This window comes from Zonotrichia leucophrys, unplaced genomic scaffold (genome assembly GCF_028769735.1).
Source record: "Zonotrichia leucophrys gambelii isolate GWCS_2022_RI unplaced genomic scaffold, RI_Zleu_2.0 Scaffold_351_53872, whole genome shotgun sequence".
Classification (NCBI taxonomy): Eukaryota; Metazoa; Chordata; class Aves; order Passeriformes; family Passerellidae; genus Zonotrichia; species Zonotrichia leucophrys.
Window position 1 is genome coordinate 1 of NW_026992556.1, and position 53872 is coordinate 53872.

At 50.1% G+C, this 53872-nt stretch overlaps 2 protein-coding genes and 1 pseudogene across 2 annotated transcripts; all 3 read left to right on the forward strand.

Moving 5' to 3' along the window:
- The first annotated feature begins 389 nt into the window (after nt 1-389).
- LOC135441580 (uncharacterized) lies at nt 390-3272 on the forward strand. The gene is made up of 2 exons (XM_064701136.1): nt 390-929; nt 2755-3272. Exons 1-2 carry the CDS (start codon nt 817-819, stop codon nt 3158-3160), a joined length of 519 nt encoding a protein of 172 aa, XP_064557206.1. The 5' UTR covers nt 390-816; the 3' UTR covers nt 3161-3272.
- Nucleotides 3273-12900: 9628 nt separating this feature from the next.
- On the forward strand, nt 12901-29216 carry LOC135441581 (zinc finger protein 239-like). The gene is made up of 3 exons (XM_064701137.1): nt 12901-12952; nt 13139-14002; nt 29158-29216. Exons 1-3 carry the CDS (start codon nt 12901-12903, stop codon nt 29214-29216), a joined length of 975 nt encoding a protein of 324 aa, XP_064557207.1.
- A 9-nt stretch (nt 29217-29225) lies between these two features.
- LOC135441579 (PHD finger protein 7-like) lies at nt 29226-38832 on the forward strand (annotated as a pseudogene).
- The last annotated feature ends 15040 nt before the right edge of the window (nt 38833-53872 follow it).

The window sequence follows — 53872 nt, forward strand, 5'->3', positions numbered from 1 at the left end:
AAGGCAAGAGGGAATCTGTCTCCCTTGCCCATTGTCAGTGTGGCAAGCAGGGCTGGAGCTGCCAGTGCCACTGGGGGCCCTCAGCATTGGCTACAGAGGGGCCTCCCATCCCTGCAGGCCATCACAAAGTGCTGCTGGAGCAGCTGCTTGTTGGAGAGGCCGTGCAGGACACGTTGTGGGGCTGCCCAAGGATGCTGTGCAGCACCTGTGGAGGGCACTGCTCCCCCTGGAACTCCTCAGGTGCTCCACAGGAAATTTTTGCAGGAGCTTTTGCTGTAGCACCTTGAGAAAGAAGTATTTAAATCAGAGAGAGGGGAAGAGCCTCAGGGGTCAGATGAGCTGGGCTGGACTTCTTCCCTCAGCTCCAAGAGCTCTCACTCTGAGTCTCCTCCTTTTCTAAAAGCAGGAAGTTTTGAAACTTTTTAAAGGCAAGTTGTGCATCAGAGAGAATTTCTACTGCCAGGAGCCATCCCAGTTCACTTTCATGTCATGTACTAATTAATGCATTGACCCGTGAGTATGGGAGAAGATTTTCCCCATGGTCCCTGCACTGGTCAATGACATGGATGCAGGATGAGGTGAGGGTGATTCTGGCAGTGTTTGGGGAATAGGCCCCCTGGCTACAGCTGCACTTTGCTCCAAGATGCTCTTCTGCCTCCATTTCCATGCTCAACACCTCAATCTCTCCTGTCTTCTGTCCAGGCTTTCAGTATCCCACCACTGCCAGGTGTGCTGCAGCCAGGAGAGAGCCAGCAGGTCTCCTCCACCCTCTCTGGCCACCTCAACACCACCTGCAATGTCCCGGAGCTGTGCCACATGGAGGGAGGCTCCACCTCCGAGGTGCTGGTGCCCAGGTTGGCCTCACGTGTCAGCTCCTCCCTGAGCCCCCAGGAGATCACCTGTGGCTCACAGGCCCCTCTCAGGGACAGGTGAGTCAGCCTTCCGTGGGTTCCTGCTCTGCCATGGGTTATTGTCCCTGCAGGGCTTCCCTGCTCCAAGGCCTCTGAGCTCAGAGGAGCTGCACAGCAAAGGCCAGCAGCAACACAGGGATGGCCACTCTGAGCTCCCTGGCTGCCAAGAGAGGAAGGACCTTCTTCTGTTGAGACAGAACATCTTCTTCTCTATTTGAGTGCTGAGCCCTGCTGGCTTAGCTGCTGCCTGCAGGGAGCTGGGCTCTGGGCTTGCCTTGGCACCACCTCTAGAGGTGTCTTGAAGTCCATGGTGTTGAGTGGCATCTTCTTCATCATCTGCCTTCTTCACCAGAACAGTGGGATTGTGGTATGGGCAGGCGTGGGGCACAGAGCAAACCTTGCTTTGGGTCCTGCTCCTGCCACAGATGAAGTCCTTGCAGTGCTGATCTGCCAGGGTTCTCCTTATGGTGGGACAGCAGCCAGAAAGGCTCCTGTCCTTTAGGCTCCCCTGCAGCTGCAGCCGTGGGCAAGCACAGGAGCAGCTCAGCTCCAGCAAGGCAGCCCAGCTCAGGACACACAGGCCAAGTGTGGAGCTGGGAGTGGAGGCTGCTTAAAGCAAGCCTGTGCAGCAGGACTTCTTCAGGCCAGGCTGAAGTTGGTTTCATGGGGAGGAGATGGATGAGGCTGCTTCTAGTGGTTTCCATGGCAGCCAGCACTGGTTTGCTTGGTCCCAGCTGGGTTCCAGCAGGAAATCTGCCTGACAAGAGCCTGTCTTGCAGGAGAGGAGTTCCTGCAGCCTTTGCTTTCTCACTGATAGGATTGTTCTCATGAAGGAGCAGGCTAGGAGTCGTTAAAACTGAAGATCACGGACAGAGACTCTCTAATCAAAGTTAGACTGTGGGATGTTTATTAACACCGGTGGGCAGCACCAGAGCCATCCCTAAAAGGCGTGACCGCGCTGTCCAAGGTTCTTTGCCCTCTCTTTATTTCCCAAGATCTTACATACAATACATCTGCACAACCCCAGCACCTCCCATCCCTGCTCTGTATTCAAATGAGGTCATTGGTCCTTCAGTCCTGTGCAATTCTTCCCTTGAATTGGGTCAATGGTCTCGAAGTGGGTCAGTGGTCTTTATCAGGTCTCTGTGACCCTCTGGCACCATCCAAGGTCCCCAACTTAGTGATTGATTGACATCAGACCCAGGTGCTAACCATTGTTCTACTGGTTTCAAGATGTTCTTATACCAGTTCACTTCCTCCACTTCCCTCTAGAAAGATGCTCCTAATGGTAAACAATAGAACAATCAGCTCCAGCTTAAGCATCTCATAATCATTAACCTATGGTCTGCCTATCTAACTTACATCCTGATCAATGGGAATTGCTTCTAACCCTCAGCTGAAATCTGAACTCTTTAAAATCATGCCTCAGCTATGCCCAGGGAGAAGGGGGCTGAATGAGCTGAGTAAGAAGTGTAGGAGAGCTAAGCAGATGTCAGCAATCTGTGCTGTGCTTTAAACTGGGAAGCCAGGAGACAAAGGGCGTTTCCAGGCACCAGCACAGAGAGCTGCTGGATCAGCCTTTGGCAGGGGCTGGAGGGGTCTGGCTGTGCCTTCAGAGGGAGCTTGCACAGTCAACACCTTATGATGGCAAAGCTCAGGTTTGGCTGGTCCTGGAGGTCCCCTTCCACCAATTCCCTCACTTGGGATGTTCCCAGCCTCTGTGGGTTGAGGAGAATTCACGGAAATGGCCTCAGGGTCAGGGAATGAAGTGCAGGGCCAGTCAGGACTAGGGAGCCCAAGGTTCTGGTGGGACTCTCAGCCATGTTTTCTGTTTTGTCTGCAGAAGGGAGCTGAAGGAGCCAACTCAAAAGGTCAAGGAGGAGGCAAAAGCCCTAGAGGAGGAAGACAGGAGGAAGGAGGAAGAGATGCTGAAGAAGGGAAAGAAGAGTGTCTCTGTTGGGAAGCAACCTCCAATACCAGCAAAGGGGAAAACCAAGACCCGAGAGAATATGGAAACCGAAATCCCAAAAAAGAAAACCAAAATCCCAGAGAGGAAGGAAATCAAAATCCCAGAGAAGAAGGAAAGCAAAGCATCAGAAGGGAAGAAAATGAAAGCATCAGAGAAGAAGGACACCAAAGCATCAGAGAGGAAGGAAACCAAAATCCCAGAGAAGAAGGAAGCCAAAGACCCAAAGAAGGGGGAACCCAAAGCCGTCAAGAAGGGGGGAACTGAAATCCCAAAGGACTAAGCTAAGATGGAGAAGAACCCTTTATTCTTTATTCATCCAACTCATTTTACACAGTTTAACACACCTTGTGTGCACCTTTAGTTTGTTCATAGATTTCTTATCAGTTAGTCGATTATTGGTTAATAAAATAGATTTTACTTGTGCATCAAATCTCTCTATTGTATTGTTTACGTCTTCACTGATTCTCATGGGACAAATCCCTTGTTATTGCAGGTGCATTTGTTTTTCACCCTCAGAATAGAATGGTCACAAAGTCTCATTCTCAAAATAGCTTCACATGGGAACTTGTAACTGCTTAGCTGCACTCAGAAGAGATGATAGGCCAGCTATTGATATGGCCGAACAAGGCTTCATTTCAAAAGGCTTTTCTTTTATCATTATTCTACCTGTCTATGACATCTCCCGTGGTGTCCTTGGACCCACATTGTCACAACTGACCCATGGTTCCATGAGGTTCCCCAGTGTCACCATGGTGTCCTTGGACCCACATTGTCACAACTGACCCAAGGTTCCATGAGGTACCCCTGTGTCACCATGGTCACTGTCAGAGGCTGGATAAGATCAATGTCCTGAGACACCGTGGGATGATCTGTCACTCAGTCACACAGTGGGGACAGCTGTGTGCTGTCCAGCCCTGATTGCCTGCGTGATCAGAAATCCCACCTGGGGGAGGCTCACAAGGGCCCGGGGGCTTAAAAACATAGAGCACAAGGTGAGCCCCTGGTATGGACTCTGCCTTCTCCTGGGGTTTGTGTCTCACCCACACTGGAACCCTAGGAGCTGTTATGTGTGTCTTTCTATAGAGCTTCTGTCTTTCTGTCTTTCTGTCTCTCTCCTTCTTCTCCTTCTAATGCTCTTTATATGGAACATTTTTGGATACCCTAACAGCTTATGTGTTTTAATGTTTCCAGGATAAATGGGCTAAGTAAATGAAGTTACTGCTATGATAAGTGTTTTATGTGTAATTTGATGTTGCATTAAATCCTCTTCCAAAGTTCTTGATTTTTTGCACTTTGCCAGTAGAATTTTGTGTCATTTTGACCTCTTACGAATATCTGGCTGGTGTTTTTCCTGTGCACCAAACTCGAGTAAAGGTGGCAGATGAATTGGTGAGTTGACACACAAACCCCGAACGGAGCTCCGGGTGCGTGGAGGATCGGGGCGGTGTGAGTCGCGCACAATCCCTGCAGTGGGGGGACACGGGTCCCTAGCAGGGTTTAGGGTGCCCCAAGTCCAGCAGCACTGAGTACACCCAAGAGGGCCCCAGTGCCCAGGGTGGGACGGTGGTGCTGGGGGTTCGGTGTGCCGCGGGTCAGGTAGAAACCGTAAACCCACTGGAGGCCCCTGGGGGGATTGGGGTCACAGGGCAGGGCAGGGCTGGGCTGACAGGGCAGGGCAAGGCTGGACCTGCCCCTTCCTCCCCCACACACAAAATGTTTAGAGCCAACAATCTCCTCTGGTCTGTCACAACAGGCAATGCTGGAGGTGAAATCCCAATTGTGGCCATGGGCACCTGGCTGAGAAGGACAGTTCTTTTCCATGGGAAGGAAAGCACAGAGCATCAAGGTTTGGAAGGCAGGTGAGAGCCTCACTAGGCCAAGGTCAGCTAGACATGTCAGTAATAGCAGATTTTGGATTGAGGGAATTTTGGAGGTGGAAACGCAATCTCGGCCATGGGCACCTGGAGAAGCAGGACAGTTCTTTCCCATGACAAGGAGAGTATGGAGCCTCCCCCAGTGTTCTGGGGACAGATGAGAGGTGACCCTTGTGAAACTACTGCCAGCCAGACTTGTCCTGGCAATATTCCGATGGGAACAATCCCTGGATATAAGGACCTTTGGAGGTGAAATCCCAATTCTGGCCATAGGTGCCTGGAGTAGAAGGACAGTGCTTTTCCATTGGGAAGGAAAGCACAGAGCCCCAGTGTTTCAGCAGCACATGAGAAGTGAACCTCAAGGTGCAAAGGTCACCTGGACCAGTCAGGCAGTCCATGGGAAGCCAAACCAGCCAGACCTGTTCTGTGTTCCTTTGGTTTTATGGGGCTCCATAGTGTCACACTGATGCATTGGATCCATGGGGTCCCACAGTGTCACAGTGCCCCCAGGTGTCAGATGGTCCTACAGTGTCACAATGGTCCCAAGGATTCCATGAGCCCTTGCAGTGTCACAATGGTCTCTGTGGCTCCCCAGGCCCCACAATGTCACGGGACTCCTCTGTTCCATGAGGTCCACAATGTCACAATGGACCTTTGGACCCTGGGGCTTTGCTGTGTCACAATGGTCTCCTTTGGCTCCACAGTGCCACAATGGACCATTGATGACAGGCCTGCAAGTGAGGACTCCTGGGATGTCACCATGGAGCCCCCATGAGTGCCTGTGACAGATCGGTGCTTTTGCAGCACAAGCTTCCCCAGGATGTCACCATGGAATGGCTGTGACTGCCTCTGTCCACACAGCTCTTTACCATCCCCAGAAAGCCCTAGGAGATCTCCATGGAGCCCCTGTCTGTGCCTGTGACATTCCAGCTCTGGAACAGCCTGGAGACTTCTGGAAAGTCCCCATGGAACCTCTCTGAGGGCCTGTGACAAATCTGACCCTTAGCAGGCAACCATCACCAGCCACCTGTTGTTCTGTTCAGTTTCGACAGCAACCATTACCAGGAACCTGTTGCTATGGTCAGTTTCCATGGCAACCATCACTGGTCCCCTGTTGCTATGGTCAGTCCCTCAGCAGCTCCATGGAGACCCCATGCCAGGGGTGGTTGCCATGGACACCAGCCCAGGCCTGCAGCCACAGCCCGTTGCCATGGCAACCATTTGCAGCCCCATCCCCAGGCTCATGGGATCCCAGAACCACAGAATTGGCTGAGCTGGGAGGGACCCATCAGGATCCTCCAGTCCAACTGCTGGCCCTGCACAGGACACCCCAACAATGCCAGCCTGGGCCTGGCAGCGCTGTCCAAACGCTGCTGCAGCTCAGAGAGCCCTGGAGCTGGGACCCTTCCCTGGGGAGCCTGGGCAGGGCCCCAGCAGCCTCTGGCAAAAACCTTTTCCTGACATCCAACCTGAGCCTGCCCTGTCTCAGCTGCAGCCGTTCCCTCCACTCCTGTCCCTGGGCACCAGAGGGAAGAGGTTCCCACAGCCCCAGCCAGGGACCCACTCCCAAGGCTGTTGCCATGGCCACCAGGGCTGGGACCAGCTGGGATGCTCGGTTTCCACGGGCCAGGGTTCAGGAATGGGATTCCCAAATTTCCTGCTCCTGCTAAAACCGCGCTGCCCTTGCTGCCCTCCCACCTCCCATGGAAAGCACAAAAAGGAAAGATTCTGGGCTGAGATAAGAACAATTTATTGGGAACAACAATAAGATAAGGAACAAACAAAACCAGAAACAATTTGGATAACAGAAGGCACTGTTTACAGGGAAAACTCAACAAAAGTCACTGGGTCTTCCTGGCCACAATTTCCCCTTCCTGGAAATTTCACCCTTCTCCTCAGGGTGAGACAGAGTCCATTTCCTGCTCCTGGCAATCACCTGAGGTGGGAGTGAATGTAATGACAGGGCCATGGCCAGACCTTCATGTTTTTCCATCCCACATCATATCATTGGCAGGGACAGGAAAAAGTACAGGTGTCTTCCCAGCATGGATCATGGGGAATATGGATCATCAGGGTTTTTCCCAATGTGGATACTCCAATTACTGGAGTTGAGGCAGTGCACAAAATCCTCCTGCAATTGGGTATTGGAGGCCTTCCCTTAGTGGTGCCTCCGTTGGTGACTGGTCAAGTGAGAGCTCTGGGTGAAGCTCTTCCCACACTGGGGACACTCATAGGGCCTCTCCCCAGTGTGGATGCGCTGGTGGGTGATCAGGGTGCACTTTTGCTTGAAGCCCTTCCCGCATAGACAGCAGCGGAAGGGCCTCTCATCTGTGTGAATCCGCTCACGCAGGAGAAGACTTGAGCTGGTCCGAAACCTCTTCTGACACTGGGGACACTCGTAGGGCCTCTCCCCAGTGTAGATGCGTTGATGCCTGATGAGTTCTGACCTGTAGCTGAAGCCCTTCCCACACTCCCCACACTCATAGGGCCATTCCCCGGTGTGGATGCGTTGGTGGCGGATCAGGGTGCTGCTCTGCCTGAAGCTCTTCCCACACTCCAAGCACTTGTGGGGATTCTCCCCATCATGAAGCTGCTCATGGACCACCAGCTCTGAGCTCTGGCTGAAGCTCTGTCCACCTTCCTGGCTCAGGGAGGGTCTTTCCTCCTCAGAGCACCCCAGACTGGGTTTGGAGCCCCTCTTCCTGTGGAATCTCTGGGGAGTTTCCTCCCCGTTGGATTCCTGTGCCCTGGAGTCACTCATAACGGCCTCTTCCTTGAGGTTCTGCTGTGGGGATTTGTCATCCCTGGTCCCAATCCTCAGCTTCTTCTCTGGGGGAGGAAAGACAAGGAGAGGATGGGATTTGCCTCTGTGCCAGAGGGAAGGGGAAGGAGATCCCCCCAGTGCATCCCCGGTAGGATGGTGTTGGCAGCAGGGTTGTCCTGCAGCCAGGGGCTGTGCTGGGCTGGGAGATGGAGCAGGAGAGAGGGGGAAAGGGGCACTGACTTCCTCCTCACCTGCCCGGGTGTCCTGGGGATCCTTCCTGTTCCTCACAGCCTCCTTTTCCATCTGGCAAAGGTTTGGAAATGGGAAATCCTGTTTTGAGAGAGTAACAAGGGATGGGCACCATGAAATTTGTACAGGTTTGAAGGCAAACATGGGGAGGGTCTAAACCAGAATTACAATTTAAAAGAAAATGAAGATCAAGGCAACGATATAGAAACACTGCCTTAAACTGACAGAGTCAGGATATAACCTGACACCCTGTTAGTCAGGGTTGTGGCAGCCGTCCCAATAAATGGTGGCTGCAGTCCTGTTGGAGAGGTGAACGTGATTCTGTCAAAGCAGTGATCTTGTAGAAGGGTCTGGTCTTCGTCTGGAGGTCCAGTGGTGGTTATGGAGCTCTTGTCCTCTGGCAATCCAGTAGGCAAGCTGCTCCTGGTTGTAGCAAGGCTCAGTATATATCCTGGTAGGAATGCTTGGATCCTCCCCCTGGGCGGAGCATCCCACAATGGGAGGATGGAATTTTATCAGTCCTGCAAAGACACTCAATGGCCCATTAGCAGAAGATATCTCCCCTGGAGGGCGTTATCAGGGGTGAGTCATGGAAGAGATAAAGAACCCTGCCCCACCTGTCTCTAACAGTTTATGGAGATGGTGATTAAAAGCATGCATTTGGTTACATCTTGCATGGCAACCTGAAACAGTGGGGTAATCCCCGCTCAGGGGGGTGAACACCACCCCCTTACCCAAAGTCACTCAGGTGTAAAACCCCCACACACAGGGGACAATGTCACACTTGCCCTGCTCCAGGGGAGGTCTCTGTCCCTTGTCACTCATATTTTCTCTTTCTTTCCATCTCTCTACCTCACATTTACTGTTCAATAAAATCCATTTTGCATTTGGTATCATTAGCCCCTTAATTGGGGCAGAGGAATCTCTCTAAAAATTTGCATAACCAGACTGTGACATTATTTTTGCACAGTGTGTTTAGGCGCTGTTCTCTGACCCGAAGTGCCTTTGACAACATCAGGGCTCCCTCCACTGATAAGGTTGTGGTTCTTTCTGGAAGAACTCTTGGAAACTTGGACACAGTCCCTCCTTCCTCCTGCTGAGCTTATGGAGCTTATAAATGTTTTTTCTCTTTATGGGAGAAATGATGAGGAAGATGGCTTTTATGAGTGGCCAGTGTAAAGAAAATAATTTGCTGTCTTTCCTTATAAAGTTGTTAAAATCACTGGAGGAAATAGAGCAAATGTTACCATTGAGACTGACAAGGTTCATTCACCCCACGGTGAGGAACACAAGGCGGCTAAAAGTCCCAGAAGAAGCCCAGCTCAAGTTGATAAATTTCCAAAAAAGTCCTGAATTCCCAGGCTTGGGGGCTTTACCAAATGTGACAATCATTTTTCTCTTTATCCCTGTCACCTTTGTGACTGCTACACAGAGATTTCCATTCCTTTTATTAATCTGTATTGGGCCAAATTTCCACTTTCCTTTTATCGGAACCTGCCAGCAGCTGAGCTGGAGATGTGCAGGAAGCAATGAATATTGGAATTGCCACATCACTGCTTGGAATGTCAGTTTATTCATGTTTGGGATTTGTTTGTGCTTTCATCACAAGTTACTTGTGGGAAGACCATATATTCTTCAAAGTGATTTTGCAGGGTCAAGTTTGATTTCTGCCACGTTTATTTTGTCCAGTGCCCAGGAGATGCTCAAGGGGTCTCTGTGCCTCTCGCACTGGGGGATGCTTGGGAGGGGTTTGGGGGGGGGGTTTCCTGTCCCTGTCACCCCAGGCCGTTCTGCAGAGGTTGTTCCTGTCCCTGTCACCCCAGGCTGTTCCCCAGGGGGTCTCCATCATTCTCACCCCAGCGAATGCCTGGGGGGTCTCCCTCCCTCTCACCCCTGTGCCAGGGGGTACTCAGGGCAGTCTCTGTCCCTCTCAGCCCAGGGGATGCTCGGGGGTCTCTGTCCCCTCGCCCTGGGGGATGCTCGGGGGGTCTCCATCCCTCTGGCTTCAGGCAATGCCTGTGCAGGGCTGGGGACCAGGGGCTCTGTGTCCCTCTCACCACTGAGGGTGCTCGGGGCTGGGGGGGCTCTCCGACCTTCTCACACCTGGGGATGCTGGGGGGGTCTCTGTCCCTCTCAGCCCTGCTATGACCCCACCCAAACATCATCGGGGTCAGAGGGACAGAGACACCCCCAAACCCCCAGAAGGGCCGAAACTGGGATTTGGTTTGGGGCTGATGATTTAGGAAGGGGCTGGAATTGGGGCTGGGGTTGGAGTTGGGGCTGAGATTTGGATTAGAGCTGGGATTGGGGTTAAGGCTAGACATGGGATTAACATTAGGGCTGGGGTTGGGATAGATGAGTTTGGGACTGGGATGAGAATAATACAGAACTTTGAGTGTGTCTAAACATGCAATGAGATTGTGACCAGGATTGGGGTCAGGTTTGGGATTGAGCTCACCCAGAGCGGGACAGGGGGGATGTCACAGTGGGAAGGTTTGGGGAAAATCCTGGTTTGGGGAAAAACAAGATGTGAATGCCTTGGGTTGGGGATTCCTCCCATCCACGTCCATTTCTAGAAGTCACCTGATGTCCAAAAATCAAGAGTGAATCAAAAAAAGCGAGTTTCCCATTTCCAGTCTCATCCCTCTTGGGTTATGGTTGGTCCCCCATCTCAGGGCTGGTGGGGATTCCATCGGTCCTGGGGATCCCTCCTCTCCAAGGTCCTGCTTTTGGATTCTGGGAGGTTCTGGGTCCCAAGGCCCCCCTCTCCAGCCTCCCCTCAATCTAGCCACTTGGGGTTCCCCCTTCTTTCCACCACCCTGTCCTGGTTTAGCGCAAATTATGTTGAAACCCTCCAAAAGGAGTTTCCTCTAGAATGCCGACTCAGCAGCCCCACCCTCAAGCCAGTCTGGGAAAATATTTCCTTGGAGAAAAGTCTAAAAAAATTCATTTTACGGGCAAAGCATTCACCAGCACAAAAATTGAACAATATTAAGCAATAAAACTTCCTGCTGCTCCAAAATAGATGACAAACTCCAAAAGTCCCTCCTTGAGTTGTAGCTCCATGCACTCAGCGTCTTATCAGTGTCTTATCAGTGGCTTATCAACCTCTTATCAGTCTATTATCAGTCTCTTATCAGTCTGACCAGCGCTGGAAATGCCCAGGCCCAGGCTTATCCCGGTGGGCCTCATGGAAGAGCTGCTGGTGGTGTTCTGGTTGTTCAGTCCAGAGCAGGTTTAAACAGCTCCAAAGAAAAAGAAAAATCAAAGTCCGGAGAACTTCTCTGCCTCAGAGACCTAAAAACTGACTAAAAGCAAAGGACAGCTCTGTCCTGCTGTCTGTCCATCCAGAAGCCAGAATGTGGAGAAGTGAGTGCAGTTTCTGAAAACAAACTGCAGCTTCTTCCTCCTCCTCCTCGCTCTCAGAACCAGCCTTAAAGGTGCAGAACTCATTTCTGGGCTAAACAGACCGATGGGGTACGAGCATGATGAAGTCAACCCAGGACACCCCTGTCAGGGTCAGGGGGTCCCGTCCCCGCCTCATCTCCGGGTTGCCGGGGGTCCCCCAGCTCTGGTATCACCCCTTCCCCTCTCCCCACCCCGGGGTCCCCCGTTCCACAGCCCCGGCTCTCACGGGGATCCCCAAAACCAATGTCCCGCCCCGTCGGTACCGGGCCATCACCACGTGGAGCCCCCGGGACCCTCCCGAGGGGCGATCGTGGCTCCTCTCCCCCCGAAAAAGCTCCTCTTGGGCAGCCCGGGGGTATCCGGGGCTCGAGTCCGGGATCTGCCGGCTCCGAACACTCTCCAAAAAATCCTCCCAGAGACCCCTGGCTGGAGTTATTTGGGAATTTAGCTACTTGAGCTGGGCTTCTTCTGGGACTTTCAGCAACCTTGTGTTTTTCATGTTGGAGTGAACGAACCTTTTCAATCTCGCTGGTATAATTTGCTCCCTCTCTTCCAGTGATTTTAACAAACTTTTCAAGGAAGGACAACAAAATATTTTCTTTATAATCCAGACCAACAACAGCCATTTTCCTCATCAGTTCTTCCATAAGTGACTCAGAGGAAGCTGTGTCCAAGTTTCCAAGAGTTCTTCCAGAGAGAACCACACCTTCCTCAGAGGAGGGAACCATGCTGGTGTCAAAGGCACTTGGGGTCAGGGAACAGTGCCCTGAACTCACTATGGCAAAATAATGTCGCAATCTGGTTAAGAAAATTGTTGGAGAGATTCCTCTGCCCTATTTAAGAGGCTAAAAGACCAAATCCAAGGTGGATTTTATTGAACAGTAAATGTGAGGTAGAGAGAGAGATGGAAAGAAAGAGAAAAGGGGGGGAGAGCAAGGGAGTGAGAGGGACAGAGACCTCCCCTGGAGCAGGGCAAGTGTGACATTGTCCCCTCTGTGTGTGTGGCCTTCCCAGGGTGGGGGTTTTACATCTGAGCCAGTTTGGGTAAGGGGGGTGGTGTTCACCCCCTGAGCAGGGATTACCCCACTGTTTCAGGTTGCCATGCAAGATGTAACCAAATGCATATTTTCAATCCCCATCTTCATCAACTGCTATAAACAGGTGGGGCAGGGTTCTTTATTTCTTCCATGACTCAGCCCTGATAATGCCCTCCAGGGGAGATATCTTCTGCTAATGGGCCATTGAGTGTCACTGCAGGACTGATAAAATTCCATCATCCCATTGTGGCATGCTCCGCCCAGGGGGAAGATCCAAGCATTCCTACCTGGATATAAGCTGAGCCTTGCAACACCAGGAGCAGCTTGCCTACTGGATTGCCAGAGGACAAGATCTCCATAACCACCACTGGACCTTCAGAGGAAGACCAGACCCTTCTACAGCATCACTTCTTGGACAGAATCGCATTCATCACTCCAACAGGACTGCAGCCACCATTTAATGGGACTGCTGCCACCACCCTGACCAAGAGGGTGTCAGGTTATATCCTGACTCTGTCAGTTTAAGGCAGTGTTTCTGTATCATTGCCTTGATCCTAATTTTGTTTTTGAATTGGAATTCTGACTTAGACTCTCCCCCTCTTTTGCCTTCAATCCGGTGCAAAATTTAGTGTGCTCATTTCTTGTTTTCCTCCCAAAACAGAATTTCCCGTTCCTAAAACTTAGCTAGATGGAGGGAGAGACTGCGAGGAAGAGGAAGATGCCCCAGGACACCCAGGCAGGTGAGGAGTAAGTCAGTGCCCCTTTCCCCCTCTCTTCTGCTCCATCTCCCAGCCCAGCACAGCCCCTGGCTGCAGGACAACCCTGCTGCCAACGCTGTCCTGCCGGGGATGCACTGGGGGGATCTCCTTCCCCTTCCCTCTGGCACGGAGGCAAATCCCATCCTTTCCTTGTCTTTCCTCCCCCAGAGAAGAAGCTGAGGACTGGAACCAAGAAGGACAAATTCCCCCAACAGAACCTTGTGGAAGAGGCCGTTTTGAGCAGTGCTACGGTGCAGAATTCGAACCGGGAGGAAATGCCTCAGAGATCCCACAGGAAGAGGGGCTCCAAATCCAGTCCAGGGTGCTCTCAGAAGGAAAGACCCACCCTGAGCCATGAAGGTGGACGGAGCTTCAGCCAAAGCTCAGAGCTGGTGGTCCATGAGCAGCTTCATGATCAGAAGAAGCCCTACAAGTGCTCAGAGTGTGAGAAGAGCTTCAGGCACAGCAGCACCCTGATGAGCCACCAGATGACCCACACTGGGGAATGGCCCTACGAGTGTGGCGAGTGTGGGAAGGGCTTCAGCTGCAGCTCCGCCCTCATCACCCACCAACGCATCCACACTGGGGAGAAGCCCTATGAGTGCGCTCAGTGTCAGAAGAGGTTTCGGACCAGCTCCACTCTCCTCCAGCATGAGCAGACTCACACCGATGAGAGGCCCTTCCGCTGCCCTGAGTGTGGGAAGGGCTTCAAGCGTAACTACACCCTCGTCAGCCACTGGCGCATCCACACTGGGGAGAGGCCCTACGAGTGTCCCCAGTGTCAGAAGAGGTTTCACACCAGTTCTGATCTTCTCCTGCATGAACGGATTCACATGGATGAGAGACCCTTCCTCTGCCCTAGCTGCAGGAAGGGCTTCAAGAGCAACTCCCACCTCATCAGGCACAAGTGGACTCACACTGGGGAGAGGCCCTATGAGTGTGGGGAATGTGGGATGAGCTTTAGCCACAACTCCACCCTGATCACCCACCGGCGCATCCACACTGGGGAGAGGCCCTATAAGTGTCCCCAGTGTGGGAAGAGCTTCCCTAGCAGCTCTCACTTGACCAGACACCAACGGAGTCACCAGTAAAAGAAATCCTGCACATGCCCCAACTGCAGGAAGAGTTCATGCACTGCTCCAGCTTTATCCCCCATGGGACAAGCCACATTGGGAAGAGCCCTGGGAACCCATTTTCCCTGTGATCCATCTGGGAAGACAGCTGTACGTTTTCCTGCCCCTGCCAATGATATGATGTGGGATGGAAGAATATGAGGGTCTGGCCATGGCCCTGTCATTACATTTATTCCCATCTCAGGTCATTGCTTGGGGCAGGAAAGGGACTCTCTTTCCCTGAAGGGTGAAATTTCCAGGCAGGGAAAATTGTGGCCAGGCAGACCCAGTGAATTGTGTTTAGTTTTCCCTGTAAATAGTTTTTCTTATCCATTCTGTTATCAATATAATTTCTGTTCCATTTGTTCCTTATCTTGTTGCTGTTCCCAATAAATCGTTCTTATCCCAGCCCGGGATCTTTGCCTTTTGTGCTTTCCATGGGAGGTGGGAGGGCAGCTAGGGCAGTGTGGTTTTAGTGGAAGCAGGAAATTGGGGAATCCCATTTCTGAACCCCAGCCTGTGGAAACCGAGCATCCCAGCTGGTCCCAGCCCTGGTGGCCATGGCAACAGCCTTGGGAGCGGGTCCCTGGCTGGGGCTGTGGGAACCTCTTCCCTCTGGTGCCCAGGGACAGGAGTGGAGGGAACGGCTGCAGCTGAGTCGGGGCAGGCTCAGGTTGGATGTCAGGAAAAGGTTTTTGCCCAGAGGCTGCTGGGGCCCTGCCCAGGCTCCCCAGGGAAGGATCCCAGCTCCAGGGCTCTCTGAGCTGCAGCAGTGTTTGGACAGCGCTGCCAGGCCCAGGCTGGCATTGTTGGGGTGTCCTGTGCAGGGCCAGCAGTTGGACTGGAGGATCCTGATGGGTCCCTCCCAGCTCAGCCAAATCTGTGGTTCTGGGATCCCATGAGCCTGGGGATGGGGCTGCCAATGGTTGCCATGGCAACGGGCTGTGGCTGCAGGCCTGAGCTGGTGTCCATGGCAACCACCCCTGGCGTGGGGTCTCCATGGAGCTGCCGAGGGACTGAGCACAGCAACAGGGGGCTGGTGATGGTTGCCTACTAAGGATCAGATTTGTCACAGGCCCTCAGAGAGGTTCCATGGGGACTTTCCAGGAGTCTCCAGGCTGTTCCAGAGCTGGAATGTCACAGGCACAGACAGGGGCTCCATGGAGACCTCCCAGGGCTTTCTGGCGACGCTAAAGAGCCATGTGGTCAGAGGCAGTCACAGCCATTCCATGGTGACATCCCAGGGGACCTTGGGCTGCAAAGGCACCAATCTGTCACAGGCACTCATGGGGGCTCCACTGTGACATCCCAGGAGTCTCCAGGCTGCCAAAGAGCTGGGATCTCCCAAACACTCACAGGGGTTTCTGTCATGGGGAAAGTTGGAGCTTCAGGCAACGTTTATTAGAGAAGCTCCTGTTGGGTCACGAGGTGCAGAAAGGATTCCCAGTAGCCACCACAGATCCCCAAATGTCACCGTTGAGTCAGAGATGACACAGACTCAGATCAGAAGGCTACGGGCTAAATGCCACCTAATTTTTCAATTCTCTTCTTTTGTATCGTGCTTTGCTACAGGTGGACCTCTCTGGTCATTTAATCAACACATTTCACATGATTGGCCAATTAAGACAACACCCTTCAGTAAACAACTTCATGGAAAAAAAGCCAACTTATTACAAACATCGTCAGGCTACCAGTTATTAATGTTTGTTTTATTTTGGGCCCTTCTGGGAGCTGCCTGGATGAAAAAAAACACTCGTGTAGCAGTTCTGTGCCAGGTAAAAATTGATGCACAGGACTTCTTTGGTCTTCACCTTCTTGTTTGTTGTTATCGTATCTAAAGTTTTGCATGCTGTCTACACCAGGCTCATCTTGCTGGAAAAGCACCGCAAAATGGCTCTAAAATGTACGGTTTCAAGGTCTCTTAAAGTTGTCTCATCCAATTAACTCTTAAAACATACATTATTTCTACTTATCGACACATAATTCATCCCTTGATTGTCCACATAACCTCTACACTGTGCTTTCCTTCACGAATCTGCCACCCTCTGCCACCAACACTGAAGAAAATGGAATAGATGAAGAAGAAGAAGAAGCGAGGGACTACACACACATTCCTCCATCTTGCTTCCTATCTACACCATACTAAAAATTCCAAAACCTAAATTTCTTACCCAAGGGACAAAGTATACTACCCTCTAATTTATTTCACACTTTGGTAAATTCTAATCTATCTCAAAGTCCTGGAAGTCCTCTCCATGTGCAAAGGTTAAAGGCAGTGTTTCTCTGGGGGTCAGGATCCCTCAGAGCAGGCAGAGAAATATTCCCTGTGCCCTGGATTACCACACATTTAACCTAAAATCCCTTATCCCCTAACATGTGAAGTTACCCAAAAATGTTCCAGGTAAGTAGGATTAGATGGAGAAGAAATAAAGAACAACAGAAAGACAGAAGATCCATAGAAAGACATGCACATAGGTACCAACTGCTTGGGTTCCAGCATCGCTAACAGAGGAACCCCAGGAGAAGGCAGGATGCAGGCCCTGGGCTGGCCTCGCGCCTCAGCTTTTAACCCCCTGGGCCTTCATGGGCCTGCCCCTAGGGTGGAACTGCCATTTGCTTGTCCAATCAGAATCAGGGTAGCACCAGCTGCTAGCGTGTGATTGATTGATTGATTAACAGCTGGGCTAATCAGAGCTGGGTTAACATTGCCCCCGCTGTGTGATTGACAGCTCTGCCAGGCCAGGGCTGGGGGCGGGGCTCTGTCCCACCACAAACCAAGGCCTGACCCGGCCCTGGCCCCGCATGGACATTGCGAGCATCCCAAGGTGTCTCGGGACACCAATCTCATCCAGCCTCTGACAGCGACCACGGTGACACTACGGAACCTCATGGAACCATTGATCTGTTGTGACAACGGAGAACCAAGGAAACGATGGTGAGACTGTAGAATCCAGGAATCATGGAATTAAGGAGAACATTGTGCAAATCATGGGCCCTATGGAAGCAAGGATCAATGATCAAACTGTGGTTTGATTGTGATTGATTTAAAACAGAAACAAGGAGGCATTGTTTCACAGTGGAGCTGCATGGGGCCAGTGGACCCCTGTGATTCTGTTGGAGCTCATGAAACCAAGAAATCATTGTAACATTGCCAGACCTCATGGAATCAAGGAGCCCATTGTGACAGTCTTAGGACCCATGAAGTCATGGAACAGGTCTACCTGTTTGGACTCCTGGGGGCTGTCTGACAGGTCCCACTGAATGTGACATGTCAAGGGCCAGTTCCCATCTGACCATGACGCACTGGGGATCTGTGCTTTTATTCCTACGGGAAAGAACTGTCTTTCTTGTCTAGGCACCTATGGCCAAAATCAGGATTCTGCATCTAAAATTCTCTATATCCAAGGGTTACTCCCAGACAAAATCTGCCCATACCAGTCAAGTCTGGCTAGACTTGGCCTCTGGTGACTGCCTCTCATATGCCTCTGCACCACTGGGGCTCAGTTGTTCCCTTCCTTTGGACAGCATTGTGACACTGCGGAGGATTGTGGAACCAACGGACCATGGTGACACTGCAGGCCCTTGTGGAACCTGTTACACTGTAGGAACTTGTGTAACGAAGGGGAACATTGTGACACTGCAGAGTACCATGGATCCCAGGGGCCACTGTGACACTGTGCAACCTCACAGAACCAAGGACATCATTGTGGCTCTGTTGGGCCATATGGTTCCAAAAGGCCAGTGTGAAGCAGCAGGGCTTTGTGGAACCAAGAGGCCATTGCTGCATTTCAGGGCCTTGTGGAGCCAAAGGGCCGTTGTGATCCTGCAGGGCACCATGGATCCATGGAGAGCATAGCAAGGCCCCATGGAATCATGGAGAGTACTGTGACACTGTGGGGCCCCATGGAACCAAACGGCCATTGTGATCATGCAGGGGCTCATGGAAGCACGAGAGCCATTGTGACAATATGGGAAGTTGTGGAAACAAGGGGATCATTGTTGCACTACTGGGCCTCAATGGAACCAAGGGGCCATGGTGACTCAGTGGGGCTTCATGGAACCCAAAGGCCATTAGGACACTGTGGGGCCTTGTGGAACCATGGAGACTGTTAAGATCCTTAAGAATTTGTGTAATCAAGGGGCCATTATGAGACCAGAGGTCATCATGGAAGCAAGAGAACCATTGTGACATTGCAAGGCCTCATGGAAGCAAGGACCTGATGTGGCACTGCAGGGCCCTGTGGAAGCAAGGGAACATGAAATAGGTGTGGCTGCCTTGGCCTCCCAGGGGTCACATGACAGGTCTGGCTGACCTTGGAATGTGGAAGGCTGCTCCCATCTGCCCCTGAAACACCGGGGCCCTGGGCTTTCCTTTGTATGGGAAAGAACTGTCCATTTTTTCCAGGCATCCATGGCCAACATTAGGATTCCACCTCCAAATTTCTGAGTATCCAAGGATTGGTCCCAGAGAAAAGCTGCCATAACAGACAGGTCTGGCTGGTCTTTGACTCCTTAGTGCTAGCACTCACCTATTTTCCAAACACTGGAAAGGGCTTTGTGCTTTTCTTTTTATAGAGGAAAACCATCCCTCTTCTGTAGACACAAATGCCTGAAATTAGGACACTTCATTCATAATTTCAAATATCCAAGTTTTTATAAGTAAAAGTTAAAGTATATTAAATTATAGTTCAATTAGATTGTATTATTACGTTATATTAATTGTATTATGTTAAGAGTGGGGGGTTATTAGAATGTTCTAAGAGAAAAGTCCTGTGTTTGGTGGAAGGGCGGTCTGGTGGGACAAGGTGAGGTTGAAGAGGGATTGAATGGAAGATCTGACCAATCATTCGAAGCTCTGCAGAAATGATTGGTCCAGAATGAATGGTGTTAAAGACCAATGGGAAGCCTGGAAATGGACCAATCACCATGCGGATTCAACATGGACCAATCCTAGACTCCAAGGGGGCTATAAATGGGGGGAGTAAAGTTAGGTCAAGGTTCTTGTTTCTGAAAACTTGCTTTCTGAGGGAGCCCAGTGCACTTGGGGATAGTGCACTGTTCTGGTTTTGGCTCGCTGTGTGAGTGCTCGGGCTTATCCTAGGTACTCCGTTCCTTGTAGCTCTTTTAATAAATGAGAACCTCTTTCTCCAGAGAAAGTTTGGCCTCGTTCAGTTCATAACACAAGGGTTGCTCCAAGCAAACTTGCCCGGACAGAATGATCAGGCTTGCCTTAACCTCTGGTGGCTGCTGCTCATCAGCCCCTGAAACATGGGGCCTCCGTGGTTTCCTTCCTATTGAGATCAATGTGACACTTGGGATCCTTGTGAAATGAAGTGGCCATTGTGGCACTGCAGAGCACCATGTGACACTGTGACACAAGGGACCAATGTGACACTTTAGACCCTCGTGGAACCAAGGACATCATTGTGGCTCTGTTGGGCCGCATGGTCCCAAGGGGCCAGTGTGAATCAGCGGTGTGGGTTAGCCCAGCTGTCACTCAGAGTCAGCCAGATTTTACCCTGAAAGAACTGAGTGTGAGTTCAAACCCTGAGAAAAATTTGTTTTACTTAGGGTGCATTTGAGAGGTCCTTCATAAGTCTTTAGTGTTATTATACTAAGTTGTCCAAGTTCTGCTTCCTTACTGGTTACTTGTTGCCCCTCTATGCTTATTGTTCTAGAGTTTTCTACCCCTAAGTGTACATGTTGTTGCTTCCCTGTTGTCTTGGGTCTTTGGATCCTGCCCCTCATACTGTTCTTGATTTCTCCATGTTTATTGTTTTTCACCCTGTTTTTAAAGTTCCTTTTAAAAAACTCCATTGATCCTGCTCCTTTTCATTTTTGCCACCCTCGCCCTGAAGTCAGGGAACCAGAGAGGTTTGTTGCAGCCACCCTCATTGGGACATTTGGCGCCCAAACAGGGACCATGACATTCAGGGCTCTCTGTGTCAGTCACATTAGCTGGGGTTAGCTGATGGATAGGGCAGTGCTCTCCAGGATTTTGGATTGTGCTGGGCCTGGCAGATTCATCATTGCTTCAAGGGATCTTGCCCAGGATTGGCAGGGACAACGACAGTTTCACCTGCATAGGATTGCAGGTTGGTTTGGGGAAATGCAAGACATTTATTGCCCATTTTGCCACTGTGTTCTTACAATATGCACCCAAGTCCCATAATTGATTTGGGATGTTCCGGTGGCTCTTCCCCATAAGGTACTGTCCTGGGTTGACTATATGATGCTTTTATCCCCAATCGTCTCATTCTGTTTATGTTGAATAATAAGTTTTGCACCTTAAGAATGTTCCAGAGAGTGAAGGGGGGGAGAGAAGAAGTGCGCAGTTTGTTTTCAGACACTGTACTCCACTCCCCCACATTCCTGCTCCTGACTGTGTTGTCTGCAGACAGACAGCGGGACAGAGCTCTTCTTTTGCGTTTTAGTTAGTGTTAGCTAGCTGAGGCAAAGAAGTTCCCTGGACTGTGACTTTTTTCTTTTCTTTGGACCTCTTGAAAGCTGCTCTGGCCTGAACACCCAAGGGAGCACCGGCAGCTGCAGCTGTGGCCCACCGGGCCGGGCCTGGCCTGTGACAATTCCAGCACCAGAGGGACTCATCAGAGACTGAGTGAGCTGCAACCCGGGGACAGGGTTTTCTCAGTTTGTTATCTCTTTTAGAGTGGCAAGAGGTCTCATTTTTTGATATTGTTTTGGTTTTATTCTTTAGTAAACAGTTTTTTTCCACCTTTCTCCAAGGAGGTATTTTTTCCTCCCGGACCAGTTGGGGAGAGGGGCCGACTGGATCTGCTTTTCCCACCGGAGATCCTTTGGGGGATTCTTCCCCAAATTTGCTCTAAACCTGGACAAATACATGAATTGGTGCCCAACGCGCGGCTGGAAAAGGTGGAAAATTGTGTGTTTGTTGTTGTTAAAGCAGTTAGTAGCCATGCTGCTTGAACCCCTGATTTCTCTGGTTGTGAAAGCCTTCGTGTGGCTCTGGGCTCTAGACCTTGTTGAGGTTTCAATACCTTTCTGGTCACTAGGATTATTGTCCATAACATGTAATTTTTACGGTAGAGGGGTACGGATTGGAATAGCTATTGTGCTGGCCTCTGTGATAATGATTTATAAAGCGTTTACAAAGATACTGGTGTCTGTTTACGATATGTATGGTTTATGGTTTCTTCATCCTACTCTGCATCCCAGTTTCAGTAGTACGTTTTGGGAATTTATTAGCAATTACACTCAGTCTGTTAGAGGAGGAGCTGAGAATCAGACTTTCCAGCCTTCCCTTTCCTTCTTCTCTTTTGGATCAGTTATGTCACTTTTTGAGAATGTTCAGTTTCCCCTGAATGTTGAAGAGACCATCTTTCTGGTATTTAATCTGGTAAGCTTCTTCTATATGGTCTGCAGCTTCTCTAGAATGAGGCCTGAGATATCCAGAAGAGCTGGTGAGAACCCTGACCCAGAAGCAGATGCAGGTGTGAAAAATCCTGAGTGGTGTGGAGAATAGGAAAATATAGGCCAAACCCTGAAGGAATTTTCTGATCCTGTAGACTGAGATTTTCCACGGGAACAAATTCAGAATGAAGCAGAAGTGGGGAAATACCTAAAAGAGAAGTGCCATGACGATTCTAAGGAGAAAAGGCTCATTGCAATAAGCTGGGCCCTGGCCTATGCTTATCGCACTTTGTTAGATAGTGTAGGGCAGCAGACAGAGGCAGGGGGGCAGGGAGATAAATCAGCTATCCCAGTCACTCAAGCTGTAGCCAACAGCCCAGGCTCGAAGCCAGCAGCCAGACCAGACAGTGAGCCTAAGCCAGCATCTAAACCCATGGCTGTTGCTACCAGTACTAGAAGTGGGAAATGCACGGAAAAAACTAATCGACCAGTGGATGATGATGATGATGGTGATACAGAAGAAGGAACCTCGATGCCTCCTGACATAAAATCAGGAGTCAAAGCAGCAGGTGCAAGATCAGACGCAAATATTGAGTCCTTTTCCCTGAAGGACCTTCGTGGCCTACGGAAGGATTACACCCGACGACCTGATGAACCCATAATTAGTTGGCTGGTCCGTCTCTGGGATGCTGCAGGCGAGACTACAATTCTGGATGGCACTGAAGTGAGGCATTTGGGATCCCTGTCACAGGATCCTGTCATCGACCAAGGAATGATGAGGGTGGCTAATCCACACAGCCTCTGGGAACAGGTCTTGGACAGTGTTGCACGAAGATACCTGTGTGCAGATGGTCTTTATATGCAACCAACTCAGTGGAAGACCATAGAGCAAGGGATCCAACGCCTGAGAGAAATGGCAGTGGCAGAGATTATCTTCTCAGATGATGTGACAACCAAGAATCCAGACTTGGTACCATGCACATCTGTGATGTGGAGAAAACTTGTACGACTTGGGCCACGAGAATATGCTTCTGCTTTAGCAATAATGAAGCGGGATGATGGTGAGGAGACTATGCTGGATATGGCAAGGAAGCTCTGAGCATATGCAGACGCTGTGCATGGCCCAACACATGCCAGAATCACAGCAGTGGAAACATGTCTGCAAAAATTAGAAGACAAGATAGAGGAGAATCATAAGAAGCTCAGAGAGGAGATTAAAGAAGACCTTCTCCAAATTTTAGCAGTACAGATTCGAGGTTCTGGTATCCAAGGCAGACGTTTCCCAGATGGTGAGAGAAGGTACACCCCATGAGCTGAGCTGTGGTTCTTCCTGTGTGATTCCAGAGAAGACATGAGAAGGTGGGATGGAAAACCTACCGCTGTTCTGGCACGACGGGTGCGTGAACTGAAGGAAGCCACCAGAAGGAAAGCAGCTCCAGTTGCCCGTAGCCGAACGGCCAGGTATGATGATGATGACATCTCTGAACCCACTGAAGGAACATCTAAGACATATGCCCAGGGAAAGAATGATAACCAGGCTTAGAGGGGCCCTGCTTCTAGCCAGGTAGAGGCCAGGGAAAATCGTGTTTTCTGGTCTGTGTGGATTCGTTGGCCTGGCACATCGGAACCACAAGAGTACAAAGCTTTGGTTGATACTGGTGCTCAATGTACATTAATTCTGTCGAGACAGGTGGGGACAGAGTCTGTTTCTATTGCTGGTGTGACAGGGGGATCACAGGATTTTACTTTGGTAGAAGCTGAGGTGAGCCTGACTGGAAATGAGTGGAAGAAACACTCTATTGTGACTGGCCCAGAGGCCCCATGTATTTTGGGCATAGACTACCTTCGAAGTGGGTATTTCAAAGACCCAAAGGGACTAAGATGGGCATTTGGAATAGCTGCTGTAGAGACAGAGGGTGTCAAGCAGTTGAAGAGCTTGCCTGGACTGTCAGACAGCCCATCTGCAGTAGGTCTCCTGAAGGTGGAAGAGCAACGAGTGCCAATTGCCACCTCAACAGTGCACCGCTGACAGTACCGAACGAATCGAGATGCTGTGATCCCCATCCATAAGATGATCCGAGAGCTGGAGAGCCAAGGGGTGGTCAGCAAGACCCACTCACCCTTCAACAGCCCCATTTGGCCTGTGCGAAAATCTGAAGGAGAATGGAGATTGACTGTGGACTACCGTGCATTGAATGAAGTGACTCCACCACTGAGTGCTGCCGTGCCGGACATATTAGAGCTCTAGTATGAGCTTGAGTCCAAGGCAGCAAGGTGGTACGCCACTATAGACATAGCCAATGTATTTTTCTCCATTCCTCTGGCAGCAGAATGCAGGCCTCAGTTTGCCTTCACATGGAGGGGAGTGCAGTACACCTGGAACCGATTGCCCCAGGGGTGGAAGCACAGCCCCACCATCTGCCATGGACTGATCCGGGCTGCACTGGAAAAGGGTGAGGCTCCAGAACATCTGCAGTATATTTATGACATCATTGTGTGGGGGAACACAGCTGCGGAAGTGTTCGAGAAAGGGAAGGAAATTATCCAGATCCTCCTGGGAGCTGGTTTCGCCATTAAAAAGAGCAAAGTAAAGGGACCAGCTCGTGAAATTCAATTCCTGGGAGTGAAGTGGCAAGATGGACGGCGTCAGATTCCTACAGATGTCATCAACAAGATCACAGCAATGTCTCCACCCACCAATAAGAAAGAGACACAAGCTTTCTTGGGTGCAATAGGTTTTTGGAGGATGCATATTCCTGAGTACAGTCAGATCGTGAGCCCTCTCTACCTGGTCACCCGCAAGAAGAACAATTTCCAGTGGGGCCCTGAGCAGCAACAGGCCTTTGTCCAGATCAAGCAGGAAATTGCTCATGCAGTAGCCCTTGGCCCAGTCAGGACAGGACCAGAGGTGAAGAATGTGCTCTACTCTGAAGCCGGGAACCATGGCTTGTCCTGGAGCCTTTGGCAGAAGGTGCCTGAGGAGACTCGGGGTCGACCACTGGGATTTTGGAGTCAAAGCTACAGAGGGGCTGAAGCCAACTATACTCCAACAGAGAAAGAAATCCTGGCTGCCTATGAAGGAGTCCAGGCTGCTTCGGAGGTAATAGGCACTGAAGCACAACTCCTCCTGGCACCCCGACTACCGGTGCTGGGGTGGATGTTCAAAGGCAAGGTTCCTTCCACTCACCATGCCACCAGTGCTACATGGAGCAAGTGGATTGCTCTCATCACTCAGCGCGCCCGTATAGGTAAACTGAATCGCCCTGGGATTTTGGAGGTCATTACAAATTGGCCCGAAGGTGAGAATTTTGGTGTCACAGATGAAGAGGAACAAGAACCAGTGACACGTGCTGAAGAGGCTCCTCCCTATAACCAACTGCCCTCAGAGGAAACACGCTACGCTCTTTTCACTGACGGTTCCTGTCGCATCGTAGGGATGAACCGGAAGTGGAAAGCAGCCGTATGCAGCCCCACACGACAGGTTGCACAAGCTACCGAAGGAGAAGGTGGATCAAGCCAATTTGCTGAACTCAAAGCTGTTCAACTGGCCCTAGACATTGCTGAGAGAGAGAAGTGGCCAAAGCTCTACCTCTACACTGATTCATGGATGGTAGCCAATGCTCTGTGGGGATGGCTGGAGAGGTGGAAAAAGGCTAACTGGCAGCGTAGAGGAAAACCAATTTGGGCTGCTGAAGAGTGGAAAGACATTGCTACCAGGGTAGGGAGGCTACCTGTGAAAGTCCGCCATGTAGATGCCCATGTACCCAAGAGTAGGGCCACGAGGAGCACCAAAACAATGAGCAGGTAGACCAAGCTGCAAAGATAGGGGTGTCCAAAATAGACCTAGATTGGGAACATAAGGGAGAGTTATTCCTAGCTCAATGGGCCCATGATGCCTCAGGCCACCAGGGCAGAGATGCCACCTATAAGTGGGCACGAGACCGAGGGGTGGATCTAACCATGGACAGTATTTCTCAGGTTATCCATGACTGTGAGACGTGTGCTGCCATCAAGCAGGCCAAGCGAGTGAAGCCCCTCTGGTACGGTGGGCGGTGGTCCAAGTACAAGTATGGGGAGGCCTGGCAGATTGACTACATCACACTGCCCCAGACACGCCAGGGCAAGGGCTACGTGCTGACCATGGTGGAGGCCACCACTGGATGGTTGGAAACCTACCCTGTGCCTCATGCTATGGCCCGGAACACCATCCTGGGCCTGGAAAAGCAAGTTCTGTGGAGACATGGCACCCCTGAGAGGATTGAGTCAGACAATGGGACTCATTTCAAGAACAGCCTTATCAACACCTGGGCTAGGGAACATGGCATTGAGTGGGTGTACCATATTCCCTACCATGCACCAGCTGCAGGGAAAGTGGAGAGGTACAATGGACTACTAAAAACCCAGTTGAAAGCTTTGGGTGGGGGATCTTTCAAGAATTGGGAGCAGCATCTGGCAAAAGCCACCTGGTTAGTTAACACCCGAGGTTCCACCAACCGAGCAGGTCCTGCCCAGTCTGAGTCCCTGAATGTAATAGAAGGAGACAAAGTCCCAGTGGTACATATCAGAGGTTTGTTAGGGAAGACTGTGTGGATCAATTCTGCCTCGAGTACAGACAAACCCATTCGTGGGGTTGTCTTTGCTCAGGGACCAGGTTGCACGTGGTGGATAATGCAAAGAGATGGAACAACACAATGTGTACCTCAGGGAGATCTGATTGTGGGGTAAGAATGATGTGCAATATCACTGTTCATTGGATGTTACTGCCATTGTCTGTACATTAAACCATACAGACATGAGATAGAAGGAAATGTGTAAGAGTTGAAGGTCTGGGCAAGTGGAAGATGGAGCTTTAAGTGACTAAAGTGAAAAGGGGGAATCCTGCAGCTCTGTAATATAGGGCCTGGATTCAGTGGTCCAGTGTGGGGATGTGATGAAGGCATGATGGGTATTGCTTGTAATTTTGGGGGAACAGATAGAAATTTTGTATGAATAATGCATGATGTGTTGTAGTATGTTGATGATATGGGGATAAGGGGTGGAATGTCCTGGGGTGACGTTATGATGCTTGTATATCCCCATTCATCTGTTCTGTGCCTTTAAGACCGGCACTGAAGAGTGGAAGTTTTGTTTGGGTTTCTCTTATCAGGACACAGAGACAAGCAGTACACAGAGCTGTTGTTTTTTTTACTTCCAGCTTTGGGCTTGCTGCTTTTGCTTGCTCTCTTTTTCTGCTCTTGCTTCTGCTCTGCTTTCTGCCTCTGCTTATTAGCTAGTTCTAGCTAAACAGTCCCATTGCTTCCTGGACTGTTTCTCCTCTCCTGTTCCTGTGACCATCTCGAACCTGCTCCGGACTGGGACCCGGGAACACCAAGGGTTCAGCTGCAGCGGCTGGCCCAGCGCCGGAGGGACTGAGAACAGAGCAACCACCCCTGAAAGAGACTTTCTGATTTTGCCATCTTTCTCAGAGCGGTGTCATCGGGTAATGTTCATTTTGTGTGCTGGGGGGTGCGGGGCCAGTCAAATAAACAGGTTCTTTCCACCTCTCTCCGAGGAATTTTTTCCCGAACCGGTTGGGGGGAGGGGCCGTGTGGGTTTCGCTTTCTGGAGGGGCCCTCCTTTGCAGATTCTTTAACAAATTTGCCCTAAACCAGTACATATGTGCATCAAGAAAGTCTTTGAGAGAAACATGAAAGAATTCAGAAACTTCCCCTGATATTATTTTGGATTTTCATGATTTTCTGGAATGCAGGGTGAAGTGTAAGGATGCCAAAAGGAAAGTGAAAGCAAATCAATAAATCTTTAAAAACTCAGAAGCCTCTCCTGTTTGTTCCTTGAAGAAGTTGCCAAACAATTTCACTTTTGCCATCCTTTGAAAGATCTTACAGGAAAAAGCATTGGCCAAAAGTGCTGCCCTGTGTTTCTGAAGAGCAACAAGCATTTTGTGTTGATGCAAGGTGTCTACCAGGGTTTGGGGTTCTGTGTGTGTATGCTTTGAATGTGAGTCTTTGCAGGACTATTAATAATTAGACCATGTACTGAAGAGAACATGTTACTGTGTTGTGCTGTCCAGTGCTGAAGAGGGTTGAGACAGAGCAGGTAGCTCTGTGTGTGTGTGTAACTTGCATGAGCAGCACGGGAGCAGTCCCCAGGGCCTGGAGAAGCAAACGGGTTCACGGTGCTGAGGACAAGGTGTCCAGATCTCGGGATTGTCCGGCCAAGCTCTTCTGGCTCCTTGTGCTTCGAGCACTGGCCGGGAGCCCTGCAGAGCCCCGGGTGCAGCTTCCCAACTTCCCCCTCTGTCTCCTCCCTGCCTCCAGGGTAAAGGCACTCCCTGGCATTGCACTGGCTGTGCCTCCCTCCTAGAGCAGTGAAGGGATCGTTTCCCAGCCAAGGTGGCTCTCCCATGGAGACAGGAAAATGGACGAACTCCTGCTGCCCCAGCATCAGGCAGGTGCAGGGTGTCCCTGCCTGTCAGCCCCTGCCCTGCTTCCCAGAGATGCCAGTGATTGTTCTAGAAGTCATGGATCTGGATTTCCAGGAGCATGTTTGCAAAGACACGAAAGACAAAAATTGACAAGAATTGTTTGTGCTTCTCTTCCTGAGTTTTTTCCAATGTATTTTCTAGTAGAAAAGCATGGACCAAATTGGCAAAGTTCATATAATGTAGGAAAAGCATCGTCCTGTATTTGACTTGAGTGGAGGACAGTTGCAAGCTCTCCTGTCAAATGTACACACAAAATCTCAGTGCATTTTGTGTCTTTCCACTGAGTCAGTATAAAAGATGACGATTCTCAGAAGCTGAATACTAATTTTTCCATTTATATGAAATGTGAAAGTTGTTAGTTCATAGGATGACAGATAACTGAGGTCTGGAGGCAGCTGTGGTGGTGTCCAGGTTTATATCCTGTATCCAATGCCCAATGCAGCAGCATCAAATCAGGTTCATCTTAGTTTTCTGCAGACAGGTCTTGAGGAAAACATCAGTTCACCTAGAGCAGGGTTTGAATCCCTGCAGTGCAGCTGACTCCGCACCGGCTCTCTGGGCCACCGCCTGCCAGGGGCAGGAGCAGAGATTTCCCTTGGCCGGGGCCGGAGCCCTGGCGTGGCAGTGCCTGAACAGCACCTCCCTGCCTACAGTGCCTTCCTGGATGGCTGCCCCAGGGACTGGCATTTGACCCTGCACTTGCTGCAGGAGTCCTGGCCCTGCTTCCAACCTGAGCAAACGCTCGGACCCATCTCAGAAGCTCGGTGCCCGAGGGGGCCGCCACAAGTGGTTGCCAGGGACCTGAGGCCATGGCTGCCCTGATTTTGGGTACACGGTGCTGATGTCAGAGTGGCCATTGTGACCTGTGCCACCAAGGCCACAAAAGGGAACGCGGGGCTCAAGCCGAGTGTCAGTGCGACCTGACAACGGGCGGAGAAGGTAGGGCAGGGACGTGGCTGCCCAGGGACCAGAGGGGTCCCAGACCTTGGGGCTCTGGGCCTGTGCTGCAGGCTCACCTGCCCCTCCCTTCCCATAATCACAGAATCAGCGAAAAGCCAGAGGACACTGTGGTGTTCCTCAAGGCGACGACGGGAGGAGAAACAGACAGGAGCAGGGCTCACGCAGGCCTGAGCAGGGAGTACAGCCTCGTGGCTCTGGGCCTGTTCTGCAAACTCCCCCCCCCTCTCTTCTTTCTCCCATAGACAGAGTGGAACAGCACCTCGAAGTGACCACGTCCCTCGAGGAGATAGACTCAGCGTAGACAGCCGCCATGTCTGACAGCAAGCAGGAGGGCCCTGGAGCCAAGGAGCCAGGTGAGGGTAAAGCAGCCCTCTGACAGCCTGGCCCAGGGGCTCTTGTGGCAGCAGGCAGCGTGGGGATCAGAGCAGAGGCAGGGGGAGGCAGGAGCTGCTCGGCCATGCCGGGGCTGGGAGCCTCCTTCCTGCCCAAGTGGGGCCCAGCAGGGCCAGGGCGCAGCTCCTGGGACAGCCGTGCCCACAATGGCCCCTGCTCTGCAAGGCCTCCAGCCCTGCCCATCAGCCAGGCAGGGACAGAGCAGCCTTGGGGCCGATGCTGCTGCAGGCTCAGAGCCCCGCAGAGCTGCTCATGCCCAGTGCCATTGGCTCTGTCCCCTGCAGCCTGCATGCTGTGTCGCCGTGCCGAGGCTGACCCGGACATGTGCGGTGACAAACTGCGCAAGGGTGGGCTCTGTGCCCACGTGTTCTGCATGGTGAGTGGCTCCGGGCGCTCCCTCCACCATTGCAATGGGCAGCTCCTGCCGCCCTCTCCTCATCAGCTCCTCCCCTTGCCTGCAGCTCTTTGCTACTCTCCTCTTTCGGCAAGAGAACCGCCACCTTGGACTCATGGGATTTCTCCCACGAGATCTCCAAATTGTGGTCTGGCGGGCAGCACAGAAGGTGAGAGCCTGACAAGAGCAGGGAGATTTGTGCCTGGCGAGGTTGGCCAGAGCTTAGCCCAGACAGCAGGAAAGAAAGGCCGGCCCGACAGCCGGGACAAAGTCTGGCTCCCAGCAGCTCTGGAACAGAGGCCCTGGCACAGGAGCCTCCCTCCTCCAGCAGGCGGCTCTGTGGGCTGGGAGCCGGCAGTGGCCACGTCCTGCGCCCTGCCCAGAGCCCTGCGGCTGCCCAGGGAGGCCTCGAGGCTGCTGCTGCTGATGCGGCTGATGCGGCTGCTTGGCTCTTTCCAGCGCTGCTGCGTCTGCGGCCAGAGCGGGGCAACCATCATGTGCTGCGTGCCGGAATGTGACAGATGGTTCCACCTGCCCTGTGCCAAGGAGGGCGGCTGTGTCAATGTATACGTTACTCCATTCAGGTACCTCATCTCTCTTTATGGCCACCCCTGGGGAATGATCCAGCATTTCTCACTTTCCCCATCCATTTTCCTCCAGGTCCTTCTGCCCTGAGCACCGTCCAGAGCAGGAGGTAGAGGCGACTCCTGAGCCGGACACCGTTTGCCTCATCTGCCTGGAGCCTGTGGAGGACAGGACGACCTTCACAACCCTGGTGTGCCCAACGTGCCAAAGGGCCTGGTTCCACAGGGACTGCATCCAGGTAGGAGCCCTCCCCTCAGCACCGGGGCACAGCAGGTGCTCAGCAGCAGCAGCAGGGCCTCGCTCACCCTGCCTGTGTTTGCCCTGCAGGGACAGGCCTTGCGCGCTGGTGTTTTGTATTTCCAGTGCCCCCTGTGCAGAGACAGGGGGGAATTCCCTGTTGAAATGTTCATCTTGGGGATACGAGTCCCCTTCAGGTTGATGTCCTTCTGCCTGGCCCACCAGGCAGGAGGGTGCAAGTGCTGTGCTGTACCAGGCCCTGTCCCAGGAGCCCTCGCCCTGCCCTGTCCCATGAGTCTGGGCTTCAGCTTCACACCTGTGGAAGGGGCTAGCAGCGGGCCTGTTAGCTAAAGGAGCAAGAAGTAAGAAGAAGAAGAAGCTGATAAGGAGCTTTCTCCAAGGCCGTAACCAAGGAGATCGAGAGAAAGAAGATAAGAGCATTCTGCAGCTGGACGAAGCGATTTTAGAAAGTTAGGTGGAGTCAGTGTAACTTTTCACCAATGGTATGATATTGAATTATTGTGGCCAATAGCTAAGGTAGAAGAAGGGTAAACAACTGGAAAGTGTATAAAAGATCAGCCATTTTCATTAATAAACTGTTGCCAAGTGTTACCAACTGAGACTACTTGTGGTCTCTGCTTTATGTCGTGACCGCCTCGACTGCGACATTTTGGTGACGCCGACGTGATAAGAACATAGTCGGTGGGGGCCCATACGGGTCCTAGCAATTGGCAACCGTGACCCACTGGGACGTAGTGGGGGAGGCGGCGTTGGTGCAGCTGAGAGTGGCAGGTGGAAGCCACAAGGAGGTCCGGACCTGATTCCCTCCAATCAAGACACCTGGAAGTAGGTGAGCCACCAACTAGTAATAATGGGACAAAATTTATCTAAAGAGGAAGAAAGTGTTTTGTCTACCTGGAAAGTTTTGTTAAGAAATAAGGGAATTAATACGTCAGACTATGCGCTTCGTAATATATTGCTGTGGGCTAAATCACAGAATTTTGGCACTGATCCCGACACAGCATTTAGTGTTAAGGCATGGAAGAAAGTCGGGGACAGACTTTGGCAAGTTATTCGAGCGGGAGATAAAACAGCTGTTGATTTAGCAGTAACCTGGAACTCGCTCTTTGAGGCTTTAAAAGAATGGAAAGTAGAGAGAGAAACGGAGCAAGATGCGGACGAAGAGTCGGGGCTGATAACAGAACCTGACGGGGGGGCTGAGGCAGAGGGGGCCTCTGAGGTAGAAGGGGGCTCTGATGGGGAACTTGGTGAAGAAAGTTCGGGCGCCATGGGAGTTACCTGGCACGCTGCCAGAGCTTCTGGGAAAGCTGCCAAAGCTTCTGGGAAGGCTGCCAAAGCTTCTGGGAAAGCTGACAAGGCTTCTGGGAAAGCTGCCAAAACTTCTGGGCAACCTGCCCTAGCCTCTTCTTATCAGACCCCTAAGCCTCCTTATCTCACACCTGCGCAGCAGCTCGAGATGGTGCCTGTATATACTACACGGCTACGCCAGTTAGCTGAAATGTCTCTAGCAGAGAGAAAAACCCAGCCGTCCGCCCCCCCGCTTCCCTCCTCTCTGGTCCAGCCGTCCGCCCCCCCGCTCCCCTCTGAGATGCTTGGACAACCTGCAAGGATGTATCCTCCTTTACCTGACAGTGACAGCAACAGCGAGTCAAGTGATGAGTCTCCCGCAGTAACACCTGTGTTGGGGCAAGGAGCTCTGGTCCCTTCATCTTCTAAGAGCTCTAGCCTTACTGCCCCATGGACTTTGCCTCCATGCCAAGTCACTGTGCTTCCTCGACACCCTCAGGAGTTTTGGGAATTTGTTAGGAGGAAAGCAGTTGAAGAAAAGAATTGGGACATCATAGAAAGGTTAGGTGCTCCAAGAGTACCTCAGGAGAACAGTGCCAATGCAAATGTTGCTTGTGATAACCCTATGGCTTTTCCAGTTTTCAAAGCAGCTCCTGGAGCAGGACAGAATGACAGTCATCACATCTTCGCCTGGAGGGTTGTGCAAGACCTCCAATCAAAAGTAGCTCAGTATGGTATTAATTCCTCAGAGGTAATGCAGTTAATACGTGTGATTAATGCAGATTTGCTTGCACCTTATGATATCACTCATCTTGCTACAATTCTATTCCAGCCAGTACAATATGGTGTATTTCAAGAAACTTGGAGGCGAGTGGCTGAGCGCACGGCTTTAACAAATATGCAGTTGCCTCAACATGACCCTCGTCATGCTGTGGGTGTTGATGCCCTACTGGGCTCTGGGCCTTTTGCTAATCCAGATTTACAGGCAAGGTGGGATCCTTCGATTTTGGCACAAGCTCAGCAAATTGGCATGACTGCCTTAACTAAAACAATGGAAATGGCAGCTCCAAAGCAGAAATATGTTACTATACAACAAGGGACGAGAGAACCATTTTTGCAGTTTGCAGAAAAACTTGCTGCCGCCATTGAGAAACAGGTAGATGATGAAACTTTGCGAGAGAAATTGTGTGTACAATTGGCTAAAGAAAATGCAAACCCAGACTGCAGAAAGATTATTGACACTTTGCCTGGGGAACCCACCTTGTCTGAAATGGTTACTGCTTGCTCAAAAGTTGGTTCAGTTGAACATAAAATGGCAGCTCTTGCTGCAGTGTTAAGACCTTCAGCAAAGTGTTATAATTGTGGACAACAAGGGCACGTAAAGTCACAGTGTACTGTCCGGAAAACAACATTTAGGCCAAGTGCAAGCAGCGATGTTGTATGCAACCGTTGTGCTAAATCTGGGCACTATGCTAAGCAATGCAGGAGCAAATATCATGCAAATGGTCAGCTATTGCCGGGAAACCCAAAGAGGAGCGCGAAGGGGCGCGTGGGGAAACAAATACCCCAACAACCACAACAGCAAGTGCGGGTCTTCCCAGCCCTGCAAAGCTACCCATTTGCGAACAATTCTCAGGGGCAACAAGTGGGTCCGCAGGGATTGATATACCCACCGCTGACACAGTAACCATTTTAACAAAAGAAATATGTAAAGTGCCTCTTGATGCCTATGGTCCGATAGGACGGGGATTGAGTGCGTTTTTGATAGGGAGATCAAGTACTACACTTAGAGGTATTCATGTGCATCTAGGGCTTATTGATGCTGATTATTTAGGGCAGATTCATGCTATGGTATCCATTGATGACCCTCCTGTTACTATTCAGAAAGGAACTTGTATTGCTCAACTTGTACCTTTTGTGAGTTCTGTTCCAAATACAGTGGACCGAAGTCGCGGCACAGGAAGCTTTGGATCGACAGGAGAACCTCAAGTGTTTTGGACTGAGAAAGTAACAGAGAGCCGTCCAGAAAAGACATGCACTCTCACCGCCAGTGGATGTCATCCAGGAACTATATCAGTAACAGGTTTGATTGACACTGGAGCAGATGTCACAATACTCTCACGACTTTGCTGGCCTCAATCCTGGCCTCTTACTCGTGCAAGTTTTGGACTCCTGGGATTGGGTGGTGCTACAACAGGTGGCCTGTCAGCCATTGTAATTAATGTAAAACATCCTGATGGCCAACAAGCTAACATCAGACCCTATGTTGCCGATGCTCCTCAAAGTTTGTGGGGACGAGATTGTTTATCTCAATGGGGTGTCAAAATTACTACGGATTTTTAATGGGGGCCACTGTGTTGCAGGGCAATGAACGTCCAGTTGTACCCCTGACATGGTTGACAGATAAGCCTGTCCGGGTTCGCCAGTGGCCCCTGACTACTGAAAAGCTTACTGCCCTGCAAGAATTAGTTACAGAACAATTGCAAGCAGGACACATTGAGGAATCATTCAGTCCCTGGAACACCCCTGTTTTTGTAATAAAAAAGAAATCGGGAAAATGGAGACTTTTACATGATTTACGGCAGATAAATGCTGTAATGGCAACAATGGGAGCTTTGCAACCAGGCCTTCCTACACCCACGATGATTCCACAGGAATGGCAAATAGTTGTCATTGATCTAAAAGATTGTTTCTTCACTATTCCATTGGCTGAGCAGGACAAAGAAAAATTCGCTTTTACGGTGCCTTCTATAAATCATGCGGAACCTGATAAAAGATATCAATGGAAGGTACTCCCACAAGGCATGAAAAATTCGCCAACTATTTGTCAATGGTTTGTGGCACAGGCCTTGTCAAAAGTGCGGGAGCAATTTAAAAACTGCTACTGCTATCATTACATGGATGATATCTTGTTGGCATCTGACAACAAGCAACAGTTGTCAGCTCTTAGACAATGTGCTGTGACAAATTTGAAAGCCTTTGGTTTGATCATTGCTCCAGACAAAGTGCAGGAACACATGCCTTGGAAATACCTAGGTATGTTGCTGACCAACACTCAAGTTATGCCTCAACCTGTAAAGTTAGACATTGATGTTAAAACTGCTACTGATGTACAGAAATTGGTTGGTTTAATAGGTTGGATTCGATCATATTTAGGCATAACTAATCATCAGATGCAGCCATTGTTTGATTTGCTTTCGGCATCACTTCCTCCACTGATGAGAGGCAATTGACCTCAGCAGCAAAAAAGACCCTAGAAGAAGTTGAATTAGCCCTAGCACACAAATTTGTTAACAGGATAGATCCCTCTGTTGATGTTCAATTGTTTATTTTGAAGGACCATGAAATACCATGTGTAATACTGTGTCAATGGAATGATAATTGGGAAGATCAGTTGCATATTCTGGAATGGATATTTTTATCTTTCAGATCTCGGAAAACAGCTCCAGGACTTTATGAGCTTTTTGCAGATATTATCATCAAGGGTCGCAGGCGTTGTCATGAGATTTTGGGACAGGACCCTGTGACCATTGTGATACCTGTACAACAGTGGTATTTCGAATGGTGCTTTCAAAATAATCATGAATTGCAATCTGCCTTATCTTGTTTTACAGGCCAAATCTCGTATCATTTGCCTTCTCATCCTGTTCTAACACTGACTAAAGAGATCCCTTTTGAAGGCAAGCAAATTTGTTCTCCTGTTCCAGTGGAAGGTATAACAGTTTTTACAGATGGGTCCGGGAAAACCGGAAAAGCAGCTGTGGCTTGGAGAAAGGATGATCACTGGGAATATCAGACAGTGATTCAGCAGGGATCTCCTCAACTGGTTGAACTTTCTGCTGTTCTTTTGGCTTTTACTTTGTTTCCTGGTTCTGTAAACATTGTTACTGATTCAGTTTATGTTGCCAATTTGGTTAAGCATTTAGATCAAGCAGTGTTGTATAATATTCAAGAGAAACCATTGTTTACCATATTAGTGAAGTTGTGGACAGTTATTGGTGCTCGAAAACATTCTTACTTTATTATGCACATTCGCAGCCATACATCATTACCAGGATTTTTTGCTGAAGGCAATGCCTATGTAGATTCTTTAGTAGCTGCTGCTGCAATCAAAACTGTACCCAATGTGTTGCAGCAGGCAATTTTATCCCATCAATTTTTTCATCAGAGTGCTCAAGCTTTACAGCAGCAATTCAAATTGTCTACTGCTGAAGCAAAGTCTATTCTTTCCTCTTGTCCCGACTGTCATATGACTCATGTTACTCAGTATTATGGTACCAACCCTAGAGGTCTTTCTGCGTTAGAAGAATGGCAAACTGATGTTACAAAAATGCCAGAATTTGGTCGCTTTAAGTATATTCATGTTACAGTTGATACTTTTTCTCATGCAATGGTTGCTTCAGCATTCACAGGAGAAAAAACTCGAGATGCTATTCGTCATTTTTATCATGCCTTTTCTATTCTAGGTGTTCCGTGTCATGTAAAAACAGATAACGGCCCAGCATATGCTTCGCACAAAATGCAAGCATTCTTTCGTGCTTGGGGCATTGAGCATTCAACAGGTATTCCACATGTCCCCACGGGCCAAGCAATTATTGAAAGAGCTCACGGACTTCTTAAACGTCAGGTTCAAAAACAAAAAGGGGGAATGCAACAGGAGCCACCTCAAGTGAGATTAGATAAAGCTGTTTATGTGTTAAACTTCTTGCGTCCCCTACCTGACTCACAGTTATCTCCAATCTTTTGCCATTTTTCTTCTTTGAATTCTAAGCAACCAAATTTCCATAGAAATGTCAAGGTATGGGTCAAGGATTTGATTACTGGTATATGGTCTGGTCCAGTGGAACTGATAACCTGGGGAAGGGGTTATGCTTGTGTTTTGACAGATAATGGTCCTCGATGGGTTCCTGCTCGCTGTGTCAAACCTTACCTAGAGCGTGTGGGAAAGGACAGGATCGATGGTTCTGCAGCTGAAGCAGAGCGTGCGGATGACACTGGCTAAGACCATATATCGGTACTTGAAGATGGATGAAGGACAGGAACAATTGTATTAAGAGTGGGAATTTTGTTGATGGTTGTGATTGTGATTTTGTGTGTCCCCTCTCTGCTTGGGTTTTTGCAAAGGGCCCTGCAAAAATCCATAGCAGCTGTATTTACAGATCAAAAACAAAAAGGGGGAATTGTGGAAGGGGCTAGTAGCGGGCCTGTTAGCTAAAGGAGCAAGAAGTAAGAAGAAGAAGAAGCTGATAAGGAGCTTTCTCCAAGGCCGTAACCAAGGAGATCGAGAGAAAGAAGATAAGAGCATTCTGCAGCTGGACGAAGCGATTTTAGAAAGTTAGGTGGAGTCAAGAGTAACTTTTCACCAATGGTATGATATTGAATTATTGTGGCCAATAGCTAAGGTAGAAGAAGGGTAAACAACTGGAAAGTGTATAAAAGATCAGCCATTTTCATTAATAAACTGTTGCCAAGTGTTACCAACTGAGACTACTTGTGGTCTCTGCTTTATGTCGTGACCGCCTCGACTGCGACACACACCCAACTTGGAAAAGCGCTGGAGAAACAGCTGGGACACCTTGGATCTTTGTGAGGGAGAGCAGCAGAAATTCATCATCTCTTCCTTTCTCCATCAGAGACCCAACATGGGAGGACAACGATGCCTTTGCAGATCTAGGAGTGAGGCACAGCCAGTGCAATGCCAGGGATTGCCTTTACCCTGGAGGCAGGGAGGAGGCAGAGGAACAGGGGTAAGTTGGGAAGCTGCACCTGGGGCTCTGCAGGGAACCTGTATCTTGGCAAGGGCTGTAAGTGGGAAGTACCAGAAGTGCTTGGCCAGACAACCACGTGCTGGTACACATTGTTCTCAGTGCAATGAGCTTGTTTGCCTCCCCAGGCCCTGGCAATTGCTCCTGTGCTCCTCCTGTGCTGCTGAGGGCACCCACAGGCGCTGCTCTGGCCTGAGGAACAGCACACAGAGATGGGAGTGTGACAGCTGTGCTGGGCTCGGAACATGTATGAGTCAAAGTGCCCGGTGTCCCTGGGCTGGGGGCAGTGCCCAGGCCGGGCTAGGCAGAGGGCAGCATCCACTGCTGGAGGGCTGGGGGCACTGCTCTGGCCTGGCCTGGCCGGGGCCTGGGCGATCTTTGACATTCCTGCTTGCCCTTACAGCCGCCAGGGATGAGACAGAGCTCAATGGTCCCAGGCCGGCCAGACAGTCAGGACTACAATCTGGTCATGGCTGGTCAGAATCTGAGGCCATCCGCCCCAGCTCCCACAGCCCTGTGCCATTGGTGCATTCCCCTTCTCCATCTCCAGAGACGGGCAGCCACAGCAGGCCCCACCACGCAGCATGGCAGCAGGTGCTGCCATCTTCTTCACTGGACACCAGGAGCATCAGCAGATCAAGGGCAACACGCAGCACATCCCCTGACCCTGAGGACAGGGTCCATTCCAGACGTGCTGGGCCTGGCCGCAGGCGAAGCTGCTCTCGCCGGCAAAGTCGTGCCCAGAGTCCACCTGTGCGGTCGTGGAGTCACCGTGACAGCAGCAGTGGGACAGGGCCAAGGGCTGAGAGGCCCAAGCAAAGGGAAACACCGTCACGGACATCCCCCAGACGGAGGCATTCCCGTCAGCAAGGCTGGGCCCAGAGTCCACCTGTCCGCTCCAGGAGTTGCCATGACAGGAACAGAGGGACAGGGCCAAGGATTGAGAGGCCCAGGCGAAGGGACACATGGCCAGGGCCATCCCCCAGACGCAGGCGCTCCCGCCAGCAAGGCTGGGCCCAGAGTCCACCTGTCCGCTCCAGGAGTCGCCGTGACAGCAGCAGCAGGACAAGGCCAAGGGCTGAGAGGCCCAGGCAAAGGGACACATCATCGGGGACGCCCCCCAGACGCAGCCGCTCCCGCCAGCAGCGCCGGGCCTCGACTCAGACTCTGCGGTCCAGGAGTCGCCAGGACAGGAGCAGGAGGACAGCAGCGAGTGCCGAGAGGCCCAGGCGTAGGGGGACGTGGTCGGGGACATCCCGCAGGAGCAGCCGCTCCCACCAGCGAAGTCGGACCTCAACTGGGACCTCCAACAGTGGCACGTAGCGCTGTCATCTTTTCTTTCTAGGCCGTGTGTTCCTTGCCGTAAGTGAAGGTGAGAACGGTCAGTGCAGGGACCCTGAGATGTGCAGCTCTGTGAGCAAACCCTATTAGCTCTTGATGTTTCTACTGGCAGGAAGAAGTCGGGGCTAAATGCCTTGATTTCTGTGTAACAGTGTGTTCAGTGAAAAGTCACTTAAGGATGTGGCTAATTAAAAAGGACTCTTGTTCCTGCCTTTACACTCCAACCTCAGATGTTTCCCCACTGCTTACCCTTGAAAATGAACCACTCCTTAATGGGCTTGGATATGCTTTGGGAGACATTCAGAGCAAGGTGGCTCTTAGGGAAGCTGTGTCTGAAAAGGACGTGTGTTGTGTTGCTAACCTTGAACAATCTCATTTCAGTAAAGCCAAAAAAAGAAGAAAGAGAGTGAGACACTGCCTCAAGTGTCTGAAGACAACTTCTACAGCATTGCTGCGGATTTGAAAGAGGTCTTTCAAAGAACAAACCGGAATAGATGGTATTTCCTCCGTCTATTCTGGTTTCTTCTTTGAAAGACCTTCAAAGAACAAACCAGAATAGTTGGAGAAAATACCCTGGGACGAAGAGAATGCACAGGACTCTGCCCCAGATGACCATTTGGGATCTTTGCCTGAGAAAGACGCAGCTCAGGAGATGAGTGCTTTCAAGTTTTCCTTCTTTGGAGGCACAGAGGAGTTGGGCATTAAAGAAGGTAACAGCAGAACCCTTCTAACAGTGCCATTGCTAAGGAAGAGCTTCTGGCAGGCACTGTAGGGCAATATGGTGTAAAGAAGTTCAGGATGCAGGGGATTTTCAGCAACAGAAGTCAGTAATTAGGCAGAAGCATTTTGATCTTCAGTTCTGCTTGCCGGGGCTGTGGTAGATTATTGAGAGCTGCCTCATGCTTGCATCTCAGAAATTCTGAAAGGCTTGCTTTGAGAAGGCATTGGGGTTTTTGCTGAGGGGTGAAAAAGCTTGTTCTCATGCCCTGCATTCCTCAAACAGGGAAAAAGGTGACACACCAGTCATATCAAGTTTCATAGGAACTCACAAGGCTTTTAAGGAAATGTGCGTTAATGTAGAGGGAGGAGCAAAGTCCGAGAGCTGGCCCCAAGATCCATGAACATTCTGTTTGTTACTGAATTCTACTCTTGGACCTTTAGAAAAAGGAAATGGAATGACACATGACCATTGGGGTGTCCTAACCTTAGATAAAATGAGGCCGTCTGAAATGAAGATGAAACAACATTAACTCGAGTCCCAGTCATGTAGGAGAGAAAAGAAACCCCGTGAAGTTATCCCAAAATATTAAAAAACCCAACGCAACACCACAAAGCAACGAGCCCCCCAGACTTGTGCTGAACTGAGAAGGTATTCAGTGTCTTCTGAATGCAATGAGAAATGTTTAAGAATACATAAGGGATCCCTGGAACAAAATGGAAAATACTGGAGCCGAGATGTAGCTTAGAAAGTCTGGCAGGGTCAGATTCTGTCCTTCCTAAATCTCTCTTCTCCACTGTAAGTATTTCACTTGAAAGGAGGAATTTTTCCTGACCAGTAGAGGAATAATCTGGTTTTGCCTTTTTTTCTCTATTGGTGCTGTCATTGCAGAGCCTTAGACGCTTGGTACAATAAAGCTGGTAAAAGCCACATGGCAAGAGGATCCACGTTTCCAGGACAGCAGTTCTGAGGGTGACGATGAGCCTGAGATGACAGAAATTGAACAGGACCAAGAAATGCAAGTTGCATTTCTCTTTGTTGTCTACTTGGCTGTAGTAGTTGGATGCTGTGGGAATATTAATAGCAGCACTCAGGGATTGGAAACTGACATTGCACACCTCTGAGCAATGAAAGTCATCTGGGAAAACCGTTTGTGCTGCACAGAGTCAAAACTCCCAGCAGCCCATTGGATGTGAATGTGAATATGGAAAGAAAGAGTAGAGCACAAGAAATTAACTGGGTCATTTTGGTTTGACCAACTCCAAACTGAGTTTGGCCAAAAGCCCAAGACACAGTCAGTTTTCTCTTTAAAAGAGGGTTTTGTAAAATAAAAAGCTCTATTCGGTTCCTAGGGAATGAAGCTTTTCAATGTACGGCATTTCTCTGAAGAACTACAGGATTAACTTGTGTTCATGGAATTTGATAGTACAATTTAGGATGCTCAAATCCCTTTGTCCTTTTCTAGGTTTCTTTCTTTACCCCACACAGAAAGTGCTAGAGCTTTTTTCTTCTCCAAAGATGATAAACGCCTAAGAGGTATGACAGAATTTCTTTACCCTCTTTTATATTTTTTTTCCTTTTAAACCCTTCCTGTAATTCAGTGAGGAGGAAAAAATGCTGCCTAGTTATCAAAGTTTTCTAGTCAAAATTTGCCATCCTCACTTGTGATCCAAGTTGTGGCAGAATCCCGTGAGAAAGTCCTGGCAAAACAAAGGCCAAAACTTCTGGCTTTCTTTTCTTTCAGACAATTACCGAATAGGAATCTGGAATTTTACAGTTTACCAAAAACTTAGTCACTTGACAGGTTACGTAGACATTTTGGATCCTTTCAGGTATTTAAATCATCTTTGTCTTTTTCCTCTCTTTCTGGAGTTACCATTAGGAATGTTGGTGTTCTTGTCAGCCACATATGTCCCTGTGGTTCTTTGTCCTAATGAATCTGGGGCTTTCTCTTCTGAATCCAGTGAATTTTGTATTTAGAAACAAAGAAAACAACATCCAAAGCAAACATGCACAGTCCCCTAAAACCTGCACAGGCCACCAAAACAATTGCTGGTTAGATTTTGTAGAATAGAGTCTTAAGCTTAAAGGATGTGCCTTCTATGAGATTGATTCCATAACTCTGCTGAAATGCACTGCGGTTGTTGTGGTGTGTTGCAATGTCCTGTTTTAAACTTCCGGGGCCCTTCCCATGTGTACCTATCCCTTCTCCCTTCCCCCTCACCCCTTGCTGAGTGTGCCCTGTCAATCAGGCTAACATACCAGCAAGGCGTCGTGTGATTCGTCGATTTCAAAGGATGCTCCTCAGGCCTGGGGGTCATTGGCCTGTCTAAGTGTCATCCTCCCTTGAGACCCTGCCCCCTTCACCTGGTTGGTAACTCACCTGTCCCCTCCCCTTCCCCTGTCCCCGAGCTTATAAAGTTAATGAGACCATGCGGCCGGCATTCTGTTAGCAGCAGTGGCCCAGTGCAGACCTCTGTACTCTTGGAATAAACATCTGGCTACCTTCTAGCAGAATCCATTCCCTTTCTCTCTACCATCGCCAGAAGCTCTCTCCTGAGGAGAACGGAGTCCTGTCTTGTGCCCCGCTGCACTCTGCTGCCAGCCAAGGTATCTCTGGGGTAAAACACCACAGTGCTGCCTTTGGCCCAGCAGCGAGGGTCAGAACTGGCCTGGGCACCATCTAACTGGTTATATTGGGATACATATTCCAATATATTGGCGTCCCTGTGGGTGGCTCGACTCTGCAGCCCGAAAACGGACTCGCAGTACCTCAGAGAAGTTTCTGCCAGCCGTGCATCCAGCTGAAAGGAGCCTGGCTTCAAGACTCCCAGCTAGAGACTTTGGGAATACTCCCAGAAAAAGTTTCGTGGACTGTTCGGCGCCTTTGGAAAGCCCTGCTTCATTGTGGTGAGCAAATTTTCCAGAGGGAGAAAAGGGCAGCCTCTCTTGCCCAGAGAGAGGTCCTTTTCCGGTGGAGACCTGCCTGCCTAGACCCAGCCTACAGCTTCCATTTCACGTGAGTATCTCTGCTTTCGGGAGAGCAGAAGCTCAAAAACAGACTCTGCTGCGAGTTCTGTTCCTTTTTGCCTTTGCATTTTGGCTGCGCAGCCCCACAGACAAGAATTCATAGCGTTCTAGCTTTATTTTCTGCGTGTGTTTCACTGTCTTTTAAAATTCGCGCCGGAGCAGCCCCGGCTCAGCAGCGTGCTCAGACACGTGTTAGGAGATTCTCTTTCTCTTTCTCTTTGCGGGGGAGGGGGGGGCTCTCTTTCCACGTGGCCGGGGGACCTGCGGGGTCGGGAGTGCTCTGCACACGCGGCGGGGGGGGGGGGGGGCGCGTCCCGGTTTCGGCTGCCACGTGGAGCGGCTGCTGTCTCTGCTCCGCGGGGGGGCTGCATTCCACGGTGGGGGAGGCTTTGTGTCTGCCTTGGTTCGGCAGGGCGTGCCCTGCTGCTGCTGCCCGGGAATTTTAAAAGCAGTATATACAGCTGCATTGTGAAGCTTTTGTCTGCTCGTTATCGCTTTCTATCTGTGGTTTTTTTTAGAAATTGGTAGCTGATTTTAGCTTTGTTTTTGGTCAGGCGGGATTAAGTACTCTGCTTTTTTACATCTATCATGGGTTCCAAACTTAGCATTGTACAAAGGGGAGTGTATTATGATATTGTTAGCATTTTAATCAAGAGTAATGTGAAATTCTCTAAAGGAAAATTGAAACAGTTTATAAGATGGCTTTTTCTGCAGTTCCCAAACATTTCCCCTGAAGAAATCCACAATATTCAATTCTGGGATAAAGTTGGGAATGAATTGATAACCTTAGGACAATCTGGCAAATTACCCTCAGCTAAATTTGTGTTCTGGAGTTTACAAATTCGAACAGCATTGCTCAAACAAAAGGAAATGGAGAAAAAGCCAAATGTAAAGCCATGTGCCTCTGCTCTCCCTGTTCCTCCCTCTCCCTCTAAAACCCCTAAACCTCTTTCCCCAAAACTTGGTATTTTAAAGAGTGCAAACTCATTGGGAAGTCAGCTCCCAGAATGTGCAAAAATAACTCAGTTGTTTTGTTCACAAAGCCCTGGCCAGGCTGCGTGTCTTTCCCAATCCCCTCCTCTAAAACCCCGAGCACGTGTTAGCTTTCCGGAGAGCAGTGATGTCCAAAATGGCCCCCAGTCCCCAGGGGGTGCACAAGATGGTGGGTGCCACGTGGCATCGTCCCAAACCTGGTCTTCTTCTTCCCAAAATCCTCTTAAGCATCCCAAAATTCCTGCCCCATCCCCCTCTCCTCCTGTTCCTCGTGACCCCTTCCCCCCTCCCCCCGCCTTTCCTGCAGTACCCTCAGCTCCGCCCCTCTACCCCTCCCAGGAGGCGTCTGCTGACGTGATGTCACCAGGTGACCCCGCCCCTTGTTCCCACGGTTTCCCCGCCCCTTGCCGGCTCCCTTTCCCCGCCCCCTCCCCGGGTTCCCACTGTGGGGACACACCCACTGCCTGTCCCCAAACCTGTAGCTGTGATCCCAATGCTTCTGATTCAAGGGATACAGAGCAGGGGACAGCAGACCCAATGCATGGTGCCATGTTGTCACTGGCCCCTGTTACGTTTCAGCCTGCAGCTCAAGCAGGAGCAGCCCCAACTGCTAATTGGAGTTCTTTTGGACGACAATTGATTAAAGAGATCTGTAAATCTCATAAAGAATATGGTCCACACAGTCCATATTTCCGTGGCCTTTTAAATTCTGAATTAAGTAGGACTATTGTGGTTCCACATGATTTAAAACAACTGTTTTCATGTCTCATGACATCCACGGAATTCAAATTATGGGAATCAGCATTGAAACAACTGCTAAAAGATGCTCTCCCAAGCTTACAGGCTGATCCAAACACAGCAAAAGACAACAATGGTAACCCTATCACTATTGACCACCTCTGTGGTGAGGGTCAATGGTCTTCTCCCTCAGTCCAAGCTACTGCAATTCCTGCAGAAACACTTGAGAAAGTAAAGGAAGCAGCTGAAAAGGCATTCTTTTCCCTCCAACCTGAGGGGCCTTTTGAGCCCTATAGTAAAATCAAACAACTACCATCAGAGTCTTTTGTGAAATTTGTAGAAAGGCTAACTAGAGCCATTGAAATACAAGTTAAAAAGGAAACTGCAAGGGAAGCAAATAGCGTTTACAAATGCAAATGAACAGTGTCGAGCAGCAATCCTGAGCCTTCCTATGGAACCTTCCCCTACATTAAAAGATATGCTTCTAGTCTGTAACAGGAAAGTGCCTCTGATGAGTGTTGCTGAAGACTCCAGACCAAGGCTGCTGCCAAGACCACTTCAGCGTGTTGCTGTTGCCAGCCCTGCACCTTCTCTTTCAGCACAGCAGTACCCTGGGCAGCAGCGGAGACCAGCAATGGTTGAGCCCACTAAACCATGCCTGCTTTGTAATAAGCTAGGGCACTGGAGTAACCAGTGCCCCCTGAAAAAAGAATTTGATGAATTTAGAAATGGCAGGGGAGGAGAACTACAAGCCCTCCCTGGGGGTCAACAACAAAAAAACAAAAAATAAAGCGCCAGCCTGCCAGGCGTGCAGACATAAAAGGAGCAGGCCAAGAGAATAAGGGTAGCAAAACAAATCAAGCGCGCGATAACATTAACATTTGTGTAAGTGAAGCAGGTGCTTCAAAGACCAAGTCTGCTAGTCCACTGTTGAAAGTGAAACAAAATAACCTTTGTTATGATTTAAGTGATTCTGTATTAACCGCATCTTCTGTCAATGAGCCTTACAGGTTGCAGCTGACAGAGTCACTCCACCTGAAGGACACTGACTGGCATATTGTCTCTGTAAATCCTGAACAGAAAGGTACTTGGAACCAAATTCGTTGTAAGTACATCATCACTGGGGACAAAAACACACCACAAGAGATCGAAATCGCTCCGGGAATAACAACATCAGATCCCAAGCAATTTGTTCTCAGCCTGCACTGTTTCCACCCACCCCTGTTTCTTCCCAAGGGACAAATTGTTGCTCAAGCTATCCCTGTGCCATCTTTACCTGAAAATGTCGATAAACAGGGGCCCACAGTCGCCCGGGTCCAAGTTATTGGGACAGATAAACCCAAATTGTGGTGCAATGTCAGTGGGGGTGGGGAGTCTAAACGCATTGAGATGCTTGTAGACACAGGTGCAGACTGCACAGTGATTCCAGTACAAGACTGGCCAGCACACTGGCCTTTACAAAATGTTGCTGGTCACCTTCGAGGTGTAGGAGGTCTGCAATTGGCAAGGCAATCCAAAAGCATTATTCAATTCGAGGGTCCAAACGGACAATTGGCAAATATCCGTCCATTTGTGTTAGATTATTCAGAACCTTTGTTAGGGAGAGATTTAATGGCCCATTGGGGTGTCACAATTAATATTCCAGACTCTCCACAGCATTTTTGTGCAGCAGTCATTAAACAACAGCGCCCCACCCAAAAACTTAAGTGGAAAACAGACGAACCAGTTGATGTGAAACAGTGGCCACTCAGTAAACAAAAAATAAAGGTGCTTGAGGAACTAGTAGAAGAGCAACTAAAAAGGGGCCACATTGTGGAGACCATGTCCCCATGGAACTCTCCAGTGTTTGTCATCCAAAAAGCTGACAAAAAGAGGTGGCGACTTCTCTGTGACCTCCGACAAATTAATAATGTAATTGAAGATATGGGTTCTCCCCAACCTGGTATGCCATCCCCAACAATGCTTCCTCAAGATTGGAAATTAGCTGTTATTGATATTAAAGATTGTTTTTTCCAAATCCCATTGCACCCTGACGATGCACCGCGTTTGGCATTCTCTGTCCCTTCTATCAATTCAGAAGCTCCTATGAAAAGGTACCATTGGACTGTTCTTCCTCAGGGCCTGAAGGTATCTCCAGCTATCTGCCAGTGGTATGTCTCTTCCCTGCTTTCCCCAGTTCGTGCAGCCGCAGAGAAGGCCATCATCTATCATTATATGGATGATATCCTTGTGTGTGCCCCCAATGATGATTTACTAACACATGCGCTTGACCTAACGATCGATGCATTGATTGTTGCAGGGTTCGAGCTCCAGGAACAGAAAATTCAAAAGATGCCACCTTGGAAGTATTTGGGCTTAGAAATTGGAAATAGGACCATTGTTCCTCAAAAACTAGAAATCAATCCAAGGATCAAGACCCTTGCGGATGTCCACAAGTTGTGTGGGTCTTTGAATTGGGTAAGACCATGGCTTGGTCTGACTAATGAAGACCTTGCCCCTCTTTTCAATTTATTGAAAGGGGGAGAGGACCCAGGGGCTCCTAGGTCTATTACCCCAGAGGCACGGAAAGCTCTAGAAAAGGTTCAGATTGCAATGTCCACAAGACAGGCCCACCGATGCTGGCCTGATCTGCCATTCAAATTTATCATCCTAGGTAAGTTGCCACACCTCCATGGAATTATTTTCCAGTGGGAGGAAAAACAAACACCTAAGGCAAAGGACACACCAAAAAAGGACCGGGACCAGAGGGACTCTCTCTTGATCATAGAATGGGTTTTCCTCAGTCACAAAAGGTCCAAGAGACTGACAAAGCCTCAGGAGCTGATAGCAGAACTGATCCGGAAAGCAAAGACCCGGATCAGGGAGTTAGCAGGATGTGATTTTAAGTGCATTCACATCCCAGTTGAGTTAAAATCAGGTCAAAATACTATGAAAATACTGGAACAATTGTTTCAAGAAAATGAAGTGTTGCAGTTTGCTCTGGATTCCTACTCAGGACAATTTTCGGTAGCACGGCCCGCTTGCAAATTGTTTGAACAAGATGTTCAATTTGCTTTAAAATTAAGAACTGCTCTAAGTAGGAGACCTTTAAAAGGGGCTCTAACTGTCTTTACAGATGCGTCCGGGAGGTCCCACAAGTCTGTTATGACTTGGAAAGATCCTCAAACCCAGCAGTGGGAGACGGACATTGCTGAGGTGGAAGGTTCACCTCAGGTTGCTGAATTGGCTGCGGTTGTTAGGGCTTTTGAAAGGTTCTCAGAACCATTTAATCTGATTACAGACTCTGCATATGTGGCAGGAGTAGTATCCAGAGCAGATCAAGCAATACTGCAAGATGTATCTAACATTGCACTTTTTGAATTGCTCTCAAAACTGGTAAAGTTAGTCACTCACCGAGAGCAACCCTTTTATGTGATGCATGTCAGGTCACACACTGACTTGCCAGGGTTTATCGCTGAAGGCAACAGAAAGGCAGATGCTCTTGCTGCACCTGCAGTGATGGCCACTCTCCCAAATGTTTTTGAACAGGCAAAAATCAGCCACCAGCTTTTCCACCAAAATGCACCTGGCCTGGTTCGTCAGTTTAACATCACTCGAGAACAGGCCAAAGCGATTGTGGCCACGTGCCCAAATTGCCAACAACATGCACTCCCTACAGTGAGTACGGGAGCAAACCCAAGGGGACTGAACAGTTGTGAACTGTGGCAAACAGATGTAACACACATACAGGCTTTTGGATGGCAGAAATATGTTCATGTTAGTGTAGATACCTTTTCTGGAGCGGTCTATGCTTCTGCCCACACAGGAGAATCATCTATTGATGCTATTAAGCACCTCTTACAGGCTTTTTCTTTCATGGGCATCCCCAAGGAGCTGAAAACTGATAATGGGCCTGTTTATAAATCCAAGGAATTCGGGAGCTTCCTGCAGCAATGGGGAGTAGAGCACAAAACTGGCATCCCCTACTCCCCTACAGGTCAAGCCATTGTAGAAAGAACTCATCGTGATATTAAAAGGGTCCTGGACCAGCAACAACAGGTTCTGAAGGTAGAACCTCCCCACATCCGGTTATCCAGGGCACTATTCACAATCAATTTTCTGAATTGTTCTTTTGGCAGCCTGAACCCACCCATCCTACGCCACTTTGGGGGGAGCAGTCACAGGTTGATAAAAGAAAAACCTCCGGTTTTAGTAAAGGATCCTGAGACTTGGAAAATGGTGGGACCTTACAAATTGGTTACTTGGGGACGTGGATACGCCTGTGTGTCCACCCCCTCTGGTTTAAGGTGGGTTCCTTCCAAATGGATAAAGCCCTATGTTCCCAAAGTCTCAGAGAAATCTGCAGAAGCACCCCAGGTTGCTCACGCTGCCTGGAGAAGAAAACGCCGCACGCGTTCTCTGGAGGAAATTCCATTTAAGCCTCCTATCTGGAATAGTTTGTAATATATGTTTGTTTCAAGTTTTTGTACCAGTTTAGATCCCACTGTTTGTGTGTAGCCTTGAGACGCCATGAGACCGAGCCTGCTTCTCGTCCTACTCGTGATCATCCCACCTGCGATCTCCTACATAGTACCGCAGCCCAAACCACATATGGACTACCTTGACAAAGGCTCTCAGACATCAACAGAGAAACTGACAACGAGCTGAATGGACTTTTCAATGGCTGGGGACTCTCGGGCTGGTTGGGATCTATTCTGAAAACTGTAATTTTAGTGCTGTTTATTTTAGTTGTAGTTATTGTAGTTTTTAGCATTGTTTTTGGAGTAATCAGACGCATGGTTCTCAAGTTAATCTCAAGCTCATCTCCCCCTCCTGAGGTCTACCATTTGGAAGCCCTCAGTGCTCCAGTGGATGACCTGGAAGCCTCAGTAGAATCATCCTGCACCATAAACACAGTCCTCTTCTTTTTAAACAAAACTAGGGGGAGGTGTTGTGGTGTGTTGCAATGTCCTGTTTTAAACTTCCGGGGCCCTTCCCATGTGTACCTATCCCTTCTCCCTTCCCCCTCACCCCTTGCTGAGTGTGCCCTGTCAATCAGGCTAACATACCAGCAAGGCGTCGTGTGATTCGTCGATTTCAAAGGATGCTCCTCAGGCCTGGGGGTCATTGGCCTGTCTAAGTGTCATCCTCCCTTGAGACCCTGCCCCCTTCACCTGGTTGGTAACTCACCTGTCCCCTCCCCTTCCCCTGTCCCCGAGCTTATAAAGTTAATGAGACCATGCGGCCGGCATTCTGTTACCAGCAGTAGCCCAGTGCAGACCTCTGTACTCTTGGAATAAACATCTGGCTACCTTCTAGCAGAATCCACTCTCTTTATCTCCACCATCGCCAGAAGCTCTCTCCTGAGGAGAACGGAGTCCTGTCTTGTGCCCCGCTGCACTCTGCCGCCAGCCAAGGTATCTCTGGGGTAAAACACCGCAGTGCTGCCTCTGGCTCAGCAGCGAAGGTCAGAACTGGCCTAGGCACCATCTAACTGGTTATATTGGGATACGTATTCCAATATGCGGTGTTCACACAGTTCCCGGCCTGCAATCTTCCAGGCAGCCTGATTTACAGGCTGTGTTGAAATGGAGAGCTCAGGCCTCAGCAGGCCTCATTTCTGGGGGAAGATGTGGCGTGCTGGTGCTGAGCTTCTAATGCAACAGCAGCAATTTCAGTGCAATTCAGATTGCAGCATGTTGAGGAAAAGTGCTGCTGCCTTTGATTGTTCTTAGCACAGCAGGCTGCAGTAGGGAACATTTCTGCTGGAGCCAAGGTTGGTGGGGGCAGGAGAACAGGAAGGATGTGAAGAATTGATTTCTGATTTTAGTGCTGTGTTGGTCAAGGTTGTTAGAAGCAGCAGCGCAATCACAAATGTTTAAGGCTATTAATTGGATGTTTCTTTTGTGCAGAGGATCCACAGTTATTTTGTAGATTAGTAGAAGCCAGTGAAGAAAAAGAGGGTTAGGAAGACAGACGTAGATTATTGCTTGAGGTGAGTATGGAACATCTGTTCCCTGGTAAGTCTAGGTGAAAGCTGAGCATGGGGAGGGATTGCAGGTATGAATGTGCATGCAAAATTAAGTCAGGACCTCGAGAAGAGCTTCAAACTTGTAATGAACAGGGAAGAGAAGTTTTGTAGTGTAGCGGTGTGTATAACATCATGTTGTGTGGTCCAGTCAGGTAAACCACTACATCTTTGTGTGTTACAGGAGCAGCTACTTAACTGTATGTAAGGATAGTGAATGTAGAGACTTCTCCTCATAGTGGATTCAGGAACTTCTCTGAAGAATTTGCTAGATTTTCATTATTTTCTGGAACGCCAAAGGAAGCATTAGGATACCCTATAGGAAGTGCAAGCAAACCAATAAAGTTTTTACGGATTAGAAGCGAGTCACGTTGGTTCCTTGAAAGTGTTGCCAAACAAGGTTACTTTGAAAATCCTTTCAAAGTTCTGACAGGGATCAATATCAGCAAAGGCTGTTAGGCCGTGTTTGGGAGCTGGGGCTGAGGCTCTCGTGCCCTGGGGAGCCACGGGAAGGCTCCAGGCCTGAGTGTGCGGCCAGGCCGGGGCCATTGAGCTGCAGCCCATCCCTGGTGGATGCAAGGGCAAGCAGGAATGCCAAGGGACCCCAGGGCTGGGCCAGGCCAGGCCAGAGCAGTGCTCCCAGCCCTCCAGGAACGGATGGGCTCTGCCAAGCCCAGCCTGGGCACTGCCCCCAGCCCAGGGACAGGCGGGTGCTTTGCCTGAGGGCTCGGCCCAGAGCAGCAGAGCTGTCACAGCCCCAGCTGGTTCTGGCCTGCGTGAGGCCCGGGCAGGGCCCGTGGGTGCCCTGGGCAGTGCAGGAGCAGTTGCCAGGGCCTGGGGAGGCACAGGGCTCAGCCTCTGCACGGTGACACAGCATGCAGGCTGCAGGGGACAGAGCCAATGGCACCGGGCACGAGCAGCTCTGTGGGGCTCTGAGCCTGCAGCAGCATTGGCCCCAAAGCTGCTCTGTCCCTGCCTGGCTGATGGGCAGGGCTGGAGGCCTTGCAGAGCAGGGGCCATTGTGGGCACGGCTGTCCCAGCAGCTGCCCCCTGGCCCAGCTGGGCCCCACTTGGGCAGGAAGGAGGCTCCCAGCCCCGGCATGGCCGAGCAGCTCCTGCCTCCCCCTGCCTCTGCGCTGATCCCCACGCTGCCTGCTGCCACAAGAGCGCCTGGGCCAGGCTGTCAGTGGGCTGCTTTGCCCTCACCTGGCTCCCTGGCACCAGGGCCCTCCTGATTGCTGTCTTACAGGGCAGCTGTCTGTCCCGAGTCCCTGTCCCTTGAATGATGTGATCGCTTTGAGGTGCTGATCCTCTCTGTCTATGTGAGCCCTGTTCCTCCCTGCCTTCTGCCCCCATCATTGCACTGAGGAACACTGCAGTGTCCTCCGGCTGTTCCTCTCCTGATTGTGGGGAGAGGCAGGCAAGGCTGCAGCACAGGCCCAGAGCCTCGAGGTTTGGTTCATGTTTTAACCTGCATGGATCTCCTTTAAACATAGGTGGAGAAGAAGGAGCAGGCATCTAAAGTTGCTTCAGTCTCTACCACAAAAAGCAATGTGTTTGTACCTACTACCAGCAGAAAACACCAGTTTTCCAACCGCCCATTCCTAAAAATTCGCCTTTCCATGGAACCAGCACGAGCACATCAGGGATCAGCATCCATTGGCAAAACGATGACTTCTTTTACTAACTACTTACTACAGAACTACTAAAAACCACAACACTACATTTACTACCTGATGGCTTCCATGGAATCTAAGCACTCAACTCTCTTTATGAGGGGTATTTGAGGGACAACTGTAAAAAATCCTGTGAATAAATTCATAGCACTGGACAAAGGAATACCTGTCTGCTTTTTAAGTCTTTAATGTACTAGTAAAACTACACAGTTGAACCATTCTATTGTCAAAACTGTTAGAAGGTTTTTTCACTCTCATGTTTCTCTTGATAGAGTTGAGATTATATAAATAATTAGATTCTGTTTCTTTTCAGTTTTCCCATTCATGCCCTGAGTATTTTGGTACACCTTCATTTTCTTTTCAATTCTATGGTTTCCCTCCGATGTTTTAAATCAGATGTTTTAATATTTTGCTATCTGTGGTGCAACTCTGTCGATCTACTGAAGAGGGCCAAGCAGTGCCGGTCTGCCGGCAGGTCCCAGAGATCGCTCCTTCGGGCGGCCCCGGGGCAGGAGCGGCCCCGGCGCTGCCATGGCCGGGCTCCCCTCAGCTGTCGGCACTGCCAGCCCGGCTCTGCCATGGCAGGGCTTCCCTCAGCTGTCGGCACTGCCAGCCCGGCTCTGCCATGGCAGGGCTTCTCTCAGGTGCTGCCTGTGCCAGCCCGGCTCTGCCAGGGACTCTGGCAGTGCCACGGCGCACGGCAGCTCTGGCACGGCAGTTCCGGCACTGCAGCCTCGGCCAGCAGCCAGCTCTGCGGGCTGGGACCCCGCTGCGGCCGCACGCTTCTCCCAGAGCCCGAGCAGCAGCTGCACGCTCCCAACACCGAGCCGGGAATGCGCCCACAAACAGCGCGGGCTCGGCTCTGGGCACGAACCGCCCCGCCCCTCACACCCGCCCGCCCCTTCCCGCCCTCCGGCCCCGCCGCGCGCCGCCCGCGCTGTCATGGCGGCTCTCACCCACAGGGCGGCGCCCCGAGCCCTGCAATGGCGCCGCCAACCTTCTGGCGCTCGGAAAGGCGCGGGCCTGCACCCGCTGCAAACTGGGCCCTACGTCCCATTTCCTGAAGAAAACATGTCCTGTCGGGCCTGGGCTGTACACCCTTCCAAGCCTGATCAACAGGAAGAGACGTTTAACCTGGACACACATAGCAGCCTACAAGCTCGAAGTGATGGCCAGGTGTTAGAAAAGCAAAGTACTTGTTGCTAGAATTGTCTTCCAAAACTCAAGGCCGGGCACGTTTCACTGATCTCAAACCCAGAGGGAAGTTGACAAAGCTTGAGGAGAAGGATGCCCACTAATAGTGGACACAAAGGATGCAGAATTTCACTTGTTCTAAAATTTTAAATATTTAATAGTAATAGATTAGTTACAAAACTAAGAATAAAAATTAGAGGAAAAATAATTTGGACAATTAGAGGTAGGACAATAAAGGGCAATTTAAAGAGCAAAGAATTACAGATGTCTGGGTGCTCTGCTCTGCCTCAGAAGACACTTTGCTAACACAGGATTAACCCTTCAAAGTAATAGCCTGTTGCATATTCATATATCTCATACATGATGCCAAAATTCTTTTCAAACAATGGGTGTTTTCTTGTTCTTGTCAACCCCTCCTTCATCTTGTAAACCAATTGTCTTGCTCCCTCAAAGTCTGATTCTTCCCGAGAAGGAGGCAATATTTCTTTTCTCAGAGTTTTGGTGTCTTGTTACTGTTATCTCTCCTTGAGCTATTTAGAAAAAGTATCTTACAGCACAGAGTTTCTTAGCCTAAAACT

Bases quoted from the DNA above. Each gene is read 5' to 3' on its own strand.
- LOC135441580 (XM_064701136.1), top strand. From the start codon at position 817: ATGGAGGGAGGCTCCACCTCCGAGGTGCTGGTGCCCAGGTTGGCCTCA. The intron at 930-2,754 runs GTGAGTCAGCCT...TTTTGTCTGCAG, and splicing joins CAGGCCCCTCTCAGGGACAG to AAGGGAGCTGAAGGAGCCAA.
- LOC135441581 (XM_064701137.1), top strand. From the start codon at position 12,901: ATGGAGGGAGAGACTGCGAGGAAGAGGAAGATGCCCCAGGACACCCAG. The intron at 12,953-13,138 runs GTGAGGAGTAAG...TTCCTCCCCCAG, and splicing joins GCCCCAGGACACCCAGGCAG to AGAAGAAGCTGAGGACTGGA. The intron at 14,003-29,157 runs GTGGGAAGAGCT...TTTCTCCCATAG, and splicing joins GCCCTATAAGTGTCCCCAGT to ACAGAGTGGAACAGCACCTC.